Raw genomic sequence first — 60,948 nt, 5'->3', positions numbered from 1 at the left:
GCAACTTTCTTAAAAGCGGCATTCCAATAAGTTCCTAAACTATGTTACTTGTTTTGTTTTCCAAATGGCTTCACATCCCACTATGGCTCAGAGCTCTATTATAGGGAGAGGTGGTGATGTCACTACTGTTAATATCTTTCACCCATTCAACTGAGCATCTGTAACTATCAAAACATAAATAAATTCTTCATCAGTATTGATCAGGTTAGCACTGTACCCTTTTATAACACTCTCTGATTTTGTATTCTGCGATAGGAAACACACAATGAAAGTCAACATGGGGAGCTGTGAGGACCATAGCGATCAGAAAAGAGCAGCCTTGGCTAACAGTTTGATTATGTGTGTATTTTGAAATTACATGAAACTTTGTAGGTAAAAATCTCTTCCCTCCAGATTCTGGCAGTATCTCAATAGTTAAAGCACACCCATTAGGAGGAGCAAACTTGCAATACAAACACAGCAGCAACTGTAACTTGCTCTGTCAAAGTTTTCTTCCACTCATTGGCTTTATAGAGGTGAGTACCAATATTGTTTACTCAATTAATAACCATAAATAACAATGTTTTAACTCTTGTTTGTAATCCAATAGTCAGGAAAATATCTCTGCAATGCATTCTCGTACAGTGTGGCACCTCTGGGTTAATTTTCTCATTTTCCAGCCAAGGAACTGTGTGATGCTTTACACTTTGATGCATAATAAATACTTTGACTTAGAACATTGATCTTGAACAAGCACCTCAGAGACCTCTGGTTAGAAATAAAATTCACAGCTGAGAAACAACAACAGTGCTTTGACTTCAAATATTTTTTTAGAACAAGGTTAGTCAATATATTATTTAAAACCACAGAGCTGTGCATTCATCAGAGACAGAGAAAATAGACCATGGAGTGTTGGACATCTATTTAAGATTCACTAAGAAATTTATTTTGCCTATTTGTTAGCATCATGAGAGCAGTACTGAGGGCAGTGGTTTCAAACTGAGCATAGCGTGCCATTTGCTGACTTGAAAAGAACTTCACCAATCCCTTCTTATCAGTCTGAAAGTAAGAGAGCATTTAATGATGTAAACCTACTGTCCTGTTTGCAACCATTTTTCCCAAAATCATCAGGAAAGAATTAATTGGATTATTCCTTGGCAGTATTCTGAAATCTTATGGCTACTCTGAGTTAAAACATTGTATTTTGTCTCTGCAGACATAGGGACATTTGTAACTCTTTTGTTAAAGCAGGTTGTGGCATGCCGAACAATCTATATCCAGTCCTGGAAATAAGATATAAAACTTAACTTCATTTTGGATAATTTATATGTATTATTTCTCATATTGACCCGCTATTGCCTATCCTCTTTTCAGCAAAGCATGAATATTTCCTTTCCTAGTATCCAGAAGGAGAAACATTTATAGACTACAAAATAGATTTTTTTCTTCATTTTGAAGTGAACATGAGTGATTATTTTAAATTTTAGACCAAGATATGAAAAAATGTGAGTTCACTATGGGCTAAATTTTCTCATTCTCTCATATTACAGGATTGTAAAAGACAAATAACTCCATTAGCCTCAATGGAGTATTTCCAGATTTACTCCTCTCAAATGATTTCACTACAGCATACTAAAGTATGGTCCATGAAGCCCTTGGGCTCCATGTGATGGGCCCAGGGGCTTGGTGAGAAAATATTAATGGCAGTTGTATGACCCTGTTATTTTGTTACTAATTTTCTGATAGGGTTTTTTAAAAAAAAAATATTATAAGAAACATACAAGAAATAAAAATAGAATTCCAAAACATTGTCTATTTATTTGAGTAACTGTTGAATTAGAAATCATGATATTTTAAGGACTCTGACAAATTTTCAGGTCCCAGTAGGAGCTCCGCATCTGAAAAAGTTTGGGAAACTCTGCACTACCTCTGAGAACAGAATTTGGCCCAGCATTCACTGAAGTTAGTTTAGCATGTAAGTCTAAATCCTTACTTACTTCACTAAGGGTGCATGTACACAGCCCCCTAAACTTGAAATAAGATGCTCAATTTGTGCTCCACAAATTGCATATCTTATTTTGATAGGATTTCAAAAAAGCGCATTTTGAAATTTGGCTTACATACATACATACATAGTGCCAAACTTGGAAATGGCATTTCCGCTATTTTGAGACCTATCTCAATCTAGTGGGCACATTCAAAAGATGCAGGGTAGCTATTTCAGAATACTTCCAGTATCCCGAATTAGCCCCACTGTGTAGATGTTCCCTAAGTAGGAAAAAAGGCCCTAACAAATGTGACCCTCAATATCATTTCAGATGGGAGGTGAAATAACTGTACCAGAGGCACCTTCCTTTATTTTTTTCAAAATACTTTACCAAAAATGAAATCAAGTTAATCTTTGGCATGTAGATAATATTTATACTTTTAATACATACATTAAAAATAAAATAACCTTCAATACGTTTGTGTCCAAAGTCAGATGTATAGAGGAAGATGAAACTGAAAATAAACACACATGACACTTTTTCTAACATTAATACACACTCTGTTGGAATTGTGAGTTGAAATTCAGGTTAGTGCTTATTTCTAATTCCTGTAGTAGATAAAAAACAAAGTGCTGAGATATTCTAGCTTTTCCTCCATCTCCTCCATCCAAAAACATTCATTTTGTCAGACAGAAGCAATGGAAAGATGGAACATGGCATATATACTAAGGCTGTTAAGCCATCAAAAAATCAATAGCTCCGTTAATAATAGAATGCCATTTATTTAAATATTTTTGATGTTTTCTACATTTTCAAATATATTAATTTCAGTTTCAAAATAGAATGCAAACTGCACAGTACTCACTTTATATTTAGTTTATTATAAATATTTGCATTGTAAAAATAAAAGAAATAGTATTTTCAATTCACTTCATTCAAGTACCATAGTGCATTCTCTTTATAATGAAAGTTTAATATATAAATGTGTGATTATGAACAAAATAACTACATTAAAATATAAAACTATGTCAAACTGTAGACCCTACAAGTCTATTAAAGCCTACTTCTTGTTGAGTCAATCTCTCAAACAAGTATATTTACATGTGCAGGAGACAATGCTGTCTGCTTCTTGTTTACAATGTCAACTAAAAATGAAAATGGGTGTTTGCATGGTATTGTTGTAGCTGGCATTACAAGATATTTGTTTGTCAGAGTTGCTTAAGATTCATATGTCCTTTCATGCTTCAACCACCATTTCAGAGGACATGAATCCATGCTGATGACAGATTCTGCTCAATAATGATTCAAAGCAGAGCAGACCAACACATTCATTTTCATCACCTGAGTCATATGCCACCAGCAGAAGGTTGATTGTCTTTTTTGGTGGTTTGGATTCTGTAGTTTATGCATGGGAGTGTTGCTCTTTTAAGACTTTGAAACCATGCTCCACACCTCATCTCTCTCAGATTTTGGAAGACACTTAATATTTTTAAATCTTGGGTTGAGTGCTGTAGTTATCTTTACAAATCTTAAATTGCTACCTTTTTTTGTGTTTTGTTAAATCAGCAATGAAAGTGTACTTAAAAGAAATAACATGTTGTGTCATCGTCCAAAATTGCTATAACATGAAATATATAGCAGAAAGTCAGTAAAACACAGAGCAGGAAACATACAATTCTTCCTCAAGGAGTTCAGTCATACATTTAATTAATGATTTTTTAATGAGTGTCATCAGCATGGAAGCATGTTCTCTGAAATGGTTGCCAAAGCATGAAGGGGCATGTGAATGGTTAGCATATCTGGCATGCAAATACCTTGCAATACTGGCTACAGAAGTGCCATGCAAATACTTATTGTCACTTTCAGGTGACGTTCCAAATAGTAAATGGGCAGCATTACCTTCTGCACATGTAAACAAACTTGTTTTTCTGAGTAATTGGCTGCACAAGATGTTGGAGTGAGTGGACGCTAAAGACTCTAAAATTTTACGTTATTTCACTACAAACAGATTGAACTATGATACTTGTATGAGGCGAATTGAAAATTACTGTCTTTTGTTGATCATTTTTACAGTTCAAATATTTGTAATAAAATAATATAAAGTGAGCACTTTACACTTTGTATTTTGTATTGTGATTGAAATTAATGCATTTGGAAATGTAGAACATCCAAAACATTAACTATATTCCAATTGGTATTCTATTGTTTAACTGTCTAATTGAAACAGCAATTAATTGTGATTAATTTTTAATCACATTTCATTTTTTAGTTAATCCAGTGAGATAACTGCGATTAATCAACAGCCCTAATTTATACCTGGGTATAAAATAGAGGACTGATGTAATTCAAGGTCGTTTGTCTTGCCTATTATTCAAACTATTATCCATAAGTCATGGTGATTAAAGAGGGAAAGACGCTCGTGTGGATAAAACAGAGAACTGGGAATAGGAAGATTTACAATTCATTTTTGACTCTGTCACTTAACCTTTCTGTGTCTCAGTTTCACAATATGTACAATGGGAATAATATATCTTTACCTTACAAGGTATTGAGTATTACTTCAAAATTTGTGAAGCCCTTTGAGATCCTTGTATTGAAGACACTATTGAAGTATTATAATTATTAGAGGGACAAGGTAGGATGGGTAATATATTTTATTTGGCCAAAAGATAGAACCTACCCCACCTTGTCTTTCTCATATATTGGGACTAACGTGCCCACAACACTGCAAAATAAATACATAAATAAATAAATAATTCGGATCCAGAATCTATGAAAGACCTATGAGAGGGAGCTAAGAGAGAGATAAACGCCATTAAATTACCTTTGCCATTTCCCCAAGATCATTACATCTGTGCGTGAATCTGCATGTGTGTATGTACTTGCTTTCCAATTGCATGGGCTGAGAGTACAGTGCTCTTGAGAGGAGATACACTTGAGAGGAAAGCCATCCAGACAGAGGCTTGTGAGACTGAACTTGTGAAATGGCCCCTTCCCAGGAAACGGCGTTGCCAGGAATAGATCTGCCTACTGCTTGTCCCACCCCTTTCAGGGAAGTTTATGGTGAAAAGTTAATGTAGCCTCTTCTCAGGAATAGACCAGATTCAGCAATCAGTGACACATCATGGGTCAATACCAGGGGCTTCTGTTCACTGAGCTAATCATGGTTTAGACCTATTTTAAGTACACCGAAAACCTTATAGCCCATGTCTTCTTCACTAACCCTGCTGTTAGTGCCAAATACATGCTAAACAAAAGGGAGACAAGATGGAGCCCTCCGTAACGCCACACAAGAGAACCTTCAGGACAGAAGAGCCCTGACTTTATGCCAGAACCTGCCCACAATATAAATACACAGAAGGACTGGAGTCTTAATGACCCTAGTCAGTAATTTAAGTTTTGTGGCTTCTTGTGGAATTTCTCATTTTATTAAAACTAATGATGTAAACAAATAGCTGCACTTAATAGTATTAAGGGTTCGATATAAATGCCACAGGAAGTATAACAAAAAAGCAAATCCATATTCATACTCATTGGTAACCCAACGAATTGTTCCAGGTACAGCAAGAATACTTACAGTCTCAATCATTTGGCATACATCAAATCATATGTTATGTATATTATTGCCTGAGACAGCCAATCCTCCAAAACAGTGTTGCCTTACTCTATATATTTTAGCAAGAATTAGTGTAATTGTGTATTTAATATATGACAGCTACAGATCTAGCAGTTAGACAAAGTAAGCATTTACATGAACAAACAGTACCCCAAGTTCTATATTAACAGTATTGTATATTAATTGTGGCTCCTTTCAGGTCAATGGGAAACTCTGGCACTGGCTTCTGTGGAGCCAGGATTTTACCCATTGTCTCCATATACAAAAGAAAGCACACTTTTTCTATTCTAGTCTACTCTATTCTACTCTAGTCTAGTCTAGTCTACTCATCTTTGAGTATTTTGAGAGTTGTATCTGTTTTCTTTGCTTTGTAAGAAATACAGACAGAAATTTAGTGGTTTCCAAATATAACATGAGAAAACTACAAGGAAAATATGTTGTATTTCCAAGTTCTAAAAGGGAGTAACCAATATTGAAAAAGAGTGAAAAGGGTTTTTAATGAATATATGTGTATTTGACAATGTCATTTCAATAATTATGACTTTCGCATGTGGCAAAATTAAAGTCTGACAAAACATTGTTTTGTCTTTAATACATTAAATAACAAATAATAGCACAGCTTATGAATGCCCTGTGTAATATGTATAATTTCTGCCACCATATTTTTTCATATTAACAGAGAACCTGAATCATAGAAAGCTAGAAATGTCTACACCTAACCTCTGCAAATCTGCAATATTTTCCAGAGGCAGTGAAAGCTGAGTCTAAGAATTCAACATGGAAAGTAGAAATGAATAATATGAAAAGCATTCCGATAATTGACCAGGGTAGCCAGTAGATACAATGAGTGTTCTTCTATAATGTATACTCTTCCCCTTTTCTTTCTTTTTGTGAAATTTCAGTGTGAAAAATAGGAAGGTCAACTGAAAAAGGAACAGAAAAATACAGCTTATATTCCATATGAGTTTACTAACAATTGTGATACCCGTGACAGTTTAAAAATGTATTGGGTCAATATCCCACTCAATGTACTCATCTGAGTAGTTCGACTGAAATGAAAAGCTTCAGAAGGGTAACCGAGTTAAAAAACAATGAATAGTCTAGCAGCATCTTAAAGACTAACAAAACATGTAGATAGATGGTCATGAGCATTTGTGAATACAACCCACTTCTTCACATGAATGGAGTATTAAAAGTCCAGTTCCAAAATACATTGGGTAGGGGAAGGTAGAAGGGGAGGGAGATGAAAAAATAGTGAATTAGAGTGTTCATGTTACATGAAGCTGATAGAAAAGGTGCAAATTGTTCTTAAGTACCCATTGGTTGGTTGATTAAGTCATTAGGATGTGGAAAGTAGTGTGCTAGCCAGGTAATGTCTTTATTCATGCCTTCGTGATGGGTCCCAAACTTGTAAATTAAGTTACCTTCCAATGCTTCCCTGTATATTTGGCTTGTGGAATTGGCCTGAAACAACACAGTGACTTTGAGATCAATTAATGTGTGCTTGGGCAGGTTAAAGTGTTCTCCCACAGGTGTCAGTGTTTTGCCTTTTCGGATATCTGATTTGTGTCCATTAATTCTTTCCTGTAGACTACTTTCATTTAATAGGGCAGAGAAGACCAAGATTAGTCCATCAATGACTATTAGCTAATATATTCAAGGAGGCAACTCCATATTCTGGGTGTCCCTGAATTCTGACTGCCAGAAGCTGGGAGTGGATGACAAGAGATGGATCACTCAGCGATTGCTTGTTTTGTTCATTCTCTCTGACCACCTGGTTTTGCCCAAAGTCAAAAGAGAGGATACTGGGCCAGATGGATCATTGGTTTGACCCAGTATGGCCATTCTTATGTACATCAAGGTTAAGACTCCTGTACCATCTTCATCTTTGTGCTCTCATCCCCAACTACAATAATAAATTACAAAAGCATAAGGTCAATTAGGGTATGTCTATACTTGCTCCTAGTTCGAACTAGGGAGGCAAATGAAGCATACTGAAGTTGCTAATTGCACAAGGAGTAACAGTTAATTCGAGAGAAGGGTTTTGGATCAGACTACTGCGTCTACATGCGGCGAGTTAATTTGGGCTACTGGCTTTTAAAAATGGTGACGGCCGCAAATATGCTAATCAAGCATGGGATATTTAAATCCTGCACTTCATTAGCAACTTTGGTATGCTTCATTTGCCTCCCTAGTTTGAGACATGCCCTTATTGAATGATGATGTGACCCATGCACACACTTTTATCAGCTACAGCTGGGGAATTATTGTCAGTTTTGCAAAGATTCACACCTCACTTGAGAGGTGAACCTGTTGCTCACGTGTGAAAGGCGTGCACAATATAGGTTAATCTCTTGTCTACATTTGGATGTTAGGGTCTCTGATCAATAATGGAACAGTGAATTGGGTAACGTGGGATTTCCAGACCACATCTAGCTAATGGATGGGAAAAGAATAGTGTATGTTCCATATGCAGAAAGTAAGATAGAAAGTACCAAAATTCATATACAAAATTTCAGGTGAAATGAAGATATTTGTGAGAAAGTTGAGTCCAGGTGTCAAAACTGGATTTATGAAGTGAATTATAGTATAGCTTGATAGCTTTTGGCATGAAGGAAACTGCTCTCACAAGGCAACAGTAACACATGAATCCTCTTTTTTGTTTACTTTTTCAGTCTCATGAGATTTTATCACGAGTCTCACAGTATTTGCTGTTTTTTCAAAGTCCAAGCTCCCACAGTCCTGTGATTACATGGGAACATCAGCTTTCATTAAAAAAAAGTAAATGTCTAGAAAAAGCGACAAGGAGTCCTGTAGCACCTTGTAGATTAACAGATGTATTGGCGCATAAGCTTTTGTGGGCAAAGACGAAAGCTTATGCTCTAATACATCTATTAATCTGTAAGGTGCTACAGGACTCCTTGTCACTTTTGCGGATCCAGACTAACATGACTACCCCTCTGATACTTAAATTTCTAGACTTTGTGTTTGTGGGGAAAAAATCTTGAGAACATAATACTTACAGGCTTAAATGCCTGAAGAATCCAAAATAAAAAAGATCCAGACTGTGTTAGTTTTAAAATCTCATGATTTTTAAATGAATTTTATGATTATTTGATATCTGATTCATGAAATATATGGAGCTGGCAATATTTCAATCTCTTCGTTTAAAAAATCACAATATAAGTAACAATAAAGCACATAATAAGCTGTCACTGATGGACTTTATGTGACAACAGCAAAGAGTAAAGAAGGTCCCTTTCTTTTAACATGCAGCAAGGAACTCAGGGTATGTCTACACTACCCCGCTAGTTCGAACTAGCGGGGTAATGTATGCATACCGCACTTGCTAATGAAGCCCGGGATTTGAATTTCCCGGGCTTCATTAGCATAAGCGGGGAGCCGCCATTTTTAAATCCCCGCTGCTTCGAACCCCGTGTAGCGCGGCTACACGGGGCTCGAACTAGGTAGTTCGGACTAGGGTCCTATTCCGAACTACCGTTACTCCTCGTGAAACGAGGTGTACCGGTAGTTCGGAATAGGCACCCTAGTCCGAACTACCTAGTTCGAGCCCCGTGTAGCCGCGCTACACGGGGTTCGAAGCAGCGGGGATTTAAAAATGGCGGCTCCCCGCTTATGCTAATGAAGCCCGGGAAATTCAAATCCCGGGCTTCATTAGCAAGTGCGGTATGCATACATTACCCTCCTAGTTCGAACTAGGAGGGTAGTGTAGACATACCCCCTGTGTTCTCTCCTTCTGACTATGTGCAAAAGTTGTACTGTTTTAACTATACTGGTATAGTTTAAGTTGTACAAACCCCTAGTATAGATGCAGTTATAGAAATGTACCTATATCAGTAAAGCTTATTCCCTATGGCCATGTCTACACTAGGAAAGTATTTTGAAATTACTAAATTTGACTTAACTCCGCATTTAACAAATTCGAACTAGCAAGTCCACACTACGGGGAAGCTTCAAAATTAGTCCGAGGCAGGCTCAATTAATTTGGATGCGCTATCTCAGACTTAGAGTTCCAGGAAGCACTGGGGAGTAATTAGTGATAGAAATGTAGCAGTGTTAGTCTGGGGTAGTTGAAGCAAAATGCAGGACAATGTAGCACTTTAAAGACTAACAAGATGGTTTATTAGATGATGAGCTTTCATGGGCCAGACCCACTTCCTCAGATCAAATAGTGGAAGAAAGTAGTCACAACCATATATACCAAAGGATACCATTAAAAAAAATGAACAAATATGAAAAGGACTAATTAGTTCTCTTTACTCTGGGGAGTCATTATTTCAAATTACTGGAACTGTAGCATCTACACTAGCATAATTTAAAAATAAGTATTTGGAATTAGCATTACTCCTGATGAAAAGCAGGAATACACATTTTGAATTCCACGGCCCTGTATTTCAAAATAATGGGCTTGGAAGTGTGAATGCTCTGCTTACAAATTCAGCCTTGGAGGGAGGGGAGTATTTCTAAATAAAGTCCTTAATGTAGACCAAAACTATGGGAAGGAGAATAACCTATCCAAGTATAAAGCATCTTTATATTGGTAACTGGTATTTATAACTGCACACACACTACTAGGGGTTGTACCAGTGTAACTATTCTGGTAAAAATTCTCACCTCTAACTGAAATAGTTACAGCAATACAAACTCTGTGGATAGGTCAAGCACAAGGCTTTGTGTAGGTGTGTGTTAGCTAATGTGCTAACATGTTCTAAATCTAGTGTAAACAAGGCAGTGCATCCTTTATGTTGATAAGCTTGTTATAAAGCTGAAGCTCTCCTTGACTTTAAATCAATCAGCTCAGTATGTGTTCAAACACACATTGCCTTGTCTATCTCAGAGTTTTATAACATGTTAGTAGATGTTAGCACATATGCCCTAAGAGTACACCTTTAAATCCTATTCAACACTTTGCCTAAAGCTACTCTCTCTGCTTCATTGCAAAGCTTCTGCTTTGAACCTTACCAGTCCTCTCCTGCCCGGCTCCTACTTACAGTTATGAAGAAACAATAGCCATAGTCTCAAGCAATTAAAAAAAAAGGACTGGGTAGCCCTTATTTACAAAGAAAGGTCCTTAATTTTAAAATCATAACTGGTGTGGAAAAAGTGAATAAAGAAAAGTTATTTATATATTCTCACAATATAAGAACTAGGGATCACCAAATGAAATTAATAGGCAGTAGGTTTAAAACAAACAGAAGGAAGTTTTTCTTCACTCAGTGCACAGTCAATCTGTGGAATTCCTTGCCAGAGGATGTGTTGAAGGCTAGGACTTTAACAGGGTTCAAAAAAGAGCTAGATAGATTCATGGAGGTTAGGTCCATCAATGGCTATTAGCCAGGATGGGTAGGAATGGTGTCCCTAACCTCTGTTTCTCCGGAGGGATCATGTGAGGATTACCTGTTGTGTCCCCTCTCTCTGGGGCATCTGGTATTGGCCACTGTTGGCAGACAATGGACCATTGGTCTGACCCAGTATGGCTGTTCTTATGTTCTTAATTTACAGGGACAAAAATAATAATGAGAAAAAATCACATCATGCTGTTATACTTAGAACACTGAATATTAACTAAAATACATGGCGGGTGGGTCTCACGTTTTAGTAGACAATTCTGTGAATGAAGAAAGAGTCTTTATTTTTGTGTTTCTTTGACATCATGAATGTGTTGGAGAAAAATTATTTGAGTTCCTTAGAATGATTTTTAATAGAGAATATGTCCATAAATGTGATTCATTTATTCAGGAAGGATAGAAGCACTTGAGATTCAAGAATAATTAGAAACAAGGATGGTAAGATGGAAACATGGAAATGTATTAATGTTAAACTTATCGATCGGGATGGGCAAATACCAAATATCATGGGCCAGATCGAGTCCACCAGGGTAAGCCCCTGCCAGTCCTCCACACCACCATATTTATCTGCACCTCTGAAAGAAAGGGAGACACAGCTCCTGTTGGCTACAGATCACTGTTCCTAGACAATGGGGGCTGCAATCACCCATAATGGAGGAATATATATCGGCATCGGCCCATCAAGGGCTAACCCTGGGGACCTGCTGCCATTTTATTAGGCACCTCGAGAAAGATAATAGTTTCTCAAGAAGTCAGTAGACAGACGATGGGCTATAACACTGGAGATGACATCAGGGGGCTATTATATTACAAATCAGACATTGAAATATCAAGTCTCATAAGGTGTATTGGAGTCCATGTCGCTCAAATAATCAACAAAAGAGACAGAGTAGCTGCTAGTTGTCTGGAAGAGATCAAAGAGACCAGGTGAATGAGATATCTTTTATTGGACAAATGACTGTTGGTGAGAGAGACAAGCTTTTGACAGAACATTTGCTTATTTAGGTCTCTGAGAAGTCTGAAAGCTTGTCTCTCTCCCTAACAGAACTTAGTTTAATAAAATATATTACCTCACCCACCAGGTAGCTCTAATATGCTGGAACTAACATGGCTGCAACATCACCACAGCCATGGAAGAAAACAGGTTAGATGTAGTTACACATTAGCTGAGTATTGCTTTATTTGTATTTAAAGTATAGGTCAATTAATTTTGTGGGAGTCTACATTTTCTTTATTAGTTATAAAGGAGTTTGTTTTAATGAAAAAATTCAGTACAACTCCCCCCTCTCAACTGCAGTGCCTCCCAACCCTTGGTGAGTTGCATATTTAATGAAAAATAAATAGAAGGCCATTCAGGCACAGTGGAGAGAAAAGTTTAGTTTAAATTAGCAGAATTTGGTTGGGAAAAGCAGCAAAACAGTAGTCTGTACATTTTTGTTACATAAATAGTGAAGGAAACTCACAGAAATGGATCAACTTTTTTAAAAATTTGTTGATGAGCAATTATCAATGATTAAAAGATATACTGTAATCAGTCTAGCAGCTTCACAGTCCTAAACTTCAATAGCATATACAGTCATAAATATCAAATTGCACTTAATTTTATGCCTTGAGTCCCTGATCTGAATCCCACTTGAAGCCAATGGAAAGACTCTCATTGACTTCCATGTGTTTTGGATCAGACCCTTAACCCTAGTATTTATGAGGAACAGTTTTTGTTTTTAGAATATAGAGCAGAAACATTGAAAGCAGATTCTGTTCTGAGAACGCTCTAGGGACAAAGAAAGATAGGCACGTTCCTTGAAAGTTAAATTAACTATGACAATGTGTCATTAAATGAGAAAAACAGGCCAATTTGAACCAAGATTGACAATGAGCGGCAAAGTGGAATCATTAGTGCCTGTGCTCATTATAGAGCTAGGCATTGAGGCAGTCCAATTAGTGCTTATGCACAAGACCAATAAACTCACAGTCCAGATAAACATCAGTGGCTCCAGTAATAAAAGATGTTTTGTTCATGTTTCAGAGATTGTGCGAGGCATTTGTGAAACAGCAGGGAATTGTATTTTTCCTACCTTTTTCAGCATCAAAGATGAACCTTATTTGTTTTTGCAAAGGCTTGCCCCCCATGGCCTCAATCATTCTGAAGTGAAAAATAACATCTGCAATAAAATAACAATTTGAAAATAAAGAACAATTTTAGCTCAATAGATCTATATTGGTTCTTGTTCACAATACACAGAATTTTAGGAATGCTCTCTGTTCATAAACAAAGTATTATCCGTCAGTGTCTAATGGTAAGTGATGTTCAGTAAACAATGCCTGTGACCACAGTATGCATGAATAAACCTTTTATAGTATTCAACATATGTTGACTGCGAACTGATGAGACATTCGGGAAAGAGAATTGCTTGCTTTCCTACATGTTTCTGTTCAAATGTAACTTTTTTTTCTAGCTATAAGGAGAAAATATGGTTATAATGGGGCTTGAACGGTATTTATGTTCTGGTATTGCCTAAGGATCCCAATCAAGGATCAAGGCCCCATTATGTAGGCACTCTATAAAGAATCAACACCAAGACAATTACTGCCCAGACAGTCTAGAATCTAGGACCAGGTCTACAGTGGGAGAACTTTGCCACCGTAGCTATGCCAATATACCATATCAGCACAGTGCTCCTGGGGTAGATTTATACCAGTAAAGCTGCACTCTTAGGCTGTCTACACTATGGCTACGTCTAGACTACATGCCTCTGGTGTCAGAGGCATGTAGATGAGGCTACCAGGCACTGGAAAATGAAGTGGCGATTTAAACAATCGCCGCTTCATTTAAATTTACATGGCTGCCGCGCTGAGCCAACAAACAGCTGATCAGCTGTTTGTCGGCTCAGCGCTGTAGTCTGGATGCGCGGGTGTCGACATCAAAGGCATTTGTCGACCACCCAGGTAAATCTCATCCCAGGAGGCATACCTGGGTGGTCGACAAATGCCTTTGATGTCGACACCCGCGTGTCCAGACTACAGCGCTGAGCCGACAAACAGCTGCTCAGCTGTTTGTCGGCTCAGCGCAGCAGCCATGTAAATTTAAATGAAGCGGCGATTATTTAAATCGCCACTTCATTTTCCAATGCCTGGTAGCCTCAGCTACATGCCTCTGTCGCCAGAGGCATGTAGTCTAGACGTAGCCTATGAGTTTTCTCGGCAAAAAATATGCCAACGAGGGATTCCTTTGCATGAGTCCCTATCTCATTTGCATATTTTCTGTCGATCTGTTTTTGCACTAGGGGCTTTTGCGCAATAACAAGCCGTGTGAATGTTTTCTTTTTGTGCAAAACCCCCTTTTTCACAAGATCCTTATGCCCCCCAAAAAGTATAGCTACGTTGGCTATTTTAGGCACTTATATTTGGCAGCTTTGCCTTGTATCAATAGCCCAGTAAGCATGCTGTTGTAAGTAATACACTGCTCTTCTGCTGCCAATGGTGCATACGGGGACATGCTCAGGGCACAAAATATAGCCTTTCCTATCGGATCGGGGTTGGGCGGTTCTCTGGCAGTTTCTCTGCCAATTGACATTAAAGATGGAACTCAAATTCCACTGGATTGATTGGCTTGAGTTTTACAGGTCACACCATCCCTAGAGCATCAATAAAATATTTATTACAGTTCCATAGAACCTAAGAGCTGAATGGTGACTGGATATCAGATAAAGAGAGGGAGAAGGCAGCAGGAAAGTTGCAGGGCAGAGGACAGGTGGAGAAGGGAGCTCAGAGTGGAATGAAAGGTACATTAAATTTATTTTTATGTGCCTGTTCAACACTTTGGCTGCTTCCATATGAAGGGAAGAGAAGGAATTTTGACTGTCATCTTGAAGGGGCTGCTCCTTGTCATCCTGTCAACAGGCTGACGGCCTAGTACTGATCTCGTCAAGTTGTCTCTCATCTTTCCTATTTTCCTCACTGTAACAATTGGTTAAGGAAAGGAAAAGAGTTGGGGAGGGGTCAGGAAAGAAGAGATATAAGGGCTGGGGTAGGCCAGAAAAGGGAATAGTCACTATATGGGAAACAGAAGGCCAAGAGAGTGGAATCAGGAGGAAAAGAAGAGGAGGCTGGTAAAGGGGAAGGGTATGTCTACATTACAGCACTAATTCGAATTAGTTAATTCAAACTAAGTTAATTCGAATTAGCGCATCTAGACTAAAAAAATAGTTCAAATTAGCGTTTTGCTAATTCGAACTAGCATGTCCACACTGAGTGGACCCTGAACCGAGGTTAAGGATGGCCGGAAGCAGTGTCAGCAGGGCATCAGATTAGGACTTAGAGCATGGAGCTGCTGTCTCAGGCTAGCCGAGGGCTGTGCTTAAAGGGACCCAACCCCTACCCCGGACAGACAGTTCTCAGGGGTTTCCCGCTAGCAAAGCAGTCCTGGCTTGGAGTGCCCTGAGTGCCCACACTTGGCACATCACAGCACTCGGCCATCAGCCCGGCTGCACTTGCCGCAGGCTGCCATCCGGAGGGGGGCGTCAATCAAAGGGCTTCAGGAGAGCTTCCACCCCGAAGATCCCGCAGAGCCAGCCCAGTCCTCCCCATCGGGGGCTTGTACCCCATTCCTCCCTCACCTCCTTCCACTTACCCCTCCCTAGCCCCACTTCCTGACGTACAAAATAAAGGACACGTGTGTTCAAAAATAGAAACTCTCTTTATTGAACAAAATTCAGGGAGACTGGGAAAAGGAGGTGGGAGAGGGGAAGAGAGAGGGTGGGAGAGGGGAGGGCAACTAAAATGATCAGGGGTTTGGAACAGGTCCCATATGAAGAGAGGCTAAAGAGACTGGGACTTTTCAGCTTAGAAAAGAGGAGACTGAGGGGGAATATGATAGAGGTCTATAAAAGCATGAGTGGTGTGGAGAGGGTGCATAAAGAAAAGTTCTTCATTAGTTCCCATAATATAAGGACTAAAGGACACCAAATGAAATGAATGGGTAGCAGGCTTCAAACTAACAACAGAAAGTTCTTCTTCACAAAGCAAATAGTCAACCTGTGGAACTCCTTGCTGCAGGAGGCTGTGAAAGCTAGAACTATAACAGAGTTTAAAGAGAAGTGAGATAAAGTCATGGAGGTTGGGTCCATGGAGTGGTATTAGCTAGGGGGTAGAAATGGTGTCCCTGGCCTCTGTTTGTGGAAGGCTGGAGATGGATGGCATGAGACAAATGGCTTGGTCATTGTCTTCGGTCCATCCCCTCCAGGGTACCTAGTGTTGGCCGCTGTTGACAGACAGGCTACTGGGCTAGATGGACCTTTGGTCTGACCCAGTACGGCCATTCTAAGCTCGGGGCTCAGGGTCGGGGGTCTCACTGGACCACCTTGATTTTCATGCAAACCTGCTCCTGGGTGGCCAAGCTGGCAGCTATCCTGCCCTAGACGGCCACTTTCCTGTGCCTAGTGTGGAGGTTGTGGATGAGGTCCACGATGTCTGCGCTAGACCAGGCGGGCGCCCGCCTCTTGCGGACCTGGGCAGGCTCCCGGGAGCCGCCAGCCTGGTCCTGGGAAGAGGCGGAGGGCTGGGTGGCAGCGGGTGGCTGGCTCGAGCCATGCCAGGTGTAGGGTCTGCTGGCTGGGTGCTACCAGAAGTTAGAGGATGGAATGGAAGGGAGGCACAGAAGACTAGGTGAGTCCCAGGCTATGTCTACACTAAAGAGTTTTGTTTTTGTTTTTTTCAGAAAAACAGCAGCTTTTCCAAAAAAAACTTCACTTACGTCCACACTGCAATTTTTCCTTTGAAAAAAAATGGAAAGAACAGAGGGTTTTTTCCAACATTGGTAAACCTCTTTCTACGAGGAAGAAGCCTTTTTCCAAAATGGCTCTTTCAGAAAAAGGCATGTGTGGATGGGGGAGAGGGAGTTCTTTTGATAGAAGAGGAAAGAGGAAAAAGCACAGGTGCCCTGGTGGTCACTCCATCCATAGTAATCACAGCTTACATGTGAAATGGAGTCCACTGAGTGTGGACGCTCTCTTTCGAAAAAGCAAATTGCTTTTTCGATGCACTTTGGCATCGATGGATGCTCTCTTTTGGAAGATGTTTTTTTGGAAGATCTCTTCTGTTAAAGCTTCTTCTGGAAGAAGCCTGCAGTCTAAATGTAGTTCCAGTCTCAGATATGTCATTTTCAAGATGCAACATTTTCTCAATGTAAAAATGGGATATCCTTCTACTTCAGTATACTTTGTGGGTATTTGGGGAGGGAGCCCTTGCATCCTGATGGCAGATCTAGTCTCACAATTTTCACTCACTTCTGCCAACATTTTAACCAAAAATCAGTTCCCCATTTTCATAAGTACTTGACAAATTCATGGATGATTTGCTGAGTTTAACACAATTAATCCTCTTTAGCTTAAGTAAAATTATATTCAGTATAACAACTAGTCTTTACACTTTCCAGAGTCATTAATAATGTCATCTTTCTGATGTGATTAGAACTCTTCCACCCATTCCTTTAGAAAAATGATGATTTTGTACAGCAATAGATAATAAAACATGAGCCTTATTCTTTTCTGAGCGCATATCTGAGCTGTCTTAGTTTTAAGTCATAAAGACACTTCCGTCATACTTTATCTGTTAAACTGACATGGAGCCATAAGTCTGTGGATGAAGTAAGAAAGAGAAATCATAGTATCAGAATATTATAAAGCAACAGAGCTATAGGAAATACAGGATGAATCTGGCTATAGTTGAAACAAAAATTAAAATATTCTCTGAAAGAAACAAAACCATTTTAGTTTTCAGTGACATTTTTCATTTGTCAACAAAAACATCCAGAGTCAATTTTTTGGAGAGGGTCCAGTTTGGTGTGAAAAATTAACTTGTTTCCTTTGGGAAAAAGGCCAGAAGGGAGTGAAAAAGCGAGTGGAAATAGTGAAAAATCTACTCAAAATGTGCTCGTGCTGAATTGATATACAAATTCACGAAGTCCTGGCAGTAAGAAGCTTTGATTATAATAATTATTGTTACACTATATAGATTGCACTCTTTGTATTGTTGTGAGCTCTAGAAATGCCAAAAGACAATTTTAGACCTCAAAAGGTTACATCCTATGTAAAACAGAGGGTGAGTACACAGAAACTGAAATACTGAATAACTATGATGCTTTTGTTCAAAAATCATTCTAATATTATTATATTAACTCAATTTTTGTTTCTTTATGAAGGCAGTGAGTCTTTCAGAGGAATTTTAATGAAAAGGGGAAAGTGTCTTGACAGAATGGAAATCAAGAAAAGGCTGAATATTGGAAACCTGACAGTGAGCTCTATCGATCTGTAGAATAGTCTCCCCACATACATGCTCCATCCTTGAAAGCGTTTCAGCACTGACTTACTTTTATCCTGGTTATAGTTTTGTCTCTGTCCATATGGACTGTTGTGGTTAAAGATACTCACAGTAAACCATTTCTTTGGCACACTGATGTCCTTGCTGTGAACATTGTTTTTTAAAGTCTCTTTTTTATTTTGTTTTCAAGGAAAGCATCACGTTAGAGTCAGCAAAAACAGAATACCATGTGCTCTCTGTGGAGTCAATGGATAGCAGTCACAGCGCTGTTTATTATGGTTGATGGTCAAATGCTCAAGCAGGCCCAAGCCCCACTGCTACTCCACAAACCTTTCCTTGTTGTTTGGAATGCCCCTACGGAACAGTGCAGGCTGCGCTACAATGTGGATCTAGATCTCAGTGTTTTTGACATTGCTTCAAACATCAATGAATCTTTGAGTGGCTCCAATGTGACAATTTTTTATCACACTCATTTGGGACATTATCCCTATTACTTAGACAATGGGGTCCCTGTTAATGGAGGGGTGCCACAGAATGAGAGTCTGATAAAGCACCTTAACAAAGCTAAGTCTGATATTGACCATTCCATACCCATGAAGAAATTCCAAGGACTTGCAGTCATTGACTGGGAAAACTGGAGGCCCCAGTGGGACAGGAACTGGGGCAATAAAACCATTTATAGAAATAAGTCTTTCGAACTGGTTAAGAGACGCCATCCTCAGTGGTCAGAAGACAAAATTAGAAAAGTTGCTAAGGAAGAATTTGAAAATGCTGGCAAGAATTTTATGAACAACACTATCCTTCTGGCTCGGCACATGAGACCGAATGGACTGTGGGGTTACTATCTTTACCCAGACTGCTACAATTATGATTACAAAGACCAACCTAAAGCATACACAGGTAAATGCCCAGCCATTGAATCTTCCCGCAATGATCTCCTGCTTTGGCTGTGGAAAGAAAGTACTGCTCTTTATCCTTCCATATACTTGGACTACATATTGAAGTCAAGTCCAAATGCTCTGAAGTTTGTTCACTACCGAGTTAAGGAAGCAATACGTATTGCCTCAATTGCTAGAAAAGACTATGTTTTGCCTGTTTTTGTTTACTCCAGACCATTTTATGCTTACACTTTACATGTTTTGACGAAGGTAAGCAGATATCTATATAAACCTAAAGATATGCTCTCTTGGAAAAAGCACTTCCTAGAAGTTTCCCCTTGCATAACAACAGTTATAGATGCATTTGTGTTTATCATATAGAACTATCCCGGTAAAGAAAAATACTGTAGTCATGATACAACTTTCAGTAGTGATCCTTTAGTGCTTTGGTCTATTACTCTACAATTATGTAACATTATTTTTATGCAAATAATTTAGAAGAAAGTGCAAAATAATTGTTTCCTAAGTCAATCAATATTTCAGATGAATTATTCTGCTTGAGAAATGGAGTTGACAAATCTCATGGCCATTTGAAATCTAGTAATATTAAGAGAAGATAAATGTTCTTGAGAAAAGAAACTCAGGTTTGAATTTATCTGGTTTTTTTTCCCAAAATGAGCAAGGAAATTAATTAGACAAACCAAATAGACAAGCCTTTGCTTGTTGCTCGCTCCTGTATGAGAAAACTAGCAGAGGCAGAATGTGACCGCAGGCTTCCTAGAGGAAGGATGCGTGTGTTCTCCTGGCCATGTTGTTTTCTGAATGTACAATATGTCTTATCATGAATAGTAACCAAGTGTCTGGTTTGGGGCTTTTAAATTCTACTGTTACAAAAACACATTATTGTGTCCTATGATGCCTCTTACAGCCAATGATAATTGAATGAAATATTTTTAAAAATACAATAAATATATGCAGGTTACAAAATAGGTGACTGAGAAATACACGCAGACATCAAGATTTCTAATAACATTGTGGTAATCATAAACCTTGTCTTTGATCCTGACTATGCAACTGCTCAGAACATGTATTCCCTGAAAGGCTTCCTAAATAGCCATGGCTAAACATTGCCCTACCTTTAGTTGGGGTTGTGTGAGCAGGGAGTGGGACTAAATGATCTCCTGAGGTCTCTTTCAATTCTAATCTTCTATGATTCTATGATACTTTAGGCATAGAAAGATTTGATTTGATACATATCTGAAGTGCAGGCCAAGCTGGACGTCAGGGAACTCATTCAAATGAGCTCCTTTCTGACAGGACAAATACCCTTTTTGGGTACTGACTCTCTGTTCCACAGCTCCCCTTGTTAGTCAAGGGCTATGTCTAGACTGCAGGCTTCTTTCGGAAGAAGCTTTTCCAGAAGAGATCTTCCAAAAAACCTTCTTCTGAAAGAGAGGTTCCACACTGCCAAAGCGCATCGAAAAAGCGATCTGCTTTTTGGAAAGATAGCGTCCGCACTGAATGGACACTATCTCGCATTTAAGCTGTGATTACTATGGACGGAGTGGCCACCAGGGCACCTGTGCTTTTTCCTCTTTCCTCTTCTATTGAAAGAACTCCCTCTCCCCCATCCACACATGCCTTTTCCCCGAAGAGCTCTTTTGGAAAAAGCGGCGAGGAGTCCTGTGGCACCTTATAGACTAACCAAAGTGTTGGAGTATAAGCTTTCGTGAGCAAAGACCCACTTAGTTAGATGCATGTACTGGAAATTTCCAGAGGAAGGTATAAATATGCAGGCCAGAATCAGGCTGGACATGACCAGGTGTACCTTTTGGAAAAAGGCTTCTTCCTTGTAGAAAGAGGTTTACCAATGTCAGAAAACCCTCTGTTCTTTCGATTTTTTTTCAAAAGAATGTGATTGCAGCATGTACGTAAGTGAAGCTTTTTCGGAAAAGCGGCTATTTTTCTGAAAAAAAAAAACCAAACCCAACTCTGTAGTGTAGACATACCCATGGAGAGCTGTGATGTTTGTTCCCCTCACAAAAATGGCCTCATAGTTGGTGGCTTGGATTGATGGAGTCAATAACAAGGCTGTGTCCGTCTACTCTCAGTTGCCAGGAGTGAGTGTGCTTATTCAATCCCACAAGTCCACAGGGCTTGCAGCTGATTGCTCCACTTTAGAGCCAGGAGTGGTGGATTCCTGCTGGAGCTGTACAGACCCAGTCAGTCTCTCTGGCTACTTTGTGAGAAAACCCAAGCCAACTTTTCAGAAGCTTTCACTAACTTTATGGGCCTCAGCTCGTTAGTTCTCAGGTGGAGACTCCCCTGGGAGACATCACTGTTCCAGAGATGCTGAGGATTCTCTCCTCAGCACCTCTAACAATCAGACACCAAGCGTAAAATCCCAGCCCCATTGAAACCACAGAGTTTTGCTACTGACTTCAGCAAAGTTAGGATTGCACCCAAGGTGTCTCTACTTGACAGCTCAATATAGATGCACACAAAGTTAGTGAATACTTCTGCAGCCATTGGCTGTAATAGGTGTGTTCATCATAAACACACACAGATCTAAGGATTAAATTAAAAAAAGCCATTAACATTGGCTAAACATCGTACAATATGAAATCCAGCAAAAGTATGTATTATGTAAACCTTCAAACATATAAGTACAAAGTTAATTGTTTTCCTTGAACTACCTTCCAAATTTGGCAATACAGTAAAAGCTTTCTATCTAGCATGTTGGAGGAATGGAGTGTGCCAGTAAGTGAAAAATTCCAATTAACTAAGAGGGAGGGAGTTTGGGTGTGGGAGGGTTGCAGGGCTTGGGGCCCAGGAAACTGTGTGGGGCACAGTCACTGAGAGGAAGTTTGGGTAGAGGACAGGGCTCAGGGCAAGGGGTGGAGACATGGGAGGAATTTCAGGGTGCCAGATCCAGAAAATGCTCACCTCAGGCGGTTCCTTGCAAGCAACAACCTATCTCTGCTGTTCCTAGGCAGAGTTGCCGGCGGCTCACGTGCTAGCCCTGCATCAAGCTCTGCAGCTCCTTTTGGGATCAGGATGAGGCAAGACCGCACACAGAGCTTTCTAGCCAAACACTGCTGCCAGGAGCAGGAGGGACAGGTCACTACTTGTGGGAAGCCACCTCATGTGAGCACACCCTGTCCCCCAGATCTGGCACTCTGAGCCCCCTCCCGTGCCCAAATACCCTATTCTTTCCTGCACACAAACTTCCTGCCAGAGCCCACGCCCTACACTCTGAACTCCTCATGCTCCACGTAGGAGTAGCAAGTATATGTTGCTGGTTCCAGGGATCCATGTGGAGCAGGCAGGGAGCCTGCTAGCTCCATGACAACTGGACTATAAACTGTACTTTCTATGAGTACCTAATAGGTATCAGGTTTAAAGGAAGTTTTTCTTCATGCAGCACAGTCAGCTGTGGAACTCCTTGTCAGAGGATGTTGTGAAGACCAGGACTTTAACAGGGTTCCAAAAAAACTACTAGATAAATGCAGGGAAGTGAGGTTCATCAATATTTATTAGCCAGAATGGATAGGAATGGTGTCCCTAGCCTCTGTTTGTCAGGGGCTGGCAATGGATGACAGGAGAAGGATCACTTCATGATTACCTGTTCTGTTCTGTCCCTCTGGGGCATCTGGTATTGGCCACTGTCGGAAGACAGGATCCTGAGCTAGATGGACCTTTGGTCTGACCTCGTATGACATATGTTCTTGTGTTCTTTTGAAGATTAGAAATGCAGGTTTATAGAGCTTTCTGGATAGGAAAGTACCAGATAACACAGCTTTTACTTTTATTACTTAAAATGACATTGCCCATAAATTCACATTTATTCACTGGGCTGTATGTCAGTTGTATTGTATATCACCTTCTTTTCAGACCTGGATGCTTCACAGAATCACAGGACTCTGGAAGAGACCTCGAGAGCAGTGTTCCCTGTAAGCTGAGCATTTAGGCAGCCACCCAGGACAGAATCAAATGCTACCCAGCTATTTAGCACAGCACCCTCAGCAGGCAGCATGTGTTTCTATTGGTGATGCACATCTGCACATACTTCGGTGGACATAACAACATTTATTCTGCACATCGATGGAAAAAATTAGATGGAACACTGCTCGACAGGTCATCTAATCCAGTCCCCTGTATTCAAGGCAGCACAACGCACCATCTAAACCATCCCTGACAGGTGTTTGTCTAACCTGCTCTTAAAATCTCCAATGATGGAGATTCCACAACCTCCCTAGGCAATTTATTCCAATGCTTAACCACCATGATAGTTAGGAAGTTTTCCTAAAGTCCAACCTAAACCTCCCTTGCTGCAATTTGAGCCCATTGCTTCTTGTCTTATCTTCAGAGGTTCAGGAGAACAATTTTTATTCCCTCCTCCTTGTAACAATATTTTAGGTTCTTGAAAACTGTTACCATACCACCTCTCAGTCTTCTCTTTCCCAGACTAATCAAACTCAGTTTTTTTCAATCTTGCCCCATAGATCATATTTTCTAAATCATTAATAATTTTTGTTGCTCTTCTCTGGACTGTTTCTAATTTGTCCACATCTTTATGAAATGCGTCACCCAGAACTGGACACAATATACTTGTTCAGCCCTAATCAGTGCTGAGTAAAGGAGAAGAATTACTTCTCTTGTCTTGCTTACAACGTTCTTGCTAACACATCCCAGAATGATGTTCACTTTTTTGCAACACTGTCACACTGTTGACTCATATTTAGTTTGTGGGATCTGAAACAGTCTGCATCTCTGTGTAGAGCCCATTCACAGCCTAGGGAATCCCCCACGAAGCATGTCCAAATATGTATTTTCTAGTGAAAACAAAATACACAACTTCAGAGATTGTCATACATACCAGATCCATGAGCTCTATGAGCACAGCATGGGAACTGGCAGGCTTTTTAAAGGTAAAGCACTGGAAAGAGCTCCAAATGCCAATGATCAGGAAAACAATGCTCATGGTTTTATTGTTCTGAATGTATTGTTTCACAGCATTAATGACCTCTCAGCTCTTGTGAAACACAGATAAACACTGCTACCTACTGAAACCTCACACCCTGCACTGCTCCAGTAGCAGACAGGACTACTAAATGTAGCTCGGAGAGTCAAAGATTCTTTCCCAGCTCCTGGCACATGGGAAAGTTTCACTTCTTTTTTTGGAGCACTTTACACCTCCCTCTGTCCCCAGTCAACCACTCTGGGCAGCACTTATAGGGGGGATAGAAACAAGTCCACTCGCACTCTGTTCCCCCTTGCTAACAACGCACCTGCTATCCTCCCAACAGTCATACTGTGAGCAAGGATTCTAGGGACTTGACTCCCCCTTATGCCCTAGCATGGCTGAGCAGAAGCTAGGACAATTTAGCCCTGTGGAAATAAAGCTTTTTGCTTTTGTTTGGTTGCTGGCACAATAAGACGTGCAGAAATCCTGACATAAATGAGCACTAAAGATACAAGCACCACAATGAAAAAAAGTTAAATTGAACAACAGTTGTGGGGAACTGTGATGGATCCACCAGACAGAGCTGCTGTGCATGGGCAGTAGTATAAGAGGTGAGGGGAGGCAATGACTGCCCTGGGTCTTAGTGCTCAACCTCTCCTCTCATCCTATCCCTATTCTGACAGCGTATGCAGTCACTTTCTGAATTTACTGACAAAAAGAGTTGTGCATTACATCAATGTGTCTACAGAACTTTAGTTTAAAATTGGCTTTAAATATTTCATTAGTTTGTTGCTGAAGATTATAAAATCACATCTCTAAAATCCTTTCATGGATGTTTACATACACAATCTGAGTATTCAGCTTTAGCCTTGTATATTTGGAGCTTCAGACATGCAGTTTTTAAAAATAAAGTCTTCAAAAGACCACCTTTATCTAAAATACAAACTTAAACTTTTACCATAGTACAAAAGCTTGCTTCCAAAGTCTTCTTATCATTTCAGCCTCTGCCTCTTGTGATCTTTCTCCTCCCTTCTCCCTCCCCGTTGAAGAGAGTCCTTAAAGGGACAGCATCCCTTTTCTTCCAGATAGATGGAAAAATGAATTTCTCTTTCTTTACTTCTGACTATTTGATGAAATGGTTTTAGCAGAGCTCTCCACCAAAATCAATACCTTAGTAAGTTATAAAATCCATTGTTATGCCCAAATCTTTGGAAACATATGTTAACATAAACACCTGGTGAAATTTCAAAAACATGTCTATTGATAGTGAGATCACACAAAAATTAGTGTTCCCTTTTTCTAAAAGCAATGAACTTTGTTTTGAACACACTGAACCACTCTGACTGATATAATTTATAATAATGTATTTGTTTTAGTGAGTTAAATATGTAGTAATCTGAAATGATTACTTTATGAAGGCTTAAGAGTATAATTTAAAATATAAAATCAGCTTAGATATACTGATTAAGGAAATATAAACCAGAGAAGAGCTACATCATGTAATCCAGAATATTGAATATTGTATTCAGCAGGACAGCTTATTTGCCCTTACTACAAAGTTTTTGCAAAAAAATATAAAAATGTGACTGATATTTTTTATTCCCAAATTTAGTGCTTTTCACTAGATACCTTTTGCATGTTCTCTCTTCACAGTCTGGCATACAGTGGAAAACATGCTCCATTTTCTTTGGAAAGACGTTTTAGAAGAGTATATTTTTCAATATCATTTGCTACATTTGGAGTCAAGGATTTGGCTTAGAAGGGATTAGCAGAGAAGGGAAAAGGAACAGAAGAGGGAGATGGTGGGGAGGAGACAGGGCCTGGGAAAAGTGGAGGTGGGGACTTGACACAGAAGGGGTGGAGTATGGTTGGGGTCATAGGCTGGGGAGTTTGCCTCCCCTGCCAGCAGCTTCTTTTGCCACCCACGCTGCTGCTCCTGTTATATAAGTTCCATGAAAGACAAAATCCTGAGGCCAGGAATGTCACTGCATTTGTGCTCCCCCAGGCCTCATTTCTCTTTGCAAATCATTTGCCAACAGATCCTAACTTCTATGAATGGCTTTCTTATCAGAAGTATGCACTGCATAATTTATGCAAATGATTATCTATACTGATGCTCTAGGGTGCTCAGAAACTGTCCCTCTAGACAACTTGCTATTAATAATGTGTGATCAGTGATTGAAGTTACATGGTATTGTTTCTGCTCCCTGTCTGGAAGAACAAATGTTTTAATAAAGCAGAATGACAAATAATGAATAACAGCTATTCTTGTTCATGCACAAATACCTGTGTCCTCATGTCAGTGTGTATTTGTACAAAGGCCATTCCCCATGAACAAAGCCATGTTTGCACAAATATTTTGCCATACAGAATAAGATGGGATATGACTAGACAGAAACAAAGAGCCCTTCAGAATTTGAAGTAAAGATCACAAACATTTTTTGTTGTATCTGACCAGATCCAATTGCGGTGCCAGTTTCCTTTCATGTTGATAAATTTGAACAGCTCCTTCCATTTTTCAGTACAAAATGAAATCCACTCAGCTAATCAGTCAGTGAAAGGAGCCTTGGCAAGAGAGATTCTACTCTTTTCAAGAGGATAATCTAAAGCATCAGCTCCGGAGCAAAATCTTGAGGGTCTTTGGTTGCTGGAAACAGCATCCAAAACCTGGAACAGCATCTTGAGCAGCACCAAAAAGAGGATAAAACCAGGGAACTATTGGCAAGCTAAGCAGCTGTTGAATTACAGGTCCCCTGCTAAGGGATGAGGGAAGATAAACAAACACACTGTAAAATTGAGTTTTAAAAATAATATGAGTACCTTTCTTTCATCCTCTGAGGGAGGAGATGGGAAGAACAAGGATAAGTGAGTCCAACTACATAGCCTACTTCCTTTTTCTCTACCACAGATTAGAATCTTGAACAATACGCATTTTAGGATAGCAAAGTCCTTACATATAAAATGCCAGGTACATTTAGAGAGTGATGAAATAATAAATATCATAAACTATACTGTAGAGTCTCGATTATCTGACCTAAATGGGACTGAAGGATTGTCTGATAATATGGAAAATATGGGGTCCAAAGTACCAAAGTATTTGCCCCATCAGCTGCCGCTCTGCAGATGCTCGGCTGCTTCATGGGGAGCCACGTTGCCCCCGACCTTCCCTCTCTGCTCTGGCTGGGGATATCAAGGAAGTCGGGGGCAGCGCGACTGGCCGGGAGAGATAAGCGAGGTCGGGGGGCAGCGTGACTGGCCAGGAGCGATAAGGGTTCTCAATAGTGTCACTGCCAGTGCCTTTCTGATCCTACCATCACTCTGAAGGATCCATTATGAATATACTACAACACACTGAAACATCAATAGGAAACTATATTTCTTTATGTGAATATGCAAAAATCTGTTTTTGAAATAATTAACTCCTTCTCCTCTTTCCATCCCATCTCTTCGCAGACTCTGCTGTAAGTCAATGTTTAAAATGCTTCAGAGACTCCCTGGATCTATTTGTATTATACTCTATTATTTGTATTACCATAGCATGCAGAAGCCCCAGATAAGGGTCAGGAAGCTCTACAAGCATAGAAAAACAGTCCATGCTCAAGGACCATACAGTCTAAGTAGGGAGTTTATTAAGGACATTTTTGAATATGAAGATTCTACAGCATAAATCAACATCTCCTCTAGGAAAAGGTAGTGCTTACATGTTTAAGGGTATGTCTAGACTGCGGGGCTATTTTGTGATACCGGAAGTATCCTGAAATAGCAACGCTGCATCTTTAAACGTGTCCGCTTTTTCCTGAAATAATGGACTTGCTATTCTGGCATCTCTGTAACCCTCATTCCACCAAATTTCAAAATAAGTGCCAAATTGCAAAGTAAGCTCTTTCAGTTTAGACTCGGAATAAGCTTATTCCGACAGAAGGGTGCTATCTAGACACATCCAAAGTGTGCTCTGCTATGTTTGGTCTGATGCTTTTTTAGTGCTCAGTTTTGACACATTTTTCTTTCAGACTGACCTGGTGAACACTATTGGTGAGAGTGCTGCTTTGGGGGCAGCTGGGGTAGTCCTTTGGGGAAGCATGCAGTATGCCAGCTCAGAGGTAGGTGGGTCAGGTTTACAAATGTTTACAGCTCATGTGCTATTTCCTTCATAATTACCTCCCCCCTCCTTCCTTATTTCTACTGTTTTACAACCTTACCATGAAGCTCTCCCTCACCCATCATTGTCACCAGGCTTTTTGCTGAAGATGGCAGACTTGGGAGTCCTTTCACACTGTTAACAAAATATTGTAATTAGCCATTGCTTCCCAGGAACCACATCCAAGGACCAAACATGGATGACATCCATGGCAGTGGATAGCAGTGCCACCATGTTAATAAGATACAGTTTGAAGCACTGAAATGAAAATGTAGCCCTCTGTTTTACAATGTTCTGCTTGCACAATCTGTATATTACCAAACACAAGGCCAAGTATTTGGCAGGGGATGACAAGGGATGTGGTGGGGAACATTTTTCACAGACCAAATGTCAAGCTTTGTTCTAATTTTTATAACAATCATAGATGGAATATAATTCCAACCTAAGAAAAATCTTGCTCCTCCTCACAAGCCCCCAGGACTCACCTAAAGATATCTTATAGTCCCCTCTTGTGGAATTACCAAAGGTGACTGAAGGTTGTGTACACCTTCTATGTGGGGTGTGCTGTGCTATCAAGACAACTTAGGCTATGTCTACACAGCAGAGCTATTTTGGGATACCTTTGATACCCGAAATAGCTATTCCACGTCTTAAAAGCAAACCCATTATATCAAAATATAATGGGATCGCTATTCCAACGTCCTTGTAAACCTCATTGCACGAGGGATAAGGAACATTTCGGAATAGTGCTTTAATTTGAAATTTGGTGCTGTGTAAATAAGATATTTCAAAATAGCATTGAAATAATCTATGCAATTTACGTAGCGCAAATTGCGTAGCTTATTTCGAGGGAAGAATGCTGTGTAGACACACCCTTACAGAGAGAATAATGAATCTGCTTTACAGCTTTAACTAAAAGCCAACTGGCTTTTAGCTCATGTGGTAAAAGGTCACGTTCTAAGCTCCATAGGTCCCAGGTGTATTGCGCCTGTTGGCATAACAATTGTATGTTTATCTTTGCAAGGCCAGCTCCCTCACCTCACTTTTAGAAAGATTTAGGCAAGTTGACCGTTGATAAGACATTAGCAACACAGGAAAAAACAACCTCTTTCAGTTCCTGACCTTGCTACTATCAAAGTTGTTGGAAAAACTCCCATTGACTCCAGAGGGGTGGGATGAACCTGCAAATAAATTCAGTAACCTAACACGGAGCTGAGGAAACGAACAGCTATTTTTCAATTTTGCACATTGCACACACGCCAGTAAAAATTGTCCAGTAAGTTAAAGGAGTCATGATGATCAGTGTAGAAATCCCTTCTGCAAAAGCAATTTGTCAATAAATGTTTAAAGCCACTTTTATTCCTTTTCAACAAACACTAACAAACTTCATTTTTAATAAACAATTAAATATATTCTTACTAGGCATCCAAAGCAGAAAAGCAATAAAGGTCAATATTTTACTGGCCTTCCCATAAATGCAGACTCACTTAAGCCCAGGGGCTAATCACATGAGTAAGGCCAATAGAATTTCTCAATATATCTGTTTAGCTATGTTAATATTCTACCAAAAAGATGGTAACTTGGACATAACTGACTAACGATTAACATGTCACACTCTTGTTATCCTACAGGAGAACTGTTCAATTGTGAAAAAATACATAAATGGCCCCTTAGGACATTATATCATAAATGTGACGTCGGCAGCCAAACTCTGCAGTAAAGTTCTGTGTAAGAAGAATGGGAGATGTATCCGTAAAATCAGCGGCTCCTCTTCTTATCTGCACTTGTCACCCAAAAGTTTTGAGATTGGGGTCCACCATTCTGAAAAAGGTCCAAGATTCTTTGTGACTGGAAAACCTCGACCCAAAGACATACAGGCCATGAAGCAGAGTTTCACATGTCAGTGTTATCAGGGCTGGACTGGAATATTTTGTGAACTGCCTGATCAAAGTCTATTTGAACAATGGGTTCACACTCTGTTTAATAGAGCAAAAAATCAAATGCTCAATATTCTCTTATTTGGATCCATACAGGTTTTTCTCTTTCTCATTCTACACTAATGTTTCTGGCAAGTTAGCAAGAAACACTGCAATTAAGACTTCAGATCTCCTTGCTTAGCAGATTTCTATTCAGATAGGAAATAGTGTTGCAGCCTGTTTGTTATTTTATATTCATTCTGCTCCATTTAAGGCCACGTCTCCACTTACCAAAGGATAGACACTCCAGCGGTCAATCTTCTGGGGTTAAATTTAGTGGGTCTAGTAAAGATCTGTTAAAACAAATAGTGAGGGTGCCCCCATCAACTGCGATACTCCTCACTGTTGCGAGAAGTAAGAGAAGTTGATGGGAGAGTTTCCCCTGTAAACTTCCTGCTGTGGGGCCACCCCAGAAAATTGATGCAAGGTACATTGACTACATAATTCATAAAACAGGACTATGTAGCACTTTAAAGACTAACAAGATAGTTTATTAGGTGATGAGCTTTCGTGGGCCAGACCCACTTCCTCAGATCAAACTGTGGAAGAAAATTGGCGCAACCATATATACCAAAGGATACAATAAAAAAAATGAACACATATGAAAAGGACAAATCAAATTTCAGAACAGAAGCGGGATAAGGGGGGGGGCGGGAAGGTAAATGTCTGTGCGCTAATGATATTAGAGGTGATAATTGGGGAAGCTATCTTTATAATGGGTAAGGTAATTGCATCCTTGTTAAGACCTAGGTGTAAAGTGTCAAATGTAAGTATGAATGACAGTTCAGAGGATTCTCTTTCAAGTCTGGTGTTAAAAGGTCTTTGAAGCAGGATGCAGGTAATCAGGTTGTTGAGACAATGCCCTTTCTGGTTGAAATGGCAAGAAACTAGTTTTTCTTTGTGAACCTGTCTAGTATCTGTTGTGTGCATTGATTCTTTGATGAAGTGTCTGAGATGTTTGTCCAATGTACATAGCAGACAGACACTGTCGGCACATGATAGCATAAATTATATTTTTGGATGAGCAGGAATATATGTTCTTGATTTTATAACTCAATTGGTTAGGTCCAATTATGATATCAGCAGAGTGAATATGTGGACAAAGCTGGCAATGGGGTTTGTCAGCTAGACCAGACTAACACAGCTCCATATCTATTACTACATAATTCATATAGCTGGAGTTGCGTATTTTACATCCATTTTGTCCGCCATTGTAGACCTGGCCTTAGTCCCAATCCTATTTGGTCAAGACAGCATTTTTTCTTGGGTGTTAAAGAGATTTCTAATGCATCTCTCTTGCTGCTCCCACTTCTGCCGTTGTCACTCATTCCTAAATCAGCCAGTAAACTCCACTGTTCCACTGGGAGTTTTGCTTGAGGGAGAAGTAAGTAAAGCTGGGTAAAGACTGCAGGATTTGTCCCTAGAGAAGCAGAAAAAAAGGATGTAAAGATCATTTATTTAAAAAGATGGAAGATTTAAAACATTAATTCTGAGGATCTTCTCATTGACCAGAGATTTGGTCTGCATTCTTCTTATGTTAAAACCACAAACAATCAAGCAGGCTACGTCTACACTGGCACCCTTTTCCGGAAATGCTTAAAACGGAACGGTTTTCCGTTATAAGTATTTCCAGAAAAAGCACGTCTACATTTGCAGGATGCTTTTCCGGAAAAGCACTTTTTCCGGAAAAGCGTCCATGGCCAATGTAGACGCGCTTTTCCGGAAAAAAGCCCTGATCGTCATTTCTCGATCAGGGCTTCTTTTGCAGAAAAGACTACTATGCTGTCTACACTGGCCCTTTTCCGGAACAGTTTGTCCAGAAAAGGACTTTTGCCCGAATGGGAGCAGCATAGTTTTTCCGGAAAAATACTGACAATTTTACAGTAGATCGTCATTGCTTTTCCGGAAAAGCAAGCGGCCAGTGTAGACACAGCCATAGAGTTTTGGGAATACAATACCATAGCATCAGGACTGGTTTCAGCTTGTGGATGTCCCTGCTTGTATAGCAGCTTCTATATAAAGATTTGAAAAGGTACAGGGAATTCTTCATAAACATATATTAAAATATTTGGAATATGAACAGATGTACTCACTTATACTTCAGTTCACATGTTAATTCAGTGAGTTTCAACACCTCCCATGATATGTCATGTTTATTTGCAAGCTGCTGTTTGACTAAAGAGTGGGTCTGTCTGCAATTTCTGATAACCCAGTTTAACCTCTTTTAGTCATTAAAAATCATTTCTAAAATCCATTCAGAACTGGGGTTCCCATCAGTCTTCAAGAGAGGTGCTGACACTAGCACTTTATAATATTCCAGGCAAAAGTGGCTGACTTCTTGGAAGTACAGTTCCACTCTTTCCACCTCCTGACTGCTGGGAAGTCAGATCTTCCAGTTTCCTTCCTTCTAGCCAAAGTGCTCCTTACTGCTTCTTGGTTAGTGACTTCCCTACTTTCCACTGTGCTTAATCCATATATATCTGGTAGAGTTCTCCTATGACTCACTTACCCTGCTCATCACCAGAAAGAGTTAGTAAATTTGTAGTCTGCATGACTGTGAGAACAGAAAATGGGGAGCAGCCTCCACAGAAACCCTTTGGGCATGAACCATCCCCTCTTTCAGGAATGAATGAGAAAATGGAACATCCCATCTCCCACAAGCTGTGCCCTGATCGAGGTGATAGACTCAGCACTATGTAGCCTGAGTCTCTTTTACATGGGGCCAGTGTAAAGAATGACTGAAAAATTAATGGTGAATACAATATCCAAGAAATGTCCCATCATACTATTTCTAGTTTTCAGCTGAAACTGTATTTTAAAATATTAATTCAAAATAAGCCACTGGGCCATTCTCTCACAGGAATGCATCCATTTTTGGAAAAAATGCTATCTTATATGCAGCAGGGTTTTTTTTTTTTAATAAAAGTAATAAGTAAGCGACTTGATCAAATGGGTGACAAAAGCAAGAAAAAAAAATTCTCCCTCTCTCTCTCTCAACTGCTTTGCTAGGTACAATATAAAAGTTGTTTTCTCTTGGAACATGCAAATGATGGGTCATGTAGTATATCCTAAAGCAGTGTGTACTGAAATAATGAGAGACCTGTGCTTGATCTGAGAGAATATGGTATAGAATCCTTTACCCTGAGCACTCTGAGGCCTGGTCTACACTACATGGGAAGGCAGTAGTAAGATACAATACCCCAGCTATGTAAATTTCCGTGCTGCCCACACAGTGGAAGACTGACAGAAGCAAATGCTCCTGCCAGCTTCCCTTGCTCCTGGTGAGGAGCAGAAGCACCAGTGCCAACAGGGGTGCCCTTTGAGTTTGATCTAATGGATCTATACTACACCTGCTAAATTGAACCCTGGAAGATTGACCATGGCAGTAAAGATCTTCGGTGTACTGTAGATGTGCTCTGAGGCTATGTCTAGAGGCTACGTCTGAGGCTATGCTGGTTTATTTGGCATCGGCTCAGAGTGGTCGACAAAAGCTTCCCTTGTCGACCGCGGCGCATCTAGACTGCTGCGCTGTGCTGGATCAGCTGATTGTCGGCACAGCATGGCGGTCATTTTTATTTTAATGAAGCAGAGATTATTTAAATCTCTGCTTGTTTGCCGATGCCGAATAAACTATTTGACATGGCTCCGTCGACAGAGCCATGTAGTCTAGACATAGCCTGAGCATTTACACTGATTTTTACTGACCAGATTTTGCCATCCTTACTCACACTGAGTATCATTAAACTCCAAGAGTACTGCCATTAAACTCAGTGATACTGCTCTCAGGGGAAAGTGCTACTCCACATGAATAAAGAGGGTAGAATTTGGCCCTCAGCTAAAGGCCATTAATTTGTAGATAGCACAATAAAATTCTTCTGTGTTTTTTGTACTCCCTTAATTTATCTCAATCATTACTGCAAGATATAAGTCAGAATCCTGGCTGGTGAAAGCTCCAATGCTCAGATTTGCACCAGTTAAAAATATAGATCATAACATAATTGTAACAGATATTTTAAGGCTTCAGTGGCCAGTTTAAACCAAGACACTTAAATGGGACTGATTTCAATTAAGTAGAGATTTAGTAGAAGTGTTACTGTTCTGAGTCACCACTGTAATTATATGTTGTGGTGAAAGGCAACAATAAAGGTTTGCCACTCAACTCTTACTTTGTATCAGGTAACTGGAATGGATGACAGCAAATTAGAATGTTAAAAATCTTTTTTTTTTTTGAGAGAGAAAGTTTATTATTTGTAATAAAAATAAAGCTTTTGTACTTTGCCTAGAAGTCTTCGTGTTTTTTAAAATGTTCTTGTATACTGTCCTTCAGTTATTTTCATGTTTAGTATTAATTGATGTTAAAAAGAAAATAAAGCATATGTTCATGTACCTCATTTTAACACATTCATTTGAAATAATGAGGTTAATTCTGTTAAATACGTGTCATCAGTAACAGGTTTGCTTTTGGATTTGACATTTTGTATTGTAGAAGGGTAACCTAGCTTGTTTTCCCAAGCCACGTTGTGGTGAGAAAAAAAATCTAATATTTTTATGCATATATTAAGTGTCACTTAAATTGTAGTGTTTATTTTTAGCTTATTTCCATGTTTTATACTGCAAAATATTTCTTCTATTTATACAGTTGATAAGAATTAAATACATAATATACTTAATGTTATACACACATTATTTCATAGCATAAATGAAACTAATGAAATTAACAAAAGATCATCTGTGCAAAGAGTTTTGGCACTTCGTGTATAAATGGAAGAGTTGAAATCCCAGTATTGATCCAGGCAAAACTTGAATTTTAACTAAATGGCCATATCTTCAGTGTGAACTGGCATAGCGCCACTGATGTCCTTGGAGGTAGGTCAGTTTATATCAGCTAAGGGTCTGGTGCAAAGGCTCCATTTCTGCTTTGATTTACTCTTTTGGCAGCAGTGTAGCTCACTGATCTCATTGAAGTTACATTTGAATTTACCAGATTTATACCAAGAGAACAGAGGCAGGCACAACGGAAGTTCTGGGACTAAGTTGAAGTCTTTGCGGACATGTCCCATATAATACTATGAACTACAGTGAGCTAAATTCTCCTAGCTGACTTCAGTTGTGTTCCCTGGTTGCTGCCAGCAGAATTTGGTCTGGGATTTTAACTTCTTTACTATCATCAATGGAACTGAACAGATAACTGAATGTGGCTGTACAGATCTGAATTTTATATTTTGATTAGTAAGCTTAGTAGATTTCCTTGTATAGAAAAAGGATTTTATAATTATGAGTCATTTAGATCAGTGTTTCCCAAACTATGGGCTGCGGCCCGGTACCGGGCTGCGGGAAAAAAATACTGGGCCTCAGCATGCTTGGTGGCTGCCGGCAGATCCGGCCTTAGGCCGATTTGGTTGAATCGGGCCCCGTGCCCCTGAACCCGGAAGTGCTGGTGAGTTACAGAGCCTGGGGCCCTGCTCCACCAATATGTGGGGCTGGGTTTCTCCCCTGGCTCTGCCTGGACTGGGCCCCTGATCCCCCTGCGCATCCTCCCACTCCACCCCCAGAGCGTCGCTCTTGGCTCCGGACCATCCCTACTATGTGCGGCTCCTCTTTGCCACCTGCTGCTGCCCATATGCGGCATTGCACGTGGGCGGGGAGGATGCCCGGGCATGATGTGACATCACAGCCCGGGGTTTTAAAACTCTTTGGAGGCACATGGCTCCGGGTTCGGCCTCCGGGGCCGGAGCACAGCCTCCGGTCCTGCAACGTGGAAGGCAGAAGGTAGGGAACGGGCTTGTGCAGCGGCGGCTGGGAGGAGAGGTGGCAGCAGGGGGCTTGGGCGGAGGCGGGGGGAGGACAGGAGGTGAGGGGAGGTGGCAGTGGGGGGCTTGGGTGGCGGGAGGAGGGGTGGAAGGAGAAGGGGCTTGGCCGGGGTGAGGGGAAGGCACCAAGGGACAAGAGAAGGGCTGGTGGAGGGGGAAGGTCACAGGAGGGCTGAGGGCAGTGAGAAGGGCAGGAGTCAGGACAGCAGAGGAGAGTGAGGAGTTGGGGGACAGCAGGCACCAGGGGAGATGATGGAGCAAGGAGAGGAGACATGGCAGCAGAGAGAAAAGATAAAGGTTTGTAAAATATTTATTAATAACTTGGCTGTGGGCAGCATACCAATTTGTTTGTGTCCCGGTTTGCAGTTTGGGTTTATGTGGGGATCAACACATGGCCGGTGAGTGGGAGCTGACACAAAAAAAGTAGTCAGTGTAATGATCTTCTGTTGATATGTGTTTTAGTAGTTAAATTCTTGGACTGTCATTGCTCATGAAAAGTGCTGTCACATGGGTAGAAATCGGGTAAATATTGTATTTTATTAATATCAGCAGAGCTGACTTAAGCAGAGCCCCCCCCCCCCCCGTGTGTTGTGTAGTCTTGCCTTAATCTCTGTATGCATGCCTGTCAGTGAGAGAGATATTTGCTTGCATATGCAACCACACTTAAGTTGAGACCCTCAGCATGTTCTGTAAGTATCAGTGTGGCCCCTGGGGCTTCCAAAGTTGAGTTGCCCTAGCTCATCCCTGACAGGTGTCTGTCTAACCTGGTCTTAAATATCTCCAGTGATGGAGATTCTGCAATCTCACTAGGCCAGAGTTTCCCAAACTATGGGCTGCAGCCCGGTACTAGGCCACAGGAAAAAACTACCGAGCCTCAGAGTGGTTGCCGGAGCGTTCTGCGCTCCCGGAGTGCCCGTGTGGTGTCGGGTCCTCTAAGCCCTCTGCCGGCCTGGGCGGAGTCTGCAGCCAGATGTTCTGGCTCCTAGCAGAGTCCTAGCTAGGGGAGGTGTGTGGGAGGGGGGGATGGAGGAGGAGGAGGAGGGGAGAGCCAGCCACCGGAAGCAGCACTGGACTGGGGAATCAGGGCAGGCTGGGGAGATTGGGGGGGGGATGGTGGAAGCAGGGCTGCTGGGGGGGGGGAGGGCGCGAGGATGGGGGCAGGGAGCTGGCCGGGGAAGATGTGTGTGTGTGGGGGGGGGAGAGAAGTGGCCACCGAAAAGAGGGGTGGACGCGGGCAGCAGGGCTGGCCAAGGAAGATTGGGAAGAGAAGCGGGGGAGAACTGGCTGCCTGGGAGGGGGTTGGGGGAAGTGGGGCTGGACAGAGGTGCAGCGGGGGGAGGAATGAATCAGCCTGCGGGAAGTGGGACTGGCCCGGCGATATGTAGATCTTGGGGCACTGCCCCCCTTCCCGCCTCCACCCCACAAAGTAGGAGTTAGTCTGGCCTGGAGATTCTATTGTCCCCCCCCCACACACACACCCCTCGAGTAGTTGTGAACTGTCTGGCTGGTAGACACACTCATGCAGCCTGAGCACATTTACCAGCCAGGCAGTTCGAAACTACAAACTGATACATCTAGTAATAATTCAACTTACCTAATGAGAAAATATCTAATGAGAAAATACCAGATGTTATGTGTCTGGTATTTTCTCAGTTTGTTTTTTATGTGTTTATATTTTTGGGCTGCAAAAAACAGTACTGAAAAAAAAGGGTTCCAACTAAAGTAAAAAGTTTTGGAAACCCTGGTCTAACCAGCTTTCTGTCTGTCTTACAGTCCATTTATCCAATCCGTATTACTTAACTTGCTGGCAAGAATATTGTGGGTGACCATATCAAAAGCTTTGCTAAAGCTGGCACTGGGGTTTTTGGGAGGACCAGAAACAACTTATTTGAATATTCATCATTTGATTAATGAATATGCAAATATGCAAATGAACGTTACCCATCCTCCAAAAGTTCGTGAATAGATTTACTGGTCCCCGTGTCAAAAAGTTTGGGAACCCCTGATTTAGACAGTGACCAACTCCTGGTCACACATGAGGGAGGACTGCTGTGAAGGGAATCTAATCCTCTGTGCGCTGGATCCTCTGAGTTCTGGAGCCCAAATGGAGTTCAGCTACTGCCCTAATATCTGGCTTCCTAAGCACACTCTCAGGGCACAGACCTTCTATCTGGCATCCCCTCCAAATGCTGGAACCTGTTGTCCAGTTACCTAACCCCTCGGGATGCAGTGCAGGCCCCTGTCTCCTCAATACATAACACACCTTTCTCCCAAAACTCCACCCAACAGGTGTGAAACTTCTAGTTTACAGATTAATTTTCTCAGGGGCACCAAGGAATTGTGAAACAGACAACACACATGCGCGCGAACACACACACACACACTTTGTTCAGTCTTTCACTTTATGCTGTTTATATTTAATCAGGTAAAGCACAGGAGAACAAAACAAAATATCCTAAAGGTATAACACCCTTTACTACTTACTTTTCCCTAGGGTCACTTGCTTCCTTTGCTCTCCTGATAACTTTCCATTACTTCCAACCCGTTGCCCTTAGAGGGTACGTCTAGACTACCGCGTTTTGTCGACAGATACTGTCGACAAAACTTCCGTCGACAATTTGCGTCCAGACACATGGAGTTCTGTCGACAAAGCAAGCCGCTTTGTCGACAGAACTCCGTAGTCTGGACGCAGTGTTACAGGCAATAACACCTTCTGTCGACAGAGTCCTGTCGACAGAAAGTGTTATGCCTCGTAAAATGAGGTATACCAGTGTCGACAAAACCGCGGAGTTCTGTCGACATGTCGACAGAACTCCGCGGTAGTGTAGACGCTGGTATTGTTTTGTCGACAAAAGTCCACTTTTGTCGACAAAAGTCTAGACACACCCTAAGACAAGAGGAGGAAGGGTCTTCCCCCAGCTACAGCAACTCATTGGCCAAAGGTGTTTTACTTTGAATAAACAACCACTGAATGCAGGTCTGGCTTGGCAGAGTCCTGACACAAACCTGCTAACTCATTGTGGCTCCACAGGCGTACAGGATTTCCATGAGACAAAAGTTTCATGAGCTAATTTCATACAATTATCCACAATTCAAAAGTGGGACAGATAGAAACTCTAACTCATCACAACTATAACACATCTTGTATGTCCATAAGAGGCCACAGAGCACTGGGATTTGAACCCTTTGAAACAAACCCAATGTAAAAATACCAAATTCGAGGATTCAAGTATCAGGTGGCATGGTCACATGTCTTTGTAGAACCAACCGCAGTTGGGCTTATAGGAAAAATAAAACTATTTATAGATCGTTGTCTTGAGTACCAGGCCATTAAGTCCCATAAATCCCACTAATGACTCTCATTAGACATTCTAGATTAATAAGCAGGTTTACACTTCATATATCTAACTTCACATACAAGAATGACACATGCACACAAATAGAATACACACATTCAGGGACCCACAGGCTCTTGAGTGATAGGTTACTTGCCCCATTTTGCATGGTGCATATTTGAGTCATGTTAAAAACATATTTCCATACAAATATGGGGGAAAGTGTCATAGGAGGTAAAGCCATTATCCTTCTTTTTCTCCTCTTTTGTGCTGGGACCACAATTTTGACAGGCATTTGTTGAACTTTCTTGCTCTGGCTCTTTTAAGGGTAGGAAAGATGGATTTCTTGGCCAGAAGTATCTCCATGTTCTTTTATCTTAAATTAATGTGAGACTTGACAAGGACTGAGGCCCAGATATTTAATAGTATTTAAACGCTGTGGCGGGCCCCTCCCGCCTATCCTGTCAAGTCCAAGGCCCTCCGGCCTGAGTCCAGAACACAGTTTAGGGTTGTAGCAAGGACGCACCCCAGGTAGGGGGACCCAGGCCCACCCTACTCCACCGGGTCCCGGCCCAGGGCCCTGTGAGCGACCGGGTAGCGGGTCACTCCCTCAGCGGGGCAATCCGGCCGAAACACACCGAGGTTTTCTGGGCGGGATAGGAGGATCCTGCTCCTGCCCTGGGCCACTTCCTACCTGGTTCCCTGGGGTTCCTTCCCCTGTACTCGCCCAGCTTGCTGCGACCTTCGGGCTGGCATCTCCTCGGCAGGCAGTCCGTGGGTCACACCCACTCGCCTCCGCGCCCCGTCCGGCCTCTCCTGGAGTCTCGGGCAACAGCTGGGCAGGCACTCCCTTTGCAGGTCCTTCTCCTCCAGCTGACCTCCAGACTAAGTCCTTCCGCAGGCTTTTATAGTGGAGCTACAGCCTGGGCATACTCGGTAGGGCTGTGGGGGAGGGGCCTCTGCAGCCAGGTAACCCTGGCTGGGCCCTTCGAGTTCAGTGCAGGGCTGCCTCGCCCTGTCACAAACACCTATCTCCTATTGAAAACTATGTACTTAAAACTAACAGTAAACTCAAAGTAAATTTTCTTTGGAATTTCAAGATGTTTGGTTAATGTTTTTGCCCTGTTATGCATGCCTCTGTCCTTGCTGATACAAGTTGGATCTGACGCAGACATAACATGTGAGTAGCCTTTCTTGCAAAAACCCAACCTTCTGGAAGATAAGGGGGTCTTTTCACCTTTTTATTAGTTCATTGATGTCCCCACAACATGGTTGTAATCTATGCATTATCATGCATATATCAACTCATCAATATTTGTTCTGTATGGTTGCACTGCCGTACTTCTGATCAAGCCAGAATCCAGGTACTATCATACAAATAATAACAGGAAGTAGTAAGATTTCACAATCCAGTCAAATTACAGCTTTCATCCAAGCTATTTTATAACACTAGAATTGTTATGGTCAGAGTCACCAGAGATGCTGTTGCAAGTATTCTTACAAGTTCTTTGTCTTAGCATGTGCACACTGTTCAGTCTTTGAAGAAATGCTTCATTGTTTTTTGTGTTGTGGTATAGTATTTTGGGAGGAGTTCTCACAAGCCACAGGGCAGGTTCCTCTTTGCCTTCATCTTTCTAAATAAATGTTTAGGAATAGTTTCTCCCTGGGCATAGGGGTTTTGTCTGAGATTCCTAAAAGAAGGAATTTTCTGGAAGCCATGTGTTTCTGCCACTTTAGTTGCAGGACTGGTATCTATATAGCATAATAAACAAGTTTTATAATGAATATGCCTGGACTTCATATCCCCAGTTTCTCCTCCAACAGGAAGCTGATCTTCAAGGCCTGGTATCTGCTACCTCAGACGAAAGGGCTAGCAATATCATATGTTCGGATTACCTGTGTTTGCTGTCCTTGTACACTTGTATTTTAGGAAGTTGAAATTTTTTAAATTATTCCTTCTCCCTATCTTTTTTATAAACTGTATGTGTGATATTTAAGCAACACAAATATGTGTTATCCAGTCCTATATTCCATTATTGGTGAGCCTTTTTTTCAAGCACTGAACAGTCCTAGGCCTGGTCCTGCATTTTTTGTGTCCCCCAAACTCCCAAAACAGAATAAACACAATTATCACTCACAAACAGAAAGGGGTAGGTCAGATGTAATACACAATGGAGGCCTACTACCATGCATTCTAAACTTCCATTGAGGTCAACAGAGTGACCCAAGGGAATAATTTGTCCCACGATTATGTCCAGTGCTCTAAACTGGTTTTTTTCCATGTCTGGTAGTGAGACTTACACTAAAGCCATGAAGTTTGAATTGTTACTAGCACTATTTGTGTGATAATCATGAAAAGTAGATTATTTTAATGAGCTGCTTTTTATTTTTGATAATATGGGATTTATGCTTTGCTCAGATTATGAATGTACTGTAAGTCATGCAGCTGCGAGCAGGTTTGAAAATGGTCAGTTAAATTCCTTTTAGTGACATGTCTAATACATGTACAGTAAACTTCCGATAATCCGGCACCTTTAGGACCCAGGGGGTGCCGGATTATCAGATATGCCGGACTATCAGAAGGGGGGGCTATGAGGGGTCTGGAGTGGGGTGGGAGGGGATGCCACCCCAGACCCCTCATAACCCCCCCTTACGATAGTCTGGCTCTGCCCCAGGCATCCCTGATTCAGCCGCTGCTGGTCAGATTCAGCAGCAGCTGAATCGGGGATGCCTGCAATAGAGCAGCTGGGGTGCTGCCGGTTTGGTCCCGCAGCGCCGAGGGGCGGCGCTACGGCACCAACCCAGCAGCACTCCAGCTGCTCTTGGGGATGCCTGGGACAGAGCAGCTGGGTACTGCCCGGTTGGACCCGTAGCGCTGCCCCTCGGGGCTGCGGGACCAACCCGGCAGCACCCCAGCTGCTCTTGGGGACCCCTGGGGCAGAGCAGCTGGGGTCCTGCCGGGTTGGTCCCGCAGCGCCATACTTTGGCGCTGCGGGACCATCCCGGCAGGACCCCAGCTGCTCTGCCCCAGGGGTCCCCGATTCAGCCACTGCTGAAACAGATCAGCGGCTGATTCCAGGAAGCCCGGGGCAGATCAGCTCTGCCCCGGGCTTCCTGGAATCAGCCGCTGATCTGTTTCAGCAGCGGCTGAATCGGGGACCCCTGGGGCAGAACAGCTGGGGTCCTGCCGGGTTGGTCCCAAAGCGCCGTCCTTTGGCGCTGCGGGACCAACCCGGCAGCACTCCAGCTGCTCTGCCCCAGGCGTCCCCAAGAGCAGCTGGGGTGCTGTCAGGTTGGTCCCGCAGCCCCGAGGGGCAGCGCTATGAGACCAACCCGGCAGCACCCCAGCTGCTCTGCTCCCGGCTTCCCCGATTCAGCTGCTGGTCAGTTTCAGCAGCAGCTGAATGGGGGAAGCCTGTCCGGCTGCCCCAGCACTTCCGGGTTCCTGATGGTGCCAGACCATCAGGAGTCCCGGAGCATTGGATGCCGGACTAATGGAGTTTTACTGTATATGGTCCAGAGATTGGAATGGCTTGTTTCAATTTCATGCCCATCATTTCTACATTTCATCCACTTTTTCCTCATTACTGTGGTATGTGGAAGTGAAAGGGAGGAAAGTAGGAATAATGTGGTTAGATAACACAAAGAGATCTTAAAGAAAACAAAAATGTGAATTCAATAGAATGCCTGCTCAGATCAATTATGAGTCATGACATTGCACATGAAGGTAAGTGTGTGTGCAAGAAATTTCTATTCAATAATCCCTAGTAAAAAGAAGTCAAAGTGTTCATTAATTGTATTTCAATTAAAAATATTAAAATGCACTAGTGCTTCCAGAGAAGTGGGATTGTTTACTCTCACTAGAATTACATCATCAAACTTTGATTAATGAGACATTTCTAGAGTATATTGCCTATATGAACTTTGATGCATTTATGAAGCCATGGCTGCTAGAACATAGTTTTTTTACATAACAAGAAAAGCAGTTTCCTGTCAATCTATGTCAGGCTCAGAAAGTGGGACTATTTGCAAGCACAGATCATCCAGAAAAGAAATTGGAAATGGTAGTTCTGTATGTTTTGAAGAATGACACAGCCTGGATGCAATAAGGTTTCTCAAAGGCAAAAATCCAGGCCTCTCAAAAATCCCAATGTCTGGATTTGTCCAATAAGATTAAATCAAGTAGTCTGTTTTTGTGGAAATTAGTATAAGTAATAAAAAAATGCACTTACAGTTAAACTTCATGTTTTCAAACGATGTCTTTGCTTTCTGATTCAGTGACTATTTTATTTAAGTGGAACAATTGGATTTTTAAAAAATTTGACATAGGAGGACAGTTGGCACAGTGATGCTTTTGTTTTTTTTCCATCATGAGTACAGCTACATAATCTTATATGGCATTTAGGGTTTATACTCAGACTCAGATTATGTGTGTTATGTAACTTCACAGGAATCTAAAAACACCTGACAATCTAAAAATAAGGAGAACTGTATGGGCCCCAAATGACAATATTTTAGTATTTTCTGATGTGCTTCCATAATGGCAGTCTATTTTATGGTAAATTCATATTTATCTGAGCATTTTTCCTTATAAAATGGACTTTTCTGTTCTTAAGGTTAAGCAAAACTATAGAATTACCTCATAGTACTGTACTATCACATTTGTTTAAAGAAGGCACACACTATGCTTTCTCTTCCTTTACTCTCTGGCTATGTCTAGACTACAGGGTTTTTCCAGGATTATCCCAGAAAAATTCCACCACGTCCAAGGAACACATCTGCTCTTCTGCTTTTTATTTTGCCGAAGAGCAGACACACTCTTTTGGAAGCCCTGTCTTCCTCTTCCCACAAGGAAAAAGGGCTCTTTCAAAAGAGGGTTTTTTCCCAAAATTTGGCCCACTGAATTCGGGCCAAATTTCAGAAAAGCCTCTTCTGACAAAACTATCAGAAAAGGATATGAAAATTGCAGAGTGCAATTTGTGTACCTTTTTCCAATAAAGCCCCATTATATAGACATAGCCCCTGTGACAGGGCATCTGCCCCACGTTGGGAGAAGGCTGAAGCAGTGGAGCTGTGGAGCCAGCAGCTGTGGCAGTACGAGCCATTTAGGGCTCAGCTGAAGGGTGTATAAATAAAGGCTTGGGGAGACATGGAGACAGGCACACTCTTGGCTCTGGCTGAGGAGCAGGAGGGACTGGTTGCTAGGGAAGCTGAGTGCTTCTGGAGATAAGGCCTGAGAATACTTTGGCTGTAGTTAGAGCAGGGCTGGGGAAAGTACCACAGAGCTGGGGAAGCTCTGCCAAGCAAATTCCCAGGCTGCAGGGCCTGAAGCAAGGCATGAAACTACTAGGTCTGCAGAGAGCCATCGTTGTAGGCAAAGGCAGCATATCTACTCAATGATAAGTGGCTAGTGCAGACAGCAGTTTGCCCCTGAGGTAAGGGGCTAGATGAAGACTGGCAGTGGGCCACTGAGGCAAGGAGGGCATGGGGGTTAGGGGTTTCCAGAGGGGGAGAACCCCAACAGGCAGAGACATGGGGAGACACTAAACAGAAGAGGGTGCTCCAGCACCAAGAAGCCAATTCCCAGAGTGACCAGCAGGAGGTGCTCTGGTGGTGAATCACTCCTGTTACACTCCCCTTAATACCAAAGTCATTTAGTGTGTGAGCAACTTTTAAAGTTGAATAGAGTCAGTTTCCATCTTAACAACAAACTTTCAGTCAAACAGATGGCAGATTATTAACTGAAATTCTTTTAAGGGTCTCTTCAGATCCTGGCTTTATAAAGCATGAACTGTAATATATCTCTTTTTTTCTCCCTCTTTCTATGTGCTTGCTGTTGATCTTTTTTTTCTTCATTTGCCAATCAATAACTAAGAAAGTCACACCAGATTTTCCTCATGTAAAGCCAGGTTCTGCCATACTTACTTGTGTTGAGTAGTACCTTTACCTAGAGTAATCCCTCTGAAATTCATGGGATTTGATCTACACTTTTTTTTTTCTCCTTAGCCTGGCACCATACAGTTCCTTTCTTCAGTCACCAGGCACTCAGAGGCTGGCCAGAAGCAGTCCCTGATTCTTTAATATCTTTCTCCATGTTTCTACTCAAGTACTTTAAAGAGGCATGGACAGTATGGATGCATAGTGGATGTGCAAACAACTGGGATAGCTTCATAGATTTGCTCAAAAAAAAATCCAAGAGTAAATTCTGTACATAGGCTTACAGCGGTTTACATGATTTCAGGTTCAAAATAATTACTATAATCCCTTCAGATGACAAAGTGGAATTGTTACATTTCTCTCAACAATAATATTTAGTGTTAATGCAGCATGCAGCAGGTGGGACCAAATCTGCAAGCTACATTTTCTCTGTTGGAATAGGAAGAAACGAATGTCCTCCAAGGCTGCTGAGTTGGGATGTAAGCTATAATCATCCCAACATGCACAGGGAGTGCATTCTGAATTATTCAAAGTTTTCAGACCTCATTCTGTTCTGATATTGGTGCAAATCAAGAATAAGTCTGCAGGAGTCAAATGACTCATACCAGTTTTATACTGGTTAAGTGAGAGAAAAATCAGCTTGTTACAGTTAAACGGTGATCAATTTCCATTTAATTTCTGCCAAAGACCATGTTGGGAGCAAGATTTGCTTGTGTGATTTTTATGTAACTAGGAACAAGAACACAAACAAATGGGAAAACTATTTTAAGGCAATTGATTCAACATAGTTCAATATGCTGTAAGTAAAAATGGTAGGACAGCAAAACAAACAGAAATCCACTGAAAATTGCAGTGCTATCACCAAAATAAGATGTGGCTGTCATATTATCTATCTCTTTTCTTATGGTTCCTAACATTGCTTTTTTGACTGCCACTGCACATTGAACAGATGCTTTTAGAAAACAATCCACAGTGACTCCAAGATCTCTTTTGGGAATGGTAACAGCTAATATGGACCCCATCATTTTGGCTGTATAGCTGGGATTGTATTTTTCGATGTGCATTACTCTAAATTTCATCTGACAAATTGTTGTCCGGTCACTCAGTATGTTGAATGATCTGTTAGTAACTCTTCCCCATCTGCTTGGGATTTAACTATTGCAATTTTGTATTGTCTGAACATTTTGCCACCTTACTGTCTACCACCCTTTCCATATCAGTTATGAAAATGTTGAATGATACTGGCCCCAGCACAAATTCTTGGGGGAACCCTCTAGTTTTCCTCTCTCTTTTCTGAAACTGACTATTTATTCTACCTTTCCCCCGTCATTTAACAAGTCATTGATCCATGTGAAGACTGCAATGGGCTACATCTACGAGTTGGCTCAGAAAAAAATATGCTAACGAGGGACTCATTTGCATGAGTCACAATCTCATTTGCATATTTTCTGTCAATCCGTTCTTGCACTGGGGTTTTTGTGCAAAAACAAGCAGTGCGGACATTTTCTTTTTGCGCAAAAAACCCTTTTTCTGCAAAATCCTTATGCCCAAAAAAGGAGGTATTCTGATCTTGCAGAAAAACGGGGCTCGTTAGCATATTTTTTGCCGAGAAAACTCGTAGTATAGACGTAGCCATGCAATCTCATGATTGTGCCTCTTATCTTACACACTGTACTGCCTATGAGATAGAGGAATGTTTGGGGTCAGTGTAACCCACACACCTCCTGGGTGTGCTGTACTAGCCTAGGTAGTGGCACTTAAACTATTTACAGAGAGAAAGAATGAGTGAGCTTTCAGCCTTAGCTGAAAACCAGCTGGTTGTTAGCTCAAGCTATAGTGGCTCATGCACTAAGCTCCAAGGGTCCCAGGTTTCGTTCTGCCTGTCGGCACTACATAAGCAGTGGGAGCCTGGGGCTGGAGAGGGAAGCTGCTGAACATAGCTTGGGTCAGCTTGGACATAAGTCAGAGACATTTCCAGACTGTTCTAGCTCCTGCCAGAGACCATACCAGTCATTGGCATCACTGAAATCCCAGCAGCATAAAGCTGGTGGAAGCAAAAAAGTTGTACATATGCTCCTATCAGACATTTAAGCTACTGCCTCATGCCAACAACATTGTTGCTAGATGCAAATATAGATTTAGGAAACTAACTTCAAACTATTAGGTTTGATCATGTTGGCCTAGTTGACTAAAATGAGAGAGCTAGTCTCTTACAGAGCTAGCCTTCCATAAGAGCTCTGCAGTGTGTACTGGAGAGAATGTTGTACTTCCTACAGAGGATGATTAACGGGTTTTGCACTCTGGGTGGCTGGAGGGACTTTCTTGCATATTCAGGAATTCACCATGGTGATTAAGCCATAGTAATGTACCTTCCTTCAGGCAGATTTGGGATAGTTTTCTCCATCCTGACAAATCACAATCAAAGGAACAACGACAGAAGAAACTACTGATGCAGCAGAATAGCTTGATGCCCTGATGAAATCACTGTTGACAAAACTGATTTTCTGTAGCCTGCTTACCTCTACCCAGTAGGGCCTTTCTTTCACCAGAAAAAAACCCAAATAGCTGCAGACATGCAATTAGGCTCATGTCTCACATTGGGTCTTCAACATATGAAACTGTGAAATCTAGGGACAAAGCAGTAGCCTTTGATGTTCCTTTCTACTTGTTCTTTGGCTCTATCACAGAAGATTCATGCCTTTATTTGTATCATTTTTAAGGTGGCTTGTACCAGATTTCTGTACCTGAGAACCTTGATCAGGAACTATGATCTTTAAATTAAAGGGCCAGATCCCCAGTGGGGGTAAACCAGAATAGCTCCACTGCAGTCAGTTTAGGATTCTGACACATAATTTGTCATTTTTCATTAAAGAGCATATCCAATTGCCAGAACCCAATCCTACCTCTCTCAATCTGCTCCATACCCACTTAGCCTTCCCTGGGTCCTCTGTACCATCAACTCTGTGCCATATCAGGGATCTTCAGCCACTATGCTATTGCTCCTCAGATCTTGCTTTAAATCTTGTGCAGGAGGCATGACTTAAACTCAATGAAATCTGCATCTGCCCATCATATTTCTGAGTCTATCATTTTTAATCTGCATAGAAAAATTTGATAAAATAATTATTTTAAATTATCATTGAAATTCAGGGAGTTATTTTATTGTACATGTATTTTATGTACAAATAAAAGCATGAATCTTCTGTGTGATTTATAAAAAATGTGTACCATTATGAATAAAGTGACTGCAGAAGCAGGGAGTCAGCTTATGAGCATTCACTTTCTCAAGAACTGTGCAAAAAGCCAACATCAACAACACAGATTGTGAAAAACCTGCTGTTCTGCAATTGATGAATCAATTGCAGGTCTCCTAATTCTCTGATGTGAATAAAGTAAAATCCCTAGAACAGAATTTTGTTACAGGATAAAGGGTGAGGTTGGAAATAAATCCCTCAAGTATAGATTAATTTGGGGGCTTTTATAATCTAATCCATGCCTAGACTTTTTGTCATAGTTTATTTAACATCAGAATACTCTGATTTTGTGACACTAATGTCCTCTTTATCACACATTCTTAACTTTCCCTTTCAAGTCAGTTCCTTTTTAATTCTAGCTGTTGCAATTCTGGTGGTACATGAAACATTTATTCTTTCTTTTTTTCTGGACATTGCTCCACTTTGCGTCTGCTGATTGACACTGGACGGAGTGGACTGCTTCTGTAGTCACCTTGTTCACAGATCTTCCATATAACAGCTTAGATTCAGATCCTAATTAGATAAATTCATTTGAGTGTCCAGAAGTAATTGGCAGACACAATAAGCAGAAATACCCAGTGAAGAAGAGGAAGAAAATGTTCCTGTGTTCTCAGTAACTCTGCAACCGCTTATTACTAATTATTGACTCAAAAAGTGTGAAGAAGATGTAAGAATGTCAGCAGAATAGGACTTTGGCACATGACTTCAATAGGCAGTCTGAAAATAAACAGTGACAGGCTCTGGGCCCATCTGGAGATTAAATGCTTGTGTGCAAGTGTGATGGAGTGGGTGGGGGAGGGGCAGAGAATCCAAAATGAGTAAACGTATTTATACATTCATGCAGTAACAGAAAATATTAATTGTCATATATAAGTGCATCTAACATGCTGCCTCCAGTTGGACCCAGATTTGAAGCTGCCCATTTGCAGATTGCCTACAGTCAGGTGCCAAAGTCCCGCTCAGCTGACATTCTTATCTGTCTCACACACTTTTTGAGTCAATAATTAGTAATAGGCTGTTGCAGGTTCCTGTATAACACATGCTTTCTCTTCTCCATTAGGTTTTTCTGCCCATTTTGTCTGGCAGTCATTGCTGGACACTAGAATGAATTTACCCAATATGGATCTGAATCTTCAGTAGTTCCATGGCAGATTTATGAACAAAGTGATTACAGCAGCAATCCACTCCATCCAATGTCAATCACCAAGCATAAAGAACAGCAATTTGTAAAAGAGAAGGGAAGGTAAAATAATTCTTCCACTTATGAACCTTTATATAAGTCTCAGCCCACAGGTAATTTTTGCAGCTGATCAGCTCATACTGGTCCAGTACAATGCTAACCTTATTTCCCCACTGTTCAATTAGATATTTATTTTCACTGAGTGTATTAACTGTTGTACTTGTCAGTGTGACTTCCCTACATTGCAATCTAAGGTATTCTGATGAAGAAAAATAACACAGAACAAAGCAGACCATATATTTAATTATGATGCAGAATGCAAGTGCTAATCAGCGACAAATGGCAGTTCTGAAAATTACTTTTCAGATTCAGGGGCAACACTGAAGTATTTAGAAAAAACCCCACCTAACCTACCAACCAAACCCATGTTTCAATTTAATGTATAAGTGCAGTGGCTGAGGTTACTATTCATCTATCTAAGTAAAGATATATGTAAGCTGTTTTTGCAAGAAACTGATGCATCTTTATTTGTATTATTATATATGTCACCATGGAGTTTTGAGCATGATGACACCTAGTGGCAAAAATTAATGGTTACATGCTATTCATTGGGCAGTTTAAAGGTTAAGATGAATTACTTGGAGAATACACCCAAGTTTCAAAAGGCCTGAAAGAAGAATGATAGTAAAGTGATATGGACAACGGGAGCTTAACATTCAACTACACAGGACACCAGAAAATTCAGGGTAGGGAACAATCTCGATAGAGGCAGCTGATCCATCTCTCTGCACACATAGGATGTCCTCATTGCTAACTTTTGTGATTCTCTCTGAACTGTCAGAATATTGTGTGAATATAGCACAGCTGTCCCACATGCAGAAGGAAGGAGGCTGGGAAGGAAGGAAGGAAGCCAGTGATAGGGGAGACCTCTGGTCGACAGCCCGTTCTACCACAGGCTTCTTGTACTACCTAGACAAGTCACTTAGTCCAGTCAATGGGAGGTAGGTGCATAATACCTGGGTTTATAGAGCACTATTGTAGTTGTACTGGTCAGCACAAGGCTAATATAAAATCATCCATATAGCTGGAACATCTCGGTTATCTGTCAGTAGAGGAGCTGAGAATTGTATGTTGGTCTAGGACCAGTGATGGGTCAATCTGGGCCTGTGTATAAGTACTATCTGTAGAGAGAAGAACTTAGCATGGTTGAGTTTCTTTTCTGAGGTCAAGAAAGGATAACCTTGTTGAGCAATAAACAAGTTATAGTTATTAGTTTATAAAAGCACCCTATGCGGGGTTAGGCATTTTCCAAACAGTCAAAGAGAGATGATGGTTCCTGCCTGAAGCAGCTCTCAGTCTAAGAGGAGACAGATCTGTAAGCAGAGACCAGGGAAAGGGGAACAACAGATAAGAATTTTTTAATACAAGTCCACTAGATTTGCTGTAGGCAGCACTGCAGGAGTGGGTCTTTAAGAGCAACTTAAATGTGGATGGGGGACATGTAGTCAAGGGAGCCAACAGCCTCCTCAGGCCATTGGACTAGGGCTCCACGCTCTCAGAGTGCAGTGCTGGTCTCCCTAGTCCTCAGAGCCATACAGAGCACATGGCACTCCCACCGCAATTTAAAGGGTCTGGGGCTCTTGGTCCCTTTGATTTGCTGGGACCTAGGGCATTTGCCCTCTTTCCTTCCACCTGACAACAAGCCTACATGTAGTATATGACATGGATGCAATTAACCAAGATGCTGACAAATAGACTGATTAATGCAGGAACATCGGTGGAGGAGAGGAGGTGGAGGCAACACAATTTAAGTAGGGAGGGGCAGACCTACAGGTTTTGAATATGCATGGGCAGCCAGTGAAAGGAGGCCTCATGTCATGCAAATATACCAAGTATGGGCAGAAGAACATGAGAAAGGGCATAGTATGGTGAAAATACTTGTATGGCTCCCAGCACAAGCAGGCTATCTTCTTCAAAACTGAAAATGATTTCATTACTCATTTTTCTACTATTAGAATAATGCCAAACATTCTTGCTTTGCTGACAATTCTTTCTAATGGCCATGTAAGAATGCAAAATATTTACAAGATTATTGTATCAGTCAGAGAGGAAATTAAGCTAACGTTAAAGTGTCAGGGTCCAACTCTGCTTCGAACTGTACCTCCGCACCCCATTAAAGTTAAACTAACCCAAGTTAAAGTTAACAGGGTTACACAGTTTAGTTGAGAACAGAATTTGGCCTTAAGACCACTCATCTGGTGTATGCCCTCCTCCAGAGGGAAAAAAGATGATTGAAAGGGAAATTATTGTGAGTAATTTAGATGATAAACATTTAAGGGCAGGGACAGGGAGACAACTCTTCATCCCAGTGAAGTAATGGAAAAACTATTAATGTCAGTGAGCTCAGGATTTAGCTTAGTGGGACAGATTTACCACTGTTATAAATTGCCATCATTCATTTCACTTCCACAATGATACACTGATTTACATCAGCTGACAATCTGGCCCATTGATTTTCATTTGTAAAGTCTCATTTTGGTTCTCAAGTACTACTCAGGGGCAAATGCCATAGAAATACCTCAACACATTTCTAATACTGTATAAAGAACAAATAATATATCTTCTGTTATGTTTTGCAGCCAATATTGAAATAGGAGATTTTTATGGTAGCCTTTTACATCATGAAAATACTGTTTGAAAGTGGTTGCTATTACATATTACCTAAGCGGCTCAGCTCATGGTGTGGCTGCAGATTACATTTATTTGGAGTTTAATTTTTGCAGTGAAACCAGTCCAACCACCAATTTACCAGAGAAAAGCTTTTATAGATGCCTGGAATGCATGCACAAATCAGTGCTCATGGAAATATAACATCACACTGAGCTTGAAAATGTTCCATGTGATTAGAAGCCCACTGGCCAAAACAACAGGGCAGAATGTGACCATATTATTTGTGAATAGACTGGGATACCACCCAGGGCACATATTGCAGGAAACCCCTGTAAATGGTGGCCTACCTCAAAAATTCAGCTTGCAAACTCATCTGGAAAAAGTCTGGCCAAGACATTCAGTATCACATTCCTGCTGAAAATTTGGGTTAGCTGTCATAGAATGGGAAAACTGGAGGCCTCAATGGGTATGCAACTGGAACACAAAAAACATTTCCAGGTGAAAGTTGAAAATACAAGGCAATATTTCAGCAAATGATATTGAATATTTAGCCAAACTGTCCTTTGAAGAAAATGCAAAAGCTTTCATGACTAAGACAATTGAGTTAGGGATTGAAAGCAGATTTCTGGGCCTCTGGGGATACTATTTATACCTTGATTGCCACAATTATAATTTCCATGATTCAGACTATACCAGTTCCTGCTCAGAGAGTGAAGTTTTGAGGAACACTGAACATTCCTGGCCCTGGGATAGAAGTGCAGATCTGTATCCTTCCATTGGCATCAAGAAAACATTTGGAAAACATATTATGTTTCTCACAATTTAGGGTCCATGAGAATCTCTTCAATGACATTCCATGATTATGATCTGCTTGGGTATGTCTAGACTAACTATCCCTCGCTTCATTAAAATAAAAATGGCTGCTGTGCTGCGCCGGCTCAGCTGATCGTCGGCACAGTGTGGCAGTCAAGACACAGATCAGTCAACAGGGAATGCTTTTGTTGACCGCTCCCTTATGCCTTGTGAAACGAAGTTTACAGGAGTGGTAGACAAAGGCGTTACCTGTCATCCGATCCGCATCTTGACTGCCGCGCTGTGCCAACAATCAGCTGAGCCGGCACAGAGTGGCGGCCATTTTTATTTTAATGAAGTGGGGGATATTTAAATCCCTGCTTCAATGACTATGTCGGGTAGTCTAATTTACATGCCTCTGTCGGCAGAGGCATGTAGTCTAGACATACCCCTAGTGTCTGTCATACTAGACTAACTTACTGAGATGAACTTTTATTATTTCTTTCTAAAGTAAGCCATTTTTAGAAGTTATTGAGACTGCTTTAACAGATCTAACCATCATTATAGCAGAAATGCTTTGCATGTTTGTAAAAGCTTATATGTGGGTCTACTTTGCTGATTAGCGTTTAAATGTTTTAAATCAGTGACAAATGGCACCCAAAGTTCAGCAGTAACCATTCAATCTGATACATATATTTTCCTATTGGCAGTGTTGCTGTAGCTATGCCAGTTGCAGGATATTAGAAAGACCAACAGGACCAATATGGCCCACCCAGGTCTCCCCAATAGCTCAAATATCCTGTCTCCAGTGTTTTATCCCCGTGGGTATACTGGGGCCCCGTGGGGAACTTTAACAGTGAAAGTAACACAGATTTTGCAATGGGAGAAGCAGGAGGCAGAAGCTCTGATCCTCGAGTGCCCCAGCTACAACCACCAGGAACGTAAGCCCCCAGCTCCAGGAGGTGTTGCTGAGAGTGAAAACCCCATCTCCACAGGAGCTGCTGAAAAAAGAAATCCCAAGCTCAGTGCCTGGAGCTGCTGCAGGAATTGCAGTGAGGTGGGGGGAGAGAGCCCAGCTGCCAGGCTGATGCAGCACAGAAGTGAGGAGCTGATCTCCCCACCAAGAATGGCTGTGCAGGGGAAGGACAACTCCTATCCATCCCCAGCACAGCAGGAATACCAGCTAAGAACCGCAGTTTCCCAGCATCAGGAGATATTTGATTTCAGGGGGAGAGGCTAATTTCACTGTCCATGACATGTTTTTCATGCCTGTGAAATTGGTAGGGCCCTATCTATAATGAAGGTTGCATTTAGATGTAATTAGTTGATTTAAATTAGGAATCTGTCTAGATACCAATTGTGTTCACACCATTTTCTAGCAGGCTCAGAGTCTTAGTATGGTAGAGAAGAGCCAAAGTGCAATTAGATAAAGGTTTGTATGTCCTCAACCTGGACTCTTAGCTGGGCCTGTCAGTTACAGATAGCGCCCAAGTTGAGCCCTTTGTAGATTCAAAGTTGTTAATACATCACGGCTGTGTCTAGACTGCACCCCGTTTGCGGAAAAGGAATGCAGATTAGACACAGCACAATTGCAAATGAAGCGGGGATTTAAATCTTCCCCACTTCATTAGCGCCAGTCTAGATGGGGATCTTTCAGAAAATAAAGCCTTTTCTGAAAGATCCCTTATTCCTCTGTAACAGGGCAGCTGCCCTGTACTGGCCCCTTAAGAGCCAAACCCCAGCCTGGAGCAGGCCCGGGGAGTTCAGCCCAGCTGGGCGGAGTTGGCCAATTAAGGCCCAGCTGGGAGCTATAAAAGGGAAGGGCTGGTTCAGCCAAGGCAGTGTGAGCCTGGCTGCCGAGGGAGCAGGACGCTCTCTGGAGCTCGGGCAGGGCTAGAGAGTCAGGCTGGGCCAGGGCGCTTGGACAGCCAACCGGCCAGCCTGCTAGGCCTGCGGCAAGGCCGTGAGCCTGGCGGCCGAGGGAGCAGGACGCTCTCTGGAGCTAGGGCAGGGCTAGAGAGTTAGGCTGGGCCAGGGCGCTCGGACAGCCAACCGGCCAGCCTGCTAGGCCTGCGGACAGGCCTGCTGGAGAGACACCAAACCCCCGGAAGGGGGGCTCAGAGCGAGTGACTTGGGCACTGCCGGAGGGCAGTGTGGCGAAGAGAGCAACGCGACCGGAAGATTCCAGAGGGGAAACGCCACGTGAGCGGAGGCCTGTGCGGGCGGAATGGACTGATTCCGGGGACAGACGATGGACCCCCGCTACGGTGGTGAGTGACCCCCTCACACCTCTTAAAATCAGGTTTCCATCGCACTCTGCAAGCTCACCATGCCGGACTGCTACCTCTCTGTTGGGAACCCGTTCGGCATGGGGAAATCCTCAGCTGGGGCTGTTCTCCTGCAGGTGGCTAAAGCCATCAACCAGGTGCTGCTATGGAGGGTTGCAACTCTGGGGAACATTAACAGCATCGTTGATGGCTTTGCTGCCATGGGCTTCCCCAACTGTGGGGGAGCCACAGATAGCGCTCACATCCCCATCTTGGCCCCCAACCACCATGCCTCAGATTACATAAACAGGAAAGGGTACTTCGCCATGGTGCTGCAGCCCTCATAGATCACAAGGGATGCTTCACTGACATCAACATTGGCTGATCACAGAAAGCACGCGACACCTGCATCTTCCAGAACACCTGCCTGTTCTGAAAGATGCATGCCAACACCTTTTTCCCCCACCCACACCGTCAGAGTCAGGGAGGTGGATGTGCCCATCTGCATCCTGGGTGATGCAGCCTACCCTCTGGTCCCCTAGCTCATGAAGCCTTACATGAGTGGCCAGGATCCCACTCAGGAGCATTCAATGCCAGGCTGAGCAAGTGCTGAATAGTCATAGAGTGTGTATTCGGCTGTTTAAAGAGGTTCCAGAGTGTTCTCACCCATCTTGACCTCAATGAGTGCAACATCCCCTTTGTGGTGGCAGCCTGCTGTGTGCTCCACAACCTGTGTGAGAGCAAGGAGGAGACTTTTCTGCCAGGGTCGGGGCAGAGGCTGATTGGCTGGCCACGGCATTCAAGCAGCTGGACACTAGCTCTATCAGGAGAGCACACTGAGGGACTGTGCTCATCAGAGAGGTCTTGAGGGAGAGTTTAATGCAAGCCAGTTGTGAGATTCTCCTCTGTGCTTCTCTACATGGGGTCCCTGCATTCCCTCTGTGTCTTTCCTTCCCTTCCCTTGCCTTCCCTTTCCACCTTCTCCCCTCCCCTGAAGAGCAAATAATAAAGCCTTCCTTGTTGAAAAAAAGACTGTTTATTGGGGGTATATGCTGCAGGGGAGGGACTGGGGCAAGACCCTGGAATAGCAGAAGTGGGGAAAAGGGTTGAGGCTGGGACTGGCACCTACCTACGGTAGCTAAGGAGGCTTTGGCTGCTTGAGAGGTCCTACCATCCCATGTTCTCGGGCACCAGCAGCCCCTGGGGAGCTAGGAGAAGTCACGGGGGTGGGTGGAGAGGTGGCTGGTGGCCCACTCCATGTATGAGGCCATGCAATCCATCATTATGGTGAGGGAGGATCACATGGCCTCGTATTGGCATGCCATCTGGTCCTAGGCAGCCTTCCGCTGCTCCCAGTTAGTGGCCCACACGTGGTGGTCTTCTTCGAGGCCCAGAAAAACTGCAGGCAAGTCATTTGCTCTCTCATTAGGTCCTCCTGGGTTCTCTTCCTCCTGTGGATCCCATGGAGTTGGGTGAATGGTGTGGGGATGCACCAAGTGCACAGCTGGCTCAGCTGTGAAGAAAAGCCACAAGAGCGGTCATCCCAGGAGACACTGTGTATGAAGCCTAATCCTCATCTCTGAGCTGACACTGAAGGTCTTGGGTCAGATAGTGGCAATGTGCTTCAAGCAAGGCCGTATGTTGCTGAGGTAGTGGGCACTTTCCAGCAGGGCACAGAAGTCCCAGGGGCTCATCACAACACCCACAGATCAGGGACAAGCAGGCATGGGAAGGTGCTGGCCAGACCAGGAGCTTGCGGGAGGGAGGGGGGAATGGGGCTTTCTACTGTGTCCTGCACATACCAGGTCTGGCAGTGGCTGTCCCCCACAGAGAGAGAACCTCTATCCCTGCCCACTGGAGGAAGGGAGAGAGGTATTGGGAGAGATTTGTGTGAGTGGCAGAGGCCGCTTGCTGGAGAGAGTGCTACAGGGTTCCCCTGCACTTCCTCTTCCACCGTCTCCTCCGCAACGCAGCACTTGTCTGGGAGTGAATGCTGCCTGAACGCAGGCATGACCCTGTGTCATGTCTCACCACAAAGGCTGGAATAAGGCAGGCCTCTCCAGGAATCTTGTGAGAAGGATTGGGGGGGTTCCTGTGTGAGAGCGTCATGGAGCTGAGTGTTCCAGACTGATGCTCCATGTGCACCCACGGGCACAGGCTGTTGTGAGACCCCCAGGATGAGTAGGCAGAGTGAGGAGTACACAGCTCCTGGCAGCCCACCACCTGCCCCTGCATGTAGACAGAGGAAGTTCTGGAGTTCACCTGAAATGCCTTCCCTGGGTTCATCCAAGGCCTGGGACACATCCTGGGAGGCAGGGGACCAGCGCCAAGGGGAGGAGCGGGTCCTGACTGGCAGTCATGGTTAACTGGATGGCCTCCTCCTTCTCCTCCTTGTCTGCAACCCTGTCCTCATGGAGGACACTGGATGTGTGCTTCCTGGATTTAATGACAGGGGGAGAGGAAGGTGACCTCCCTCCCTCGCCAGGATGGCATCGAGCTGTTCGTTGTAGCAGCACATTTGTCCGCTTTGCTCCCTGGCCTTGTTGTAGGCCTGCTGGAGCTCTTTTATTTTTATCCGGACCTGATCAAGGGTCCAGGTGTGGACTTTGTCAGCCAGGCTGGTGGCCATCCAGCTGTAGACTTCAGCATTCTGCAATCTGATGTGGAGATCCTAGAGGATGGTCTCCTCCTGCCACATCTCAATGAGGTCCAGGATCTCCACACCAGTCCAGGCTGGAGCTCTCCTGCCTCTCTCATCAGGGGCAGATGAAGGTGCTGCAGGAGTTCTGGCAGCCGTTGGAGGCTCTGAGAGATCATCGGGGTCTGCCATGGCTCCTTCGGTTCCTGCTCTATGGCACAGGGTTTGCCAAGCTGGCCATGTGCCATAAGCCCTTCTCCTGCAACCTGTACTTATAAGCTCTGCAGGAGAAGGGGAGCACTGGAGATGACAGGTGTGGCCAGAGCGGTCAGAAGTGCAGCTGTGAGAAGCCTCTAGAGGCCAATTATTTCAAATTAGCAGCATTGGAGCATTCACACAAATGCTATTTTGAAATAATTTTGAAATTAGCGTTATTCCCCGAGGAAAGGAGGAATACACATTTTGAAATAACCAGCCTATTATTTCGAAATAAGGGTGATTATTTCAAAATAACTCCTTAGTATAGACCAGGGCTGGGACACCTCTATTCGATTTCCTCCTCAGCAGGAGAAGGGTTTGATCAGTGATCTCCTGTCTCTTGGAAGAGCACCATAATCACTGGGCCATGGGAAAACTCCCCCAGTGTTGCCTGTTGAAATGCTTCAATTTTTAATACAGGCAGTCCCCGGGTTACGTACAAGATAGGGACTGTAGGTTTGTTCTTAAGTTGAATCTGTATGTAAGTCAGAACTGGCGTCCAGATTCAGCCGCTGCTGAAACTGACCAGCGGCTGACTACAGGAAGCCCGAGGCAGAGTTGCTCTGCCCCGGGCTTCCTGGAATCAGCCTCTGATCAGTTTCAACAGGCTGAATCTGGACGCCAGTTCCGACTTACATAAAGATTCAACTTAAGAACCCCAGGTATCCCCAAGTCAGCTGCTGCTGAAACTGATCAGCGGCTGATTCCAGGAAGCCTGGGGCAGAGCAACTCTGCCTCGGGCTCCCTGTAGTCAGCGCTGGTCAGTTTCAGCAGCGGCTGACTTGTGGACGCCTGGCACCAGCACCCCAGCTGCTCTGCCCCAGGCGTCCTGATTCAGCCGCTGCTGAAACTGACCAGCAGCGGCTGAATCAGGACGCCTGGTGCAGAGCAGCTGGGGTGCTGCCTGGTTGGTCCAGTAGCACCCAGAGCGGCGCTGCGGGACCAACCGGCAGCGCCCCAGCTGCTCTACCACAGGCGTCTGGAGAAAAGCCTGGACTGCTGAGGGGGGAGAGGGGGCGTACTAGCTGCGCCCCCCCCCGCCCAGCAGACCAGGGAGAGGCAGGCGGGGGACGCAGGCGGGGGACCGAGACGCACCGCGGTCCCGCCACCCGGGTCCTCCGCGGCTTTGCTCTGCATCTCCCTGGTCTGCTGGTCTGCTGGAGACCAGCAGACCAGGGAGACAGGGAGCAAAGCCACAGAACACGCCGGCAGCAGGACAGCGGCGGCACGTCTGGGCTGTCCGCTGCCCGCGTGCTCCGCGGCTTTGCTCTGGGTGTCCCTGGTCTGCTGGAGAGGGTCCCCAGCAGACCAGGGACACCCAGAGCAAAGCCGCAGTGGTGATGGAGTCCCGCGCCTCCCCGGCTTTGCCAGAGCAAAGCCTCAGAGGCACGGGACCCCTCCGCCTCCCCGGCTTTGCTCCGGGTGTCCCAGCAGACCAGGGGTACCCGGAGCAGCTTTTCTCGCACCGGAGGTTGAGGTGGCGGGACCGCTGTGCTCTGGGCGGTCCCGCTTCCTGCGAGCTCCGGGGTGAGAGAGCCCCGTTCATAAGTGCGGATCCGACATAAGTCGGATCCGCGTAATTCGGGGACTGCCTGTACTTAAATAGTCTTGGGCTACAGCGCTTATAAGCAAGAATAGCCTGGTGGTTAGGCAGAGAGGGGACCTGAACCTTCTAATGGGTGTTCAAACCCTTGAACTGAAGATTATAAGGTGGGAAGATGCCACTATCACCACCACTTCCTCTGTCTGTTGAGCGTATTAAGTGTGCACCATCACCACTCTGTTACGCTCACTGTCTGTTGAGCGTATTAAGTGTGCACCATCACCACTCTGTTACGCTCACTGTCTGTTGAGCGTATTAAGTGTGCACCCTTTCAGAAGAGGAGGTTCCTAGTTATGGATCACAAGTGGAGATAGGTGCCCCTCTGCAGCCCAGATTTAGGCAACACACTCCAGGATAGGGGTGAGAGTTAGGACATAGCTCTTTCATTAGAATCTCCCATTGGTTAGTTCTGTCAGTTCCTCACCTGAAGTGCTGGCTTTTGTGAAGCTCAATTCCTGTTTCTTCCCATACATAGTCAAAATGCCTAACTCAGGCTTAGTAGATTCCAGTAATTTTCCAGCTGCCTAAAAGTTAGGCTGAATATCACAATACTGAATATCACAAAATGTACGTCCCTTTGGGGATTTGGATAATGGAGTTGAACAGTGAGCCAACTAACCAAGGGGCCTCCTTTTAGGAAACTCTGTGTTGATTCAAACAACTGGTTTACATTTTAGTCCAAGCAGCAGGCCTTTCTTCTCCTTTTCAAATAGAGGGAATCTGACATACTGATATTTTTGCATTTTTAGTGGCATCTTTTATAATATTTGACTGAGTCACTGTCTACCCCATTATTATTAGGCCCCAATCCAGAAACTGTGTCTATATGTGTGCAGGACTCTGCCTGAGGAAATCCAATTGAAGGATGAAAACCCAAAGTTAATAAAACTGTCTTACAGCTTGATTTAAATAATTTCCCAGGCTCCCCTGCCTTTTCTCATGATGATAGAAAATGGAAAAAATAAATGACATTGTAT

The 60,948-nt window shown here is 42.7% G+C and overlaps 2 protein-coding genes across 3 annotated transcripts; both read left to right on the top strand.

Moving 5' to 3' along the window:
* The first annotated feature begins 406 nt into the window (after window positions 1-406).
* On the top strand, window positions 407-34,890 carry LOC102458526 (hyaluronidase 4). Of its 2 annotated transcripts, none has more exons than XM_006122595.5 (4): window positions 407-515; window positions 18,460-19,417; window positions 28,124-28,213; window positions 29,883-34,890. In XM_006122595.5, the coding sequence occupies exons 2-4, from the start codon at window positions 18,497-18,499 to the stop codon at window positions 30,309-30,311; spliced, it is 1,440 nt and encodes a 479-aa protein (XP_006122657.1). In that variant the 5' UTR covers window positions 407-515; window positions 18,460-18,496; the 3' UTR covers window positions 30,312-34,890. The 2 variants fall into 2 exon arrangements, with proteins under 2 accessions (XP_006122657.1, XP_075784636.1); XM_075928521.2 differs by lacking the exon at window positions 407-515 and adding an exon at window positions 1,845-1,954.
* Window positions 34,891-52,480: 17,590 nt separating this feature from the next.
* Window positions 52,481-53,828, top strand: HYAL4 (hyaluronidase 4). The gene is given in 6 exon segments (XM_075919729.2): window positions 52,481-52,792; window positions 52,794-52,833; window positions 52,836-53,211; window positions 53,213-53,239; window positions 53,241-53,288; window positions 53,717-53,828. Coding segments are annotated over 6 exon segments (915 nt in total).
* The last annotated feature ends 7,120 nt before the right edge of the window (window positions 53,829-60,948 follow it).

This window comes from Pelodiscus sinensis, chromosome 1 (assembly GCF_052426305.1).
Source record: "Pelodiscus sinensis isolate ZL-2025 chromosome 1, ASM5242630v1, whole genome shotgun sequence".
NCBI lineage: Eukaryota > Metazoa > Chordata > Testudines > Trionychidae > Pelodiscus > Pelodiscus sinensis.
Note: the sequence above shows the minus strand (reverse complement) of the source record. Positions and strands in the feature narration are given on the sequence as shown.

Bases quoted from the DNA above. Each gene is read 5' to 3' on its own strand.
- LOC102458526 (XM_006122595.5), top strand. From the start codon at position 18,497: ATGTGCTCTCTGTGGAGTCAATGGATAGCAGTCACAGCGCTGTTTATT. The intron at 19,418-28,123 runs GTAAGCAGATAT...TTTTTCTTTCAG, and splicing joins CTTTACATGTTTTGACGAAG to ACTGACCTGGTGAACACTAT. The intron at 28,214-29,882 runs GTAGGTGGGTCA...GTTATCCTACAG, and splicing joins TGCAGTATGCCAGCTCAGAG to GAGAACTGTTCAATTGTGAA.